The following is a 72,089-nucleotide window of genomic DNA, read 5'->3' as shown; positions in this document are numbered from 1 at the left end:
TCACTGCCAAGTTCGGGGAGAGGGATTTGTTGGTTCCGTAGTACGTTGAAGATGAGGAGATGAAAGAGACGAGGTATCGTGATATGTTGTGGGATGAAATTCATGATTTTGTGAGCCTGTTGAGCTACTAGAATTTGGATGATATGATTGCAAAATCTTGGGAGCAGGAGATTGGGTTGCAGCTTCAGACGAAGCGCAAGCCGGAGCAGATTCAGACCACTGTAGGCCAGGAGAAGAGGCCCAAGACTCAGGATTCGCGATTTGGAGGCCATTAGGGTCGGGGCCATTGTGCTAAGTGTGGGAGGATTCATGAGGGAAGCCGTTGTGAGAAGGGTAGCGACTGCTTCATTTGCGGCCAGGCTAGTCATTTTAGCAGGGATTGTCCTTGGGGTTTTAGTTCGATTTCTTTTCACTGCAATCAGGTGGGCCACAAGAAGGCCGATTGTTCGAGGTTGACGAGTGTAGAAATAAGAGCACCTGCTCTAGCTATGTTGAGGATTAAAGATGGTCGTGAGGGCGAAGTAGAGGCTACAGTGGCGAGCAGTCGAGCATTTCAGTTGTAGGCTAAGGAGGCCCGAGTTCCATTAGATGCAGTTGCAGGTATGTATTGTATTCGCTTCCGTCATGCTTTTATTATTTATGCCTATGATCATGTGATTGTGTGTGAGATGTTATGATCGATATAGTTAAGTCTCCACCTAAGGTTCGTAGTTTCTTTATGATTGTGTAGTTAATATATTTCAAAGAGTAGTCATATGCCATTTTGCATATCGAGAGTCGTGTTTAGATGGTATTTGGATGGACCGGTTTTAGGCTTCAACGTGGATGACATCGACCAATGAGGGAGTAAGCCCTAAGTGGAGGAGGACCGAGTGTTTTGCTTGAAGGATCAGTAGCCAGATCGATTTTGATGGTTTCAGTGCAATGGGTCGGAGGAAGTTGTAGTGTAAGTTCATTGAATTTCTGGAACTCAAGATGGTTGAAACCTTTCATGGTTGAGAGGTATAAAGTGAAGGGTCTTGAGCATTCTAACACTCCTATGGTGTACATTTAACCCTATATACCTTGGATCTATGTTTTCTCTATTATACATGAAAATATTTGATATTCCAAGGTTTCATCCTAACTAGCATAATAAGAGGTAACTATACTACAAGAATCTAGTAGAATGACATACCTTTTGATGTTGTAGCTTGATTCCATGGAGCTTAAGAGCCTAGTGCCTCAAGTGTGACACCTCAAATGGTTCACACAACACCACCAACAACTTGGAATAACTTGAGAGAAAAGTTCTTATGCTCAAATCAGCTAGCCCTCATGTGTACACACCTTAGTCCCGATTTCTTGAGCCATGGGGTCCTTATATATCGTGGTTATTAGGGTTACACCATGTAACTCATGTCTTTCCATATTCTCCATGCTCCATGGGTTAAAACCTCCATGGAGTATCCATGGGTTACTCCATGGGTTTAGCCCAACATGAAGAACTATGGATCATAAGCCTACATATATAAGAATAAATGATTTACACAATCAATCCTTATATATTTAATTAGTCTCCTTTTGATCACAAAATTAATTCCAAATTAATTATTGATCAACACTAATTAAATACTATGATTTCATATTAATATATTAGAACTTATAATATATTAACAAATCATTAATATCCTTTTCTCACAAAAGTCTATCCAAATTGTTCCAATGCCATGCAACCCAAATGGACCATGCCAATCGGGTCAAGTACATACCAATTATAGTTATGCGCTTAGACACTAATCCAACAGTCTCCCACTTGGATAAGTCTAAATCTATTATTGTGTATTACTCCAAAACACGACTAGCAATCATAGCTCTTAAAACCGCTGTCGAACTCCGAACAAATCAATGACTCGTCCATTAGATAAGGGATCATACATTCCTCCATTCTAGATATCATATGGACTGAGACATGGATTATAATTATTCTCTCTGTCCATTTGTTGTTTTCCGATTTGCGATTTATGATGACTGACTAATTGAACAAATCAAATCAGTCCGGGCTTGGCCAAGCACTTAGGGGTGTCATCACTAAATCATCGAGGGGCCCACGGATATCGCTTTTATCCCATTAGGGGTAAAAGGAATGGATAAACTTCGACTCATATGCTTGTTCTGCTACTTGTTGAATCATACACAAAGGCACATTTTATAACATCGAGTTACCAATGTGTTTTCGTACAATCAATGTATAACCAACTCATAAGCAACAAATCATATCTCTAGGTTTGAAGAATATAAGATGTTATCGACTCATAATCACTCGTGATAAAATCCATGAAGTGAGTCAAATGAGCGTGAGCTTAATCCAATACTCAGAACTTATGGGTACTCATGAATGTTGTAGCAACTCTTGCTATGTCCAATAACTTGGACATCTACAAACCAGCTTCATGAGAGTCTTTCCTTAATACCTACTTCCAACGTATTATCGACTGTGGATGGTTTGAATAACTTAGTCATTCAGGAAGAATGACCTAGTTATTCTGGAAGTTAAAACAAGCAAAGTGAAACACAATAATAATCGAATCCAATATGGTCTCAGAACTTATGAATATAAATAGAACAACTTTTATTTATCACCATATTGATTACACATCACTCATTGTATACTGTTTCAAATTATCAAGTTTATACTTGAATTAAAATAATAGTTGTCCCATGCTCCAAGCATGTACACTATGTTTTCTAAACAATAGTCATGCCATACACCAAGTATGCATACTATGTTTATCTATGATCTTTACTTTGTGGAATAGATTGATTGAACATAATTCCAATGATTCTCATTTCACAATACCAAATCCGTACCACAAATGCAAAAATTCCAAATTCCTGCCATTTACCGAAATCTGTTAGATTTTAAACTTATATGCACTGATCCTCTGTAATGATTATGCACAAAGTCACAAAGACTTGTCAACAGACATTACAAAGTATTCCAATGGAGATCAAATCCATGAAAACGAATTGTCATATTCAAAGTACATTGCTTTGAACATCCTTCTCGCATTAAGTTTTCTAATCTTACACAAATTGAATAGTTTCCACCCATGGAGACATTTCCATATTCCCATTTTGACGATCACTTCTCAACAAGAGTTGCCTCTTTTTCAGAATATGTCAATATGGTCCTTAACAATATACTTTCAACTGTCCATGAGCAACCAAACTTTGGTAAACCCTAGATTGTCCCCGACAAGTGCTTAATCATTTTAGTTATATCCAATTCTAGAGTTTTCCCCTCTTAATGCCATGAGCATTTGGAAAATTTAGAAAGGATGAATATTATATCTGAAGCATATGGGATATGATTCATGATGTCTCACATAAAGACATGATACTAGACCAGTCTTTTTGCTACAATATTTCTATTTTCCATGTTCTCATAATTCAGATTATGAAAAGGGATGTCGGAATCATAATCGAATTTTAGAATGCAAATAATGTTCCTGTATATAGAATTTCTTTATGTTGAACCATTCCAACATGACATTCATTGATGTGTGTAAAACCAACTAGTTTTAATCCTACTAACTTAAACACAAAGACAAACACACGAAAGGCAGTGTACCTATCGATTAGCAGTTTAGTTCAGGTAAGTAGGGTATTGAACACAGGGAACGGTAAACAATTAAAATAGATGCTAATATTATCTAAATAAAACAAGTAATAGAAAGGGGGTTTTCTCTAGTTTTGCGAGACTAGAAACTTAAACAATTAACTAAAACTTAAACTAAGAAACTAAGAGCTAAGCAAATAAAAATCAACTACATTCAATAATAAAGAGGACTTCTGTTTAGGTTCGACTAATTTGTTCCCATGGATGATTTCAATGTATCGGATTAATTCTTCATTGGCTACCGACTAAGATGATTAGTTTCACGTTTGCTATTACTAATCCTTAGGAAACAAATTAACTCAAGCAGTGGCCAGTTGTCTAAATTAACGAATTTCCTAGTTATTGATTCGGGTTAAAGAAGACTTGTAATGGTTAATTAAATTGGCCCTTAAATTAACCTCTTACCGATGTTCATCAAACAATCTCACACATTAACTTACCTATCTTCTTGTTAATTCTAGTTTCACATTCGTTATTCCTAGACATACAACTATGTGGTCACAATAAATCATATGAAATTAATAACTAAGAGATGTTCATACAACTTAATTACTGATTTATTAATAGAAGAATAGTTATTGTCAACACATAAGGTTCTTTAACAAGCTTAACAAAACATAATTACCAATCAAAATTAATCCTACTCAAATAATCAATCCATGTTCACAAAATTGTCTACCCAAACAGAAGTTATGAGTTTTTAGCTCATGATTACAGCAGAAACAAGAACAAAAACAAAATCAATTGGTAAAAACATAGTTCAAACAAGATATTAGGTAAGAGTAAACTTGATTTTGACTTGATTCTCCTTAAAATTGAATGTAGGGTTGATTCCCTTGCTTCCCACGCTCCAACAACACCTTTAGTCGACAATTGGCCTCCAAGGGTTCATCTCTATCCTAGGGTATCGATCTGAAAGTCCCTTTATATAGATTTTCACAAAACAGAGGCTACTCGGCGAGTCCAATGACCTACTCGGCGAGTACATCACTTAAAACCCGTGTACGGCAAGTCAGCGCGTCCAGAATCGCGAAACTTCTGACCAACTCGGCGAGTAATCGACCCTACTCGCCGAGTACGTTTTGAATCAGCATTTTCTCAAAACACGAAAGTCGACCGAAATTGTGTCTAGTTTTCATAACATTTTGAATCTCGTCAATCGGAGTTACGGTTCATGAGATATGGTCAAAACACTGAAGAGGGGTCAAGCTGTCCAGCAACATCCTTCTTTCTTCAAAATCCAATATCCAAGCCTCCAATCGCTAGTTCCGCTTCCTTTTCCTTCCGAGCATGTCATTATTGCTGAAACATGAAATTCTAAACTAATTAAGCACCTTTTTCTCATTAAATGAGATAAAATCAACATAAAGTATTAAGATAATGCATGAATTTTATAACTAAATATGCCCATATCACTACTAGAAAAAAGACCTTTAATGACGCACTTTTTACGACACGCGATAATTAACGATACGCAAAAGGACGTGCCCTCAAAATAGTGTTATCTATCCAAAAAATTTAAGTATTTACGTCACGCTTTATTGCGTGCCCTTAATTTAGTGTCTCAAGAAAAAAAAATTAAAAACACGGAGGGCGCTTTATCTTAAACGCACGTCGTCTGTACCTGTCGCTTTATAATTTTAATGAAACGCGCTTTTAGTAGACAAGGGGGGAAATGAAATCCCCAAAATTTTGAAAACCCGCCTTTTTTTTTCTATCTTCTATCTATCTTTCATCTTCAACCTAACAAGGACGAGCATTGCACTCTTGATTTCCCTAACTGTTTGCGTGCCCTTCCTTTCCCTCTTGTCTCTCTCGGTCGCTACCTAGGGTTTTTATTGAAAGCTTGAATCGATCGACTGAGGTAACCAATGGTCAAGCAAACCGGGAAAGGGTTTTCAGTGAAATATACTGTTACTCTTTGAAATCGGTTCTAATCCTACCTTCGCCCCATCCTTTTTGTCTCTATCAGTTGCTACCTAGGGTTTTTCGTGAAAGCTTGAATCCATCGACTAGGGTAACTAAAGGGTAGGCGAACCGGGAAATGGAAGCAATAAATCCAACATTCACTCTCAAATCGATTCTACTGTACAAGGTTTCAATTTGGGGCTCTCTACATTCTTATCGATTCTACTTTCATTCAAGCTTACATCGGTTTTTTTGGTATACAGTAACCGAAGGTTACATTCTCATCGATTTCACTTTCTCTCTCTGAAGAAAATATCTCATATTTTCAAAAAGCCCTAAACCAGCACCGCCGGCTATCACTTCCACCATCGTTCACGTCGTCCTACTTCCCAGATGGTGCGTGTGTGCGCGGCAAGACTGAACAGAAAATGGGAAAGAAAAGAAAACATGAGGTGAAAGATAGAGAAGAGATTTTAAGGCCGAGGGGAGGATGCATCGGAGCTGTGGTACTATTCTTAAGGTCTTTTCAAAATACAGTAACCTTATTATGGGCTTGAAGAAAAAGATGATCGTTTTCTTTGTTTTTGCAGTTCTAGATGGTATGGGTTCACCCTGATATGGTTTAGAGAAGTGTACGTCATCTCTGAAGATCACAATCATCCATACCTTATTTTTAATTTCGCTCTCTCTATCTCTCTCTCTCTCTAAACATTTCCTTTCTTCTTTCTTTCTAAAACCCTAGCCTATCATCATTGCAGAGGAATTTTCGTGTTGCTTTCCACCATTTGTGCTGGACAAGACCAGTTTTCACTAGACCAAGCTTTGAATTGGAAAAAAAATAGTTGTGGTTAAACTTTGTTGTTGGTTCCATTGAAAATATTAAGTCGGAGGTTGTCCTAAAAGTTGAAGGTATTGTTGTTGAACTTATGAAAGGGGGGCCTAAAAGTTGAAGGTATTGGAGTTTTCATAGATATTCATGAATCAAATTCTTCATTTGTTTCTTTTTCTCCCTTTTGAAACTTAAATTCACAAAATTGCAGGATTAGTGGTAAGATTTTGCAATTGGAGAGTGTCACACAGTCAGAAGCCATGAGGAGGCGGTATCGCTACTTGAGCCATTTTTCTTTAACAACCACGTTTCAGGTATGCTTCAAAGCTTGCTTAAATAAACAAAGGAAGCTATGGACCATATTCTTCAGCAGCCCCTGCTAGTTATAACCCTGGTTCAGCTGCCAATTCCACCTCTAATGAAGACCTTGGTGGGTCCCACTCCTAGTTTAAGGAAACTAATGTTTACATCACTGGCCAGCAGGTTCGTTTCATTTTTTCTACTTCACATTTTTAATTTTTAATTTTGTTTTGAGTGCTTGAATCACCCATTATACGGATATATTTTCACAGATAGAATGAAGATGTTAGCCATACTTGTATCAAACTATTATGCACATTTTCTATTTTTTTTTAAATATTAAGTATCTCTGGGTTATATGAGAAGGAACGGGACATCCTTATTAAGAAACACATGGTTTTCTATTCTACTTCTAATAGTCATTTTTCTACAGAAGCTTAGTTATACATAAATGAGTAATTTGTAAATGAGTTTACTCAATTATAACACTTGTTGTTATCTAATTGCAGGTTTCTATTATAATAGTAAGCGAATATTTTATCACAAGTTGGAGATGCTTAAAAACTTTCAGGTACCACTACTACTACTACAATTCATTATTAAAACCTCGCTATTTTAATCTGTTTTATTTCATATTTTTTATTTGATTTTGATTGCAAGGAACTCGGAGTTTTGTAATCAATTTTATCGGGCTTATTTTGTGCTGATTGTGCAAGAAATATTTGATGTGATGACCGACAGTTTCCATAAACTGGGATTTAACCTGCATATGTTGGTGCTGCAACATTTATTCTGCCTGTTATGTATATCATCTCTAGTCGACTTTTTATTTGAATCATATGCAAGTATATAGGAGTATAATATATGTTGATGTGGCAAATAATTGTAGGTGGAATCTAGGTCATTAACTGAGCCTTTGTGGGACACGTCAACTGTTTCATATCCGTATCCAAACAACAGGATGTTTGTGAGAGACAGAGAGAGTACACTATTAAGCTTCTTGGTGCCTCTTTTCCAAATATTCCAACATCTGAGGTATAAAAGCTACAACTGCAAGTGATGTTTGTTTATTTATGTTATATTTAGACATCTGATGGATGGATGTAATGTAATTCTTTTAGGTTGCGAAATTTGTGAATGGACTATGTGCAAACGTGAACCTAATCACTTGACCATTCAGTTATTTCTCAATCTTACTCTGCATCATTCTCTTCCTATGAAAACCCTGAAATGCCTTCAAAGAAACTTCTGTCTTCATTAATGCACAAGCCTTCAATATTAACCGATGATGTAGATGCTGCATCAAAGCAAGATGTATCAGGTCAGCAAGTTTATATTAGTGTTTTTCTACATACAATCATACTTGCCTACACATAATGAGTTTGACTCTAACACAAAAACTAGGAAGAAACTTAATTTCCTATTTTACCCCTAGAACTAAAAAGCTGTTATTTTTTTATTCATGAGTTGGCATCATGGATATTATATACAATCAGGGCTGGTCCGTTGATTTAGATAGGTAAAATGTTTTTTTTATTTTTATTTTTATTATTTTCTTAATTGATTTTGGTAGGTTAGATAGCCTAGTTGGGTTGTTTGGAGCAGGATGTCAACCAAGTTCAACTAATGACCCTTTTGGCCTACCAAGAATCTCATATGGTCTTGTTAGTCAACTGACAATATAAATTAGTCAACTCTTATCTGTTGTCTTTTGATTGATTATAATTTATAGTTGTTGATGGGTGTTTTTTTAGGTCCAAGTGTTGGTAGAAAAAGATAGAAACTTGGACTTACAACATGCTTTGGAAGTTGATGCTTCTGTGAAATCTTTGAAAATAGATGTTGTAACAATATGCGAGGTAGACTTATTCTTGTTTCTTGTCATTTGTATTGCATTTGATGATAAGGATTAGGAGGGCCTTTATGTCTTTTTTATAAATCTTTTTATAAAAAAAAGATTTATAAATCTTGTTTCTTGTCATTTGCTGCCAAGGTATATATTATTCTTATATAAAATGAAATTGTAAATTTTTATATTCTTTTTTATAAATCTTTTTATATTTTATAAAAAAAAATTAGATTGTGGGAAAGGTCTTGCCAGAGCTAAATGGAAAGCTTACTGGAATGGATTTTAGGGTTCATGGTTTGATGGGTTTAACCAACCAAAGATTCTTACGTTATGTTCCACAATTGCCCCTGATACAGGCACGATGCTCTCAACTAGTCGGCCATCAAATCTTCTGAATACATCAACTGGTATTATATGACTGTGAATTTAATTTTAAACAACAAGTTCTTGATCATATTTCGTTTCTATTGGTTTGTTTTGTAATTCTCAGATTGAAGCTACTGTGATGCCTGAAGATTACAGACAAAAGAAGGTATTATATTACGAGTTTCTTGAATTTTGAATCTTGAAGCCATTGAAACAGTAGAAGTGAACGGATAAATATTAAAATTGCAGGTTTGGATCTTCTGTAGTGAGTGCAATACACTTCAGAGTTTCTTGAATTTTGAATTTTGAAGAGATTGAAACTGTTAAGTTTTAATGTAATTCTTTCTCCACTTCACTTGTGTTGTGTGTAGATTGATTGATTTGGGGAACAGAGAGGCTTCCAAATATGAAGAAAGCTCCTACTTGAGGATACTTTTGGACAACAGAGATGCATCAAGGTAACATAACATATCTATTTATTATTGGAGTCTTTATATATTAAGTAGACAAATTGCTATAAAATGACAGAAAGTCAACGCCTCCAACGTGTGAAGTATACATATACTTCCAATTATTCTGATGGTTTGCAATGCCAAAAATTTCCGTTTCTGATTATCATGTTCTCTTTCTATTGCCATATGCTCACACAAATTTCTATAGCTGATTACACATTAATTTAATTATGCAGGTTTTGAAGTTTTTGATGGAAAAGAATAGTGTTAATGCTCTTCATAGAAAAGTATGTTGGTATTTTAGGAAATTTGGCTAATAATTTAGTTAATTATATAAAAAATGTTGAAATGTTACATTTGTCTACTATTGGAATGATTAGTTGATGTATTACATTTGTCTAGTATTAGAATGATTATTTGTATGACATTAACTTTTGTGCAATGTATTGTATTTTTTGTATATGGTATTTTATTTTTTATTATGATACATGAAATGCAAATTTAGTTTGAAAATCAGTAAATATATAACCAATTTTTTTTACGAAAAAATTAAAATTACGATACGCAAAAATGTGTGTCGTCTTCATTTATGACATGGCCTTTCTTGACAGGGGCTTCCTTGATACGCATTGCGTGTCATAAACACGCGCGTCGTAAGGTTACGACACGTAAATGCGTGTCTTCTTCCTTTATGACAGGGCCTTCCTTGATACGCATTGCGTGTCATAACCGCGCGTCGTAAATACGCGTCATAAATGCGTGTCGTAAATGTGTGTCGTCTATAGACGACGCGCAAAAGCGCGTCGTCTCTCTTTATGACAGGGCCTTCCTTGACGCGCATTTGCGCGTCGTCTGAGCGTTTTACGACGCGCAATGAGCGTCGTAAAAGGCTGCTTTTCTAGTAGTGTATCATTCATTCATATATATATATATATATATATATATATATATATATATATATATATATATATACACTTGACTAAATTTGATTGAAATCTCACGATCTAAGCTTTTAGATTTGAAATAAAATATAATTTCCTCTCCCTTAATTATAGTAAAACAACTTTTCCCAATTGAACTTTTGTTTTTCTATAATTAACATTGCTAACTTGCAACACTTATCATAATTATAATACTCCCACTAACATGATAATTATTAGCATAACACTTATGCTCCCACTAGCTTTGACATGTCCTCAGAAATCAGCTGGACTTTTAGAAATCAATACTTTATTGACTTTCTTACCAAAGTTTAGATTTCGGATACGAGATGCTTTGATAAAACTTTATCAAAATCATACACCTTTCCTTATATAGCACACATGTGTGTCTAAACAATTTCAGAATTATTGAAAGGGATGTCGTAATCATAGTCTCAACTGTTTAGACCTTTTCCATTTCTCACAAGTCGATGTTAGTGTGCTGGTTAACCACACACGCTCCACTAACGACTTTGAGAATGCAACTATCACAATTGTTATCTACTTAAAACCACTTTGTGAAAGAGTTTCCTCACCATCATTTTCATGAATCGGAGAGAAACCTTATGACACTTAGATTTTATGGTGTATGTGTTCCTATCCATGTGAATTTGTCAAAACCATAATCACAAGACAAGGTTAGTGACAAATCCAAACTCATATGGACTGAACTTGTGCAGCCTTAACTTCTTGCCACCTGGAAGCAAAAGGGCCTGCCATTGCTTCCAAGTTGTTATGCAACCAATTGAGAACTCTCAGAACTCATATGCAAAGCCAACTTTAACTAGAATGGACACAAAAGTAGGAATATGTCAACACGATAGGTTATAAACCTCAAGTCGTGTGCTAGTGATAAACTACAGGTTTTATTTTTGATTAGACTCTTTCAAGATCTTTTAGACTCCCACTGTCCTTTTGATATATAAGACTCTCTTACCAAGACCGATTGCTTGACAAACAAAACTTCAAGAGATAGTGCAGATTCTTCTCAAGACAAACACTTCACACAATTGGCCTAAGTTGGTCTCTGTTTTATCCAAAACATCAAAACTTACCAATTTCAAATGTACAAGAGTAGGACACATTTTACTCTTACATTTGATAAGTGTTAATAAACCTTCTTTAAGATGTGTCACTCAAATTACAATCTTGGAGTATGACTCTAAGACTTGTTTTGGAACGAAGTATGTATCACCTTCTTGATTTAACCATTTCAATAATTCATGACTCCTCTTCTTAGCCATAAGAATGCACTAAGATGTCCCTAGAGGATGAATTGTAATATGGTCTCACAATCATTAAGATGATCATAAAACATGATACTAAAGTACTCTCCCATCTTTTCATATTTGAGAAACTTTTATCTTTCTGCCAAATTTAATTCTTCTCATTCGTTCTGTCATACATCGAAACTTTTCCAATGTTTCAGAATTATACTTAACCTTGTAAGTATAACCATATTTACTAAACTTTAGTAAATCATGATGAATAGTCTTATCGATCTTTTGTGGTGGACTTGACCAGTGAACAAGAATGTGTACTCGAACCCTTAGTCCTTCACTTGACTCACATATACATGTGAACAAGGAACTTGTCTTAATTTTCCATAGATGAAAATTATCATTCACCATACGATACAACTTGCATAATTACAAGTTTCTATCCAACTAAAACTTGGTTGATGAGAATCTTTCCTTATTTGGTAAATTATGACACTACCACAAACGAAAGAATCAAATCCATTTTCTAATGTTGCTATCAATGGAATCATATAAACAACAACTTTTTCACAAATGCCACTGTAAGGATAATAAAATAAATAAAAATAAAACTTTTCTTTTATTTAAAACTTGCGGAAAAACTTATCCTTACAATGCAAATGCATATGAAAACTATGTTGTTATCTATTTCTAAGCAATCTATCACAACTCTTAAGTAGCAGCTCAAAAATTCTGAGCACCGAACCATGCGATCGAAATCCATCTTCGTGATCAGAATCAGCTTACTCTTCTTTAAGCTTCCTCTATTTTCTTTGATTCTTAAAACTTCAACATGTGACCCAGTCACATCATGTAATAATAATCTCCAAATAGGAACTTAATAAAGTTAGATAGTGGACTTACCAGAAGTCGAATCAAACTTTTGACTTGACCAACCTTATGATCTTTTAGGTAAATAGGACAACTTCACAACCAATGCCTCTTCCTTTGGCAATAGAACCATATGGACTCTTTGGTAATGGTACATGGGACTATCTCAGACTTAGCCTTTCTATTTACCATTTGGTCAACCGAGTTGACTATGGTCGATCCCTTTCCATTGGGAAGAGAAGGCTTTTCTGGATATCCAATGTTACCATTTTCAATGTCCATGGAGGTTTGGGAAGTTGATATTCTAATCAAATTTTCTTTACCAGTCCTCCAAATCAGTGTTGATTCAGCAGTACCAAGCAAATAGATAAGATCATTAAGGGTCATGTCATAGTCTGTTTCATAGTAGTCCCAAAGGAAAGTCAATATGTGACCTAGAAAGTGATTGAACAACCAACTTTCTCAATACTTTGACACCCAACTCTCCCGGCTTGTCAATAAGTGACTTCATATCCAAGATGTGAGAACACATAGACCTTGCTTGCCAATATGGCTTGAGTGACCTTGAACTATTCAAGAACTTTTGGGTTAGGGAGAATAATTGGAGGAGGTGAAGGAATAGAAGTATGATTTCCATGAACGAACCATGGGACATCATCTTCATTAGAAAAGCTTGTTATGTCACACCCCAAAACCAAGAACGGCGGAAACGTTCTGGGGTGGAGGACGTCATGTGAAATATCATAACAGTGTAAAGTAGTATACAAGCAACAACATCATCCATTGCATTAAAAGTAAAGTTTTAATACATGTGTGCTCTTTCATAATGTACAACAATAAAATGAATAATCAAAATAAGATAAGTCTTGTCTGTGCTCCGTCTTCTCAAAACCTGGCCATCGTACCTGTCTAACTGATGACCTGAGAATACAAGTTATTTTGAAAGAGAGTATCAACCTAAAGCTGGTGAATTCATAAGTATTTAAGTGTTATTGTCTTCTTTTGGAATGCTGTTATGAATGTCATGTAAATCTTGAAATGGAACAGTTGATATAAGTATGAAAACGCTAGAAAATCTCATATTTCCTACTAGTATGAAATGTAGTCTTCTACTAAGACCCGAATGTTTTGCTATGAAAATGATAGTTTATCCTTCTTTTTGACTATTACAAACAATACTTAGTCTAACTCATCGTTTATGTGAATGTATCACAAAATAAAGTAAATAGGAAAAGAATATAATAGTCTTCTACCAAGACCTGAATGTTTTGCTATGAAAATGATACTTTTTCCTTCTTTTTGACTATTACAAACAGTACTTAGTCTAACTCATCGTTTATGTGAATATATCACAAAATAAAGTAAATAGGAACAATATAATCATGTAAGTGTTATCCTTTTGTATTAGGATTAACACGGTATCACGATTAGCGATATGTATAACCTTTGGACATCCGTAAATTGTTTAATTGTCCTCTGTAGCTGTAGCAAGGCGGAGGAAGGGTTAGTCCCATAAAGGTACTCCTAATATAAGTATTAACCGTAGGCATCCGTACATGTTCATCGACCTCTGTAGCGAACAGTAGGCCCGAGGAATGGTTAGTCCCGTAGAGGTACTACTAGTATAAGTAATAACCGTAGGCATCCGTAGATGTTCATTAACCACTGGTGCTAACAGCTGGGATTCGGAATGGTTAGTCCTGTCTAGATATCCCGTTGAACTGGGATAGGCAGGACAATTTACACAGAAGGTACTAATAAATCATCCTAATGAATCGAGGTACAAGTATCCATGTAAATGTATACAGGAAAATGTATCTATGTAAAGGTACTCATGTAATGTATTCATGTAAGGTACTCATGTAATGTATTCATGTAAGGCACTCATGTAATGTATTCATGTAAGGTACTCATGTAATGTATTCATGTAAGGTACTTATGTAATGTATTCATGTAAGGTACTTATGTAATGTATTCATGTAAGGTACTTATGTAATATATTCATGTAAGGTACTCATGTAATGTATAATGTAGACTCATGAATGAACTGACTCGGATGTAATTCCTTGTAATAGGAATACTGTTATGTATCTCCTAACTATCCCTATAATAGTTAACTAGGAGGTAATTGATTGTCCAAACAGGTTTATACACCCTTGCTACACAAGAGTGGGGGAAACTGAATGAAGGATGAAAACTATAACATCAATACATATAAAAGAACATAAGTGTATAGATATAGTTTTGTTCAAGAAGGTAAAAATGGTTTTGTAAAACATCTATGAGTTTTGAACAATAATTAACAATGACTTGATGTCATTTTAATAAACATTTCAAACGTAATACTTTTGCTATCAAGGTATTTTTAAGATATAAAACCATTTCATGCATCACGTTTTGTAGTATGTGAGGTCTGCTGAATGAGAACACAATTATAAATACATATGATTGGTTTAATAACATGTTGTTTTCTACTTGTATCCCTCCCCCATTAAAGAATTTAAAATCATTTAAAACATTGATTAAGGGGTATGAACTCACCTGTTGTGAGTGGTTCTAACGGGTTTGCATGTAGGGATGAGAAGTTCCACGAATGAAGTCCTGAGACACAATAAGTCCTAAATGACATATAAGGACACATATTGACATGAATATAGTGTTTATAACATCTATATGAAAGGAAACACCTTCCGGGACTAGGAAATACCTTGACCAAGTGTTGGAATCACATGTGATTCAACATAGGAAGGTATAAAGGCACTCACATGAGTTTACTACCATGAGTTCACGGACCAAGGGAGTTTACGGCTGTAAACTCATGGCTACTCATGTGGTAGTGCAAGTTTGAAGGCTAGGGTATAATTTAGGGACATTAACTCTAACCTATGATGAAGAGAAACTCACTTTATTTGGAGTTTTAAGTAGTTCATGGCCCTAATGAGTTTACTGCCGTAAAATCATGGCCATTTATGTTTATGAGGGCCCTTAAAGGTCATAAGGAAGCATCCTAATTTCAAGCCTAAGCCTTAGGAAGTGTTTGTGGCATCAAAACACCCTTAACTTGAGTTTACAGCCCAGGGACCATTTGGTCATGTGTTTGCGGCCGTAAACACTCATGGGTGTTGGTATTTTCATTGTTTTGGGTCCTAGACACATCAAGGTAAAGTGCTTTGTTTGTATCTTAGCTTAATGAAGGCATTTTGGGCATTTTGGCAACCTTAAATGGAGTTCACGGCCCAAGATCATCCTTGACCGTGAACTCACTTTCAACCATGGATTCTTAATGTTTTGGATGTCTAAACCAACTATGGGTAGTCTCAAGGTTCATTTCCAAGGTTTGGAGGGACATTGGGCACACTTTGGCCCTAAATTTGGTGCTCACAGTCCAAGAAGATCTTGGGCCGTGAACACCATCTCCTTGGTGTTTTGAGGTTGTTTTCTATCCCTAAACTCATTAGTGTACAAGTCCAAACTAGTTTCATGGCTTAAGGAAGGACTAGGCACCATTTGGCCCTTATAAAAGAGTTTACTCTCCAAGTGATCTTGGGCGGTAAACTCTCAAATCTTGGGGTTTTGATCCAATTTTGATGTTATTAAGCACAATCTAAGCTATATAATACAACTAGATGGAAGTACTCACGATTTGGGATGAAACCCCGAAGATCCGTGAGAGAGAATTCGGCTTTTCTCTAGTTGGAAATGTAACTAATGAATAAATATGGTTTAGATTTCTATATATAGTCCTGGGATTTTTGGCAGAAAATATTTTATTCCCGAATTGAACTCTAATATCATAGAGTTTTGGAATAACAGTGTTGCACCAAACCTTAGTGCATCCACTCTCCTGATATCTCCTTAAGTGTAAATCCTGAAATACTCAAACTTATACCTAAAAGTCTGGAATTTCATTGTAACTGTTCTAACTTCTATTGACTTGATATGGTTTGTTCAGAATTGAAATTTCGGGTTGTCACATATTCCTAGGGATTTGGGAAGATCATAGTTGTCTGAACTAGACGTCTACACTAGGAGATATTCAAGTTAGTTGATTTAAGTCCTTAATATAACACCCAATATGAAATATTAAGGCTAGGACCCAACACAATACTTTTATAACTTGGAAGAGGGATGTCATAATCCAAGCTATAAAATATTTAAAGGTAGGAGAATGATGATTCACCAATTTCCACCATGAAAAACAAAATAATTTATTAGGTTTTAATTGGATTTGAAATTCCTAGATCTTTTGAAATTCATTGAACTATTCAATGGCATGTTTCAGTCTCGATTGTGCCCTCTCAACTTTTGTGACTGGGATGTCGAGGATCACAAAACAAGGTGTGAATAACCATGCAAATATACTTGGTACCCTTAATATTTATCACTTAATCGATGTGCCGGTTAACCACACGCACTCCACCGATCCTATGATAAACATTAAGTTACCATTTTCCTACCTTGTTAAATCCAGGTTAGTGTGCCGGTTAACAACACACGTTCCACTAATGCCTTAAGCAAAGTGCAAAGTGTAATTTCATGGGTTAGCACCAAATTCACATTTTCCTAAAGTAACTAAGATTGGGAATTTATAAAAGGTTTAGTTACTTTATATTTATCATTATACTTATAATGAGAATTATAGTCCTTGTCCTACCCGTTCGGCTAACGACCCTCCACCAGTAAAGGAAGTGGTTGGTTAGAGCGGACACCCATTAAGCTGCCATTTTATAGGCAACAATCTTATACCACCCTTACAGACCGGCTTCGTGAATGAGGCCTACTAACGGTAAGATTGACTTGATCTTACATATATATATATATACATATTATTAACTTATCATACTATAAAGTATAAGGGTTGAATTTTAACTTTTAAAACTCTAGGGTTTGGAATTAAAGTGTGTGTGAGACTTTAAAAATTCCAAAACTTGAGGGCAAGTTTTGAACTATTCAAAAAATTTTGGATTTTCATAACTTATGAGTTTAATTAAGGTTTTAAAAACTTCAATGAAGAGACTCTTGAATATCCATAACTTAAGGACAAGTTATGGAGTTCATAAAACAAAAAGACTCTTCAATTTTGTAACCTATGTATTTTAATGGATCTTTAAAAGAAATGACTTTTGGTAATCCATAACTTGAAGACAAATTATGGACTCCATTAAAATCACATTTAGATCAAAAATTAACTAACAACCAATTTGCAAATAATTCCTATGATCTACCAAAACTCATAAATGTATGAACAATCATATCAACAACTTCCATAATTTCATAAACACACATAAAACTTGAAATTTTGATAATAACCTTGAAATTGGTTTACCATAATATTACCATATCAAAAACAGGTTTTATAAGACCAAAACATTTAAGGTAATGATTCTAGTCCAATTTCAGCCATAAACATCGAAAATCTGCAAACTGGAAGACCAACTCATCGAGTTCTCTAAGGAACTCACCGAGTTCATGCTTTAACTCATGAACTCTTCAAGTTTTTGGCCAGAACTCGTTGAGTTTTCATTTTGGGCAGATTCTTGGTTTTGAAAAATAAGTTGCATCAAGTATAAATGAAAACAAGCCTAGGTTCTGATACCACTAAAGGGTTTTGAGCTTTCTTACACTCCTACGATGTACATGCAACCCTATAAACCTTGGATATATGCTTCTCTATTATACATGCAAATATTTGATATTCCAAGGTTCCATCCTAAACTAGCATAATAAGAAGTAACTACACTACAAGAATCTAGTAGAATGACATACCTTTTGATGTTGTAGCTTGATTCCATGGAGATTAAGAGCCTAGTGCCTCAAGTGTGACACCTCAAATGGTTCACACAACACCACCAACAACTTGGAATAACTTGAGAGAAAAGTTCTTATGCTCAAATCAGCTAGCCCTCATGTGTACACACCTTAGTCCCGATTTCTTGAGCCATGGGGTCCTTATATATCATGGTTATTAGGGTTACACCATGTAACTCATGTCTTTCCATATTCTCCATGCTCCATGGGTTAAAACCTCCATGGAGTATCCATGGGTTACTCCATGGGTTTAGCCCAACATGAAGAACTATGGATCATAAGCCTACATATATAAGAATAAATGATTTACACAATCAACCCCCATATATTTAATTGGTCTCCTTTTGATCACAAAATTAATTCTTGATCAACACTAGTTAAATAATATGATTTCATATTAATATATTAGAACTTATAATATATTAACAAATCATTAATATCCTTTTCCCACAAAAGTCTATCCAAATTGTTCCGATGCCATGCAACCCAAATGGAGCATGCCAATCGGGTCAAGTACATACCAATTATAGTTATGGGCTTAGGCACTAATCCAACATAAGGGATTGGTCAGAACGTGAGTGCAGGGTGACTTGCTGTCAAATTTACGCTTTTAGGGATGTACGTGTGGTCCTCGCGTCGGAAGCTTCTAGAAAAAAGCTCGTTTGTAGCCAGTTGTCCCTTCTGGGATAACGAAATAGAGTTAAGAAGTGCGTGTATCGATCAAGTTAAATTTCAGTTAAAGGTTTGGTTAACTCATTGATCGCTATCATTAGAAGGATAAGAGTTGTTGTGATATATCAACTTATGGGCATGGTTGATGCATTTTCGCTTGGATTTTGCCCAGTAGCAAGTGAGTTTTTGGATTGGTTATCTATTTGTTCCGATATTGGGTTTATTCGTTCTTTGTCATCAGTTGAGTTTGTTCACGAATTTGGAATTGTATCAGGAGAAAGTGCTTTGGATGCAAAAATCTTTCATCAAAATTAGCGAAGTGTTTAACCTGGTTCTGGGGTGGGTTTACCTTGGATTGTTGGTCTTGGAATCTTAGTTCTTGTAGCTAAGGATGGTAGTAGTGGATTATCAAGGTTGGGAGAGGGTTCTAAAGTCCAATGGTTGTGAGGTTAGCTGAATGCAGTTGAATCCAAGTGGGGGAGAATCGTTTGGACCAATGTGGAATTTTATATACTAGGGCAAGTGGAGAGCCAGTTCAGGATGTGGAATGAGACGGGGTTTATGCTTGTAATAATGTTTATTGTTCAGTTGTAATCAGGGAGGTAAATGTTGAAGGTTCAGGTTATCTTGTTCGAGGACGTGAAGCATCGGTAGTGGCACCTTATGGGTTCATGACTAAGTTCAGGATGAGGGTTGTGTTAGAACTTCTTTATGTGTTCATGTATGATGAAGGCTATGGGGTACAAAGCACAACCCGAACATCTGATTGGAGATTAGTAGGATGGGGTTTCAACTCATGCTGATTTTGGCATGGCTATTGTGGAAGTATTGCAAGAATACGGGTTGTCCGTAGTATCCGCTAGGATAAGTTTGGCCATTATAGGAAGGGTTGTAAGGTTGTGAGGAGGATCATAGACTCCATTCAGGTTAATTCGAGCTCATTATTGTTATTTAGTTGCTTCGTATTCGGGCAGGAGGACTGTTAGAACTGTATTAGAGGTTAGACTTGTATAGATCACGATTAAGGAAGAAACTTGTTTGGCTATGCTAGTTTGGGTGACACTCGTGGGTGATGCCCGTTTGGTTATGCTAGCTTAGAGGAGACTTGTGGGCAAGGCCCGATTGGTTATGTTATATTTGGTAAGCGGATCATTTAGATGTTTGAGGTTATGCTTAGGGCATCTGGTTTTAGTTGCGAGTTTCTAGGCTAGTGATTAAATGTTGGCACGATCAAGGTGATTTGTAATCTTAACGTTTAAGTGGATTAAATGGTGTAACAGTGTCTCGTGAATCATTAAGTGTATGAATCATGAGGGTGGGACCTGGTAGTGTCTGGTAGGGGTGGGGCATTAGATTAAGTTTGGATTGGGGAAACTCAGTGATCAACGGGTTGGATATGTATGGTAGAAAGGCTAGGGTAGCCTTTATCAGTTAAACTCTTGGGCGTAGTCTTGTTGTGCGACTGTCGCGAGTTTGTCAGTCTCAGCAATCGGTTAGGGATTTTGCATCCCCGTTTAATTAAAAGGCCAGCGTGGAATCAAGAGATCTCGGATAGATCGAATCTGCAAGTTTTTTTTATTTAGCAGCATGCGAGGTACGTATTGTTTTGGTACCAATGGTTGAGACTCGTGTTCGGAGTCAGCTTCATTTTCGAGTGAGAGGTATCTGAAATCGGATCATGGTTGGGGTTCTGTTTATCAATTATCAATGAGATGTTCAGGGTTGGAGGGGTGTTGTTCGATTCGGGTTGCGGACTAGAGTCGGCATGGATGTGGTTGGAATGGTTCGATGTGTCTGGAAGTCAGGCATGGAATAGGATTTTAGTTTTCTGGTAGCGTAGATGGATTTCCTCTTTGTTGGTTAAGGCAACGTATTAAGGTTGTTCATCTGTTAAGGTATGTGTTCCTGCGAAGCTTGGTTCAGTAGTAGTAGCGGAAGGTGGACATCTGTGTGAGGGGATTTCTCAAGTCTGTTTTGGTTGCAAGGAAGTTCAGTCGGGGTTTGCCGGTGTAATATAATAAGTTGTAAGGAATGATGTTGAGGAAGAAATCTAGTTTAAGTAGGGGAGAGTTGTAACACCCATTTTCTAGATTGATGTAGTTTGAACTTATCAGAATCAAAGATGGAAATTTTGGGAAAAACTCCTTGCCACGACATGACGCATGGAAGCCCATGTTGTGGCAAGGTTATACCGGAACATGTGTTTTAGTGGGCTCCACGGCGTAATAAAAGAATAGCCACGGCGTGGCAGCCGCTGCAGCCCAAAACCTAGGATTTTTAGGGTTTCTCTTGTATATAAGCACCTTAACTCCCATTCTATGTCATCTTCCTTAGCCTCCATTACGCTCAAACCTCATAAACCCTAACCCTAGCCTCTCTTGGTGATTTTAGCTCATTTTGGTGCTTTTGGTGGCTTGAAGCAAACGATGAAGTGCTCTAGTGTGTTGTTCCAACAAGCAAGCTTCATCATTCTTCTCTTGTGCATTCTCCGAACTCTTGTAAGTATTAAAGCTCCAACCTTTTTTTTCCATGCTTCTAGATCTAGGTTTCTTGTCCCATTTTTCAAGATTGTGGAAGTTTGGATGGAAGGCTTCAATCAAGTTGGCAACTTTATGTATCATTGAGGTCCATTTGGGGTTATATATGGTAGATCTATGGTTCCTAGGAGTTTTTGGTCTCATAAACAAAGTTTGAGCTCATTTCTCATGATTATAACCTAATGGGGAAGGACATGCATGTCCATAAAGCTACGATTCTTATGGTCCATTAGGTGTAAGAAACCCTTTTGGAAACTTTGGGTAAGTGGCTTTTATGATTAAGTGATAAATGGTTGAGTCATACCTTAAGTTGCCACTAGGACCTAGGTTTTGAGATCTTCGTGTATAGGGATGTCCTAAGGGATAAAATTGGAAACTTTATCCATCAAGAACTTAGGAAGAAGTAGATTTGAGCTTTGAACCCCTTGGTGTGGTTGGAAGCATCTTAATGCATTAAGCCGCTGAAAATCAGTTCCCACGACGATGTGGTGACTGGAGTGAGACCCGATTGCTTTGTCATCTTGTTGCCACGACGTGGCCAATGGAAGGCCATGATGTGGCGACTTGCTGAAGTGTTTTTGGTTGTTTGACTTGGGACTGTTGACTTTGACTTGTTGATCTGGGATGAATTTTGGTTAAGATTGCTGGTTTTGGTGTGTAGACTAATGTTGGACCTTGTATGTTTTGATATGAGTGATGTAGCATCTTTTGCTGGGCTTTGAGTTGTGGTTTAGTTGTTTTTGTGACTCAGGTGAGTCTTTTTACTATACTGTGTAGGATGCTAGATGTCTTTGTGACTCTTGCATTGTGTGATGGGATGGTCCCATTGACAGGTTGGGTTGAGCCTATTTATATGTTGTGTTGGGCCCATTGATATGTGGGTTGGGCCAATATACTGGCTAAGCTCGTTGATATGTATGGTATGTAGTATTTTGGGAAACTCATTAAACTTTATGCTTACGGTTTGTGATTTAACATTTTTCAGGTACTTCCAGTTTCAAAAGGAAGGGTCTGACTTGACTGCATAGTAACCCCTAATGGTTTTTCCGCACTGACTATATTTGTTTTACTCTGATGTTTATAAAATACAATTCACTCTAATTGGTTTTGGAACAAATGATTGTATGAAATTAATGGTTTAAAAATAATTTTTTTTTTTACTTTTGGGATGTTATACTGTAACATTAAAATAAGGGGAAAAAATATAACTAGATATAGAAAATATGCATATGTGCACATATATTAAAATAAGAAAAACAAAACCTTGATGTATGCAAAAATCAAATTATACATCAAATACTATAACATAATCTTATATCTATGTCCATTGAAGATATAATAAAGAATAAAAATATGTCCATTCAAGATATAATAAAGAATAAAAAGATGAACATCACAACTAACACCTTCATCATTACAACTAGAAAAGATTCCCTGGCGTTGCCGGGGCCGAAAGGTACTGCTTTGTAAAGTAAAGTAGCATGTTGAATTGCATTGAGATAATCTAGTAAATGAAGATAAACAATATCATCTAATTATATAAGTAAAGAACTCTAAATCGTTATTTCTTGCAATAAATGAGGAAAATAAAGAAATGATCTCACAAATTGAACTTTATTGCCAAGTATGGCAGTAGTCAGAAAACCAATCCGGAAAATATATATCGTTGCTTTTTATCCGTTAATGTGAGGGTAATTTGGTCTTTTCAGGTAGTAAGGACTGAATTTGTCACCATGGGTAAACCATATGAACCATTTATGTAATTTTGGCGGTGGTGGTGGTGGTGGTGATGGCAGATGGTGAGTGGGTTTATGATATTGGGTGGGTATTTTCTAATAAATAAAACATTAATTTAAAACCAAAAAGAAAATGTTAAATCTGGTAAACCACAGAGACTAATCGTGTAATTTTATCTAACAATAATAATAATAATAATGAGGGACCATTTCTGCCAAAAAACTAAATACTAATAATATGTAATAAAATGTGAGGGTTATGAAAAATTCAAACCAAAGTGAAAGGATTGTTTGTGAACAAAAGCATAAAGGTGAAGGGTCAATGTTGTAAGTTGGAGGACCAAAATTAACAAAAATAAGATGTCGCTTTCCTGTTAAAATCTAGGGTTAGGTTCATTTGAGACCACCTATATTTTGTGAGACCGTGAGACGCATTTTTTTATTATTTTTTATTATTTTTATTATTTTTTTTAGTTAATTCATGTTCCGAAAATAATATTTAAAAAAAGAATTTTTTGATTTTTCCATTTATTTTTCATTTTAAAATTATTTTTAGAATATGTACAGTGTAATATTCTATTTAGAATATTTCACGTATTTTTCAAAAAAAAATAGAATTTTTTTTATTTTTTATTTATTTATTTGAGTTAATTCAAGTTCCGAAAATAATATTTAAAAAAAGAATTTTTAGATTTTTCCATTTATTTTGCATTTTAAAATTATTTTTTAGAATATGTCAGTGTAATATTCTATTTACAATATTTCACGTATTTTTCAAAAAAAAAAAAAAACGGAATTTTTTTTATGTTTTTTTATATTTTTTTTAGTTAATTCAAGTTCCGAAAATAATATTTAAAAAAAGAATTTTTGGATTTTTCCATTTATTTTGCATTTTAAAATTATTTTTAGATTTGATCTTACGGTCTCACAAAATTAGAATTGTCTCAAATGAACCTGAACCTATATATATATATATATATATATATATATATATATATATATATATATATATATATATATATATATATATATATATATATATATATATATATATATATACACACCGGAAACATAAAAACTTGATTCCATTGATATTAATGACCTGTTGAAGAAACAACTTAATGTACAACTAATACACAACAACAAGTAAAAATTCAAATGGAACTAAAAAAATGAATGCATATTAAGAGATAGAACACTAATAACAACCTTGCTTAAACCATAAAGAATGAATCACATAAATGAAAAAAAAAATCAAGCACGACGAAGAACCATACAATATTGAATAAAGGATTTAAGCTAAATACAAAATGATAAGAAAATAATAAAGAGTAAATATGATCGATCAAAACTGAAAGAAAAAAAAAACACTAACCTAAAAATCAAGCATGAGGAAGAACAATACAATAATGCACAGATGATTTAAGCTAAAAAAATGATTCGAAAAGAATAACGAGTAAATATGATCAATCGAAATTGAAAAAAAATTGTTAACCTACAAGCACAATGGCAATGCAAATGCAGATGATTCGAAACGAAAAGAAGAAGATCTGGAGAGGAAAATCTCAAAATATGAATGATCCATGAAGTTTGTACAGCACGATGAAGATAAACATTATCCTTAATACATTTGAATACATTTCAAAATGAAAAACAATTTTTTTATTAATGATTAAAATAAATCACAAATTAATGTTTAGATAAATTAAAAAGAGAAAAAGAGGATCCTACCATTAATTAAGAAAATTTTAAAATAATCTAATCTAATAGTTTAAAATTAGTTCTTGAGTTTTCGCAAATATGTGGGTTCTCAACAGAAAGTTTTATATATATATATATATATATATATATATATATATATATATATATATATATATATATATATATATATATATATATATATATATATAGAGAGAGAGAGAGAGAGAGAAATTTGTAAGAACTCAACAACTTCAAATATGTTCATCATTTTTCAAAACCGAAAATACCATTGGACTATTAGATCAGTGACTAAGTCAGATCCATCGTCTAAAAAAAGATTTGACGATTTTTTTTTTGGAAATGTGCATGTATGCACAATTAGCAATTATATTGACTAAAGACACATGATTATCCGTAGTAATATTAATTGTTGGAACAAAGTTCTAGTAGGATCGATAGATTCTAAGCAGAAAAAAACAGTAAATGACGTAATGAAGAACACAAGAATGGTTTAACTGATGTCGAATGATTAAGCTTTAACACCTCAGAAGAGCTCTATTAAGAACTTCGACTGTAGAGGTGCTTAGGGTTACAAAGCAATAATAATTATATTCACGACCGTATCTAAGGCATACATGCATGAACTATTTATAGATTAACCCTACTTAATAATCACGAATGGACAAACCCAATCCAGATACACAAAACTAAGACCATGACGCAACATAAAATACCCAACAATCTCCCCATTTGCGTCAATGGAGTCGAAAGCTCAGTTCAGTTGAGCTATAGAAGACTTCTTGACAGTCTTGAACACCTTCGGTATAATGGTCAATAGAGTATGACGAAAAGTGATATACCACCGAAGCATGTTCGTGAAGTTCTTCTTGTCTGCCTCAGTGTTCTGCTTGCATCAATGGATGATATTAATTATGTGCTCCAAGTAGTCCGTTGAGAGTACATGCTTATCAACAAGAGCGAAAAGAAATATGTTGGCTTCGCCTCTTGTGAACATCACTATGAGATGTGTAGAATAAATTTGGCCCATCTTCATCTTGTTCACATCTCCAGGTTTTATAGTTGGCTTTATAGTGGGTTTCTTCTTCAAGACTTTAGCAATCTCCTGATCCATTGCAGCTACTTCATGGATATAGGAAGCCAACATCCTCTTCAGATGATCTAGGATCGGCTCATACTCTTTTGCATTAGTGAGCAATATGTTAAACAACAAGATCATCCAATCATGAGGATTCAAGTTAGGAAGATCTGCCAGGGATATAACAGAAACCGAGTTGTCTGAACTTCGGGTTATTTTGAAGTTAACATTGACAAACTTCCATGCATGCGAAGGTTTCATCACCTTGACAGTTATAATCTTCTGTGCACTCCATCTCAGGTACTGAGGCTGACCGAACTTGAGATAAAAATCAATAAGTTCACGATCAACATGAGAGTGAGGTGAGGGAACTTGAACAATCGAATCAAAGCAGTGAAAAGTAAATGCCTTTCGTGTTATAGGCATATCAAACTGTGAGTCCCTCGAATTCTCACAATCAAACGAAGCTACAGGTTCTAGCAACACACTTCCACTGTAGTGTCCGAGTAGATACTGTTATTTTCTCTCGAACCATAATAATATTATTTGATCTTATCATTGAATCATTTATTTCTCTTGTTTCTCTTCCTTTGTTTCTCTTGCTATTGAAATATCTTCAATTTTTATTTCTACACACATCTTTTTTTTGGGGGTCTACAGCCATTATGTGGCATAGGGGTTACATCCCGTACGAAAGTTAATAGTATACCACTTCTGCGAATAGCTCGTAATGCTGCGTCTCTTCCGAGACCGAGACCTTTAATAGCTCGTACACACTTGGAAACTCTATTGCTTCTTTGATGAGCGTTTCTCTAGTCCAAGGAGGAAACAAGTCCTTTCTGCAAATTAAGGCATCTTGCTCTTCCTTGTTCTTTCGCTCCCTCTCTTATGCTTCCTTTTCAACCCGAAGGGTTTCATCCAATTCCTTATCCCTTTTCTTTCGTCTCAGGGCCTCGAAAATTGTTTCTTCTTCATCACTATCATCAGCAAGTCCCTTCTTCTTATCTTGATTACTAGAACCCGAAGCTTCATTACCCTTCGGTTCTGTTTTGACAGTGACTTTTGGCTGAGTTGACTGAACACCTTCTCCCCCTTGTTTCGGAGGTACGAATCGCTCCAAAACACCCTTCATTTCGTGTAAAAGTGCAAGGGTAGGAAGAAGCTTGGAAGTCAAACGATTCCGGATGGTCAGTGTAAGTATCAAATCATGAGCACTAAGAATATAGTTTAGCATATTTTGAACATCACCAGTACAACTCCGGAATACAGCACACTCAATCTTCAATAATGAAATCTCCCTTTCAGCTTGAGCCAATTGAACTGTCTGAACTTCAATGGTAGAGGTTTGACGTGCAAGATCCTCCCTTAATGCACTCTCCTTTTCCAAATCAACATGGAGTGTTTCAAGCCGAGAATTCACAGAGCTAAGAAGAGAAGTGTTCTCAACTTGAATTGAAGAACGAACATTCTCGAATTTGGCCTGCTCTTCTTGAAGTGACTTGGATAAAGAATCAACTGAAGCGTTTATTTTAGCTGCATTTGAATCAGCATGACCTTTGAGGGATTCAAGAAAAATCTGGGAACTGTGAATAAATTTTGCAACGTCAATTGTAGCCTTCTGGAAAGAAGAAGTGGATGCTTCAACCACTTTGTTGATTTGTCAATGGCCTCTGTATACTGCTCAAAAGCAGTGTCCAAAAAAGCCTTGAGCACCACATCATTATACGTCCTTGTAAAGGCGTGCAATTGATCAAGCTTTTCATCAAGACCCTGCACTTGTTGTCTAGTGACGGGAGCATCTTCCTCTTTATCAGTGGGAATCCGATAAGGACTGTAATAGTTTGAGTCAAACTCAATATTGGCACCACCAAGAGTATCACCAGAATCTGTTGAGGGTGAGGGTGAAAGAGGTTTGGATGTAACAGGAGGTTCGGTTTCAGTATTAGCCCATGTATCAGATACGTTGACGTTAACCGGAGGTTCGGTTGTAGTGGTGGTAGTTGCTTGTGAACAGATAGGAGGTGGTAGAAATTGGTACTGTACTAACTGGTGGTGGTGGTGGCATAGAAGTGGTGTTTTGAGATGTAGGAGGTGGTGGAATAGGAGCAACCGAAACTGCAACAGTAGTTTTCGGTGGAGATGGAGGAGGTGTTGGAATCTTGTCATGAAGTTGTTCAGTAGAAGTTAGAGAATGTGGAGTGTATTACCTCTTGGTGAGCCATGATGTTGAACTTCTTCTTCCTCATCTGCTGATCGCTCCTCATCATGTTCTGAGCTTGGAGGAGAAGGACTCTTTGATTTCCTTTCCATCTTCTTAACTTTCTTTGGAGCCAAAGAATCAGCCTTTTTAGCCTTTCGCTTTTTAGACTTGTTAGGCTTAGATGAAGGACCTTCGGTTGTCACCTTCTTGGTATTTTCCCTTTTTCCTCGGTTGGCTGGTTTTTCCACAGCATCCAAAGCAGCTTTCTGTTCACGAGTCAATTCTCTTGGTTCTTTGAGAGGAAGCTTTCTGTAGTCATCCATCACTTTACTTTCAGTTGACACACACCTGTACATCGTTTCAGGTATTGAACCATTGTGGGAGAACTTTTTGGCATTAGAGAAGATGATCTTCTTCATATGAAAAGTAGCCACGGAGGAGACCAATGCATCTTTCATGACTGGAATCTGCAAAGTTTCAATGGCCCTTCGAGTGACAATGGTCTAGAAACGACCACAAGAAATCTCTGAATGTCTCGTCGATGTGTTGAGACTTTGTACCAGTTGCGACCAAATAATCGACCCATAATCAAGGTAGTGTCATTGTAGACACCATAGAGAATGGTCAGGAAACCCTTAATGGTACCATCTGACCCAGCAACCCTCTCCGCTAAACCCTTGTTGAGAAGTGTAAGTAACCCATTCCATTGCGGCGGCAAACACGATTTCTTAACCTTCGTCACTATGGTGAGAACATCAGTGTACCCCATCTCATAAAGCATTGTAAACAGCTGGGTTGTGGTGACGAAATTAGGAGATATAACAGAGGCATCGACAGCAAGCTTTAACAGGGAACAAAATCTCCCTTTCGAAATTGATACCTTGTGAGAGAGGATTTGAAAATAGATCCTCTCATTGTTCTTGTCATAAGTTGCAGTAGAATAGACTTGGGATAGTAGAGACGTTGGAACAGATTCCACCTGCGTGAGTTCGATAACTAGAGGAGAGTATTTGAGACATTCGACAACTTGGAGTATGTACGAATCATACAGAAGCAGTCTGATCTTGAATAGATGATGAGTCCGCCATTTTTGGGTTTGATCACAAGCAAGGACAATGAAGCAGTCTGATCTTGAACAGATGATGAGTCTGCCATTGTTGATGTAAGGAAGAAGATGAACAGTTTATGATCGCCTTGTGTATTTGAGAGAGTTTGAAGAAGGTAAGAAGGTACAATTTGTGCGAGAAACCCTTTATATACCGTTTCCAGGAGAGAGAGAAAGTATCATCGTGATGATGATACGATCACTGAAACGTCGTCTGAAAAAGCGTGATGTGACATGTTGGTTACCCCAAATAGACTTCATCAAGCGTGGGTTTAGGAACCGTTCAAATTCACACGCCCAAAATTTTATCCACATATCGACTTTTCAAATTTACTTTCGCTCCAGATGTTATAAGAACCATATTCGCGCCTAAAAGAAACTTTAAACGAGCCATAAGGAACATTAACCAGAATTTTGGAAAATCACAAATTATATTCGTGTAAGAGTGTTCCTAAAATAAAGAAATAAAGCAAAATGTGTATAGGATGTGAGTGATGTCTTTAATAAGACATAAAGCAGATGATTCCGGGCAAAAATCTCTTCCTTGAAAGTCAAGAGTGACTTGAAGTGCTTGTGTGGTTTCCCGAGAAAGTACGATCGAGTGCTTGTAAAGAAACACCAAAAGGGTTCTTTTAAATAATAGTATAAGGGGCGGCTTATCTTCAACCGAACATCGATTCTTAACATAAGACTGAATGTTGGATGAAGTACTTGTGAGACCGATGTGGTATGTTGAACAAGTAGGTTGGATATAATATATTGTGACTAAAGATGTTATAAAGAATCTCAAAAACAAAAACAAACTAGATCTTTTTGGGAAGAAATGCCTTGGTGTTAGAAAATTTCATAAAAGACCATTAAATTTTTTTTGAGATATCGTTAAGTAACAAGTAAGATCTTGAATATAAATATTCACCGTTAAATCATTGTTGGTGTTGAATTTTGGGTCTCACTTAGCACGTGGTGTACGCATCTAAGATCATAAACACATATTTTATGCAACCATAAACCTCAGTGGTAATATCTAAGAGTCTCAAGGGTTACCGTGTTGAAACGACGGTTGATGGATAATGTAAAGGATGTGGTTAAGGAACCGAAATTACCTCTGCTGTATAAACGTGACAAAGCAGAAAACTCTCAACTCATTTGAGAAGAGTAAGGTAGCTCTTGACTTGAGTGGATTTATCAGCCTGATTGGGAAGAAATGATAGGTATATATCGAATCATTAAGGCCTTGCTCCTCGTCTTAGAGGCTTCGGTCTACATGCACCGGCATGCTTCTAGGGACACTTAACTAGTTCATATCAAAATAATCATACCTGCCCTACCTCCAATTTATGTAGCAATGACGTACTTGATACCTAGCAAAGAGAAGAAGCAAACAAGCAAACCACACAAACAAGACAAACAGAACGAAATAAAAATAAAATAAAATAAAAGATAGAATCTTTTGGATATATATATATATATATATATATATATATATATATATATATATATATATATATATATATATATATGGATTTTTGAAGTTTTCTGAAAAATAATAAAAACAGAAGAAAGAAGAAAAAAATATTTTTGGGTTTTTTTTTTTTTTTTTTTTTTTGAATTTTTTGAAAAATAATAAAAACAAAAAAATTAAAAAAAAATTAACACTAAACACTCTTGAAATAAAAAGAAAGAGAAAATAGAGTAAGAAATAGATTTAAAAATGAGTTTACAAGATATACAGCCGAAACCAAACCTTAAAAGAATGAAGCAAAATAAGCCGAACGTTCGGTTCATTTCGGTTCCCTAAAATTTCGGAGCCGAAATAGACCGAGCGTTTGGTTCATTTCGGTTCCCAAAAATTATGGAGCCGAAATAGACCGAGCGTTCAGTTCGTTTCGGTTCCCGTAAAATCCGGAACCAAAATAAACCGAGCGTTCGCTCTATTTCGCTTGTCTAATTTTTAGAGAGAGGTTTGAGGGTTCGGTACCGACTCTTCTTCCATCATTCCCAAACCTTGTAAAATTTTGTTGAAGCGTGCTTCTGGTAAGGCTTTAGTGAAGATGTCATCCGGTTAATCAGAGGACCGAACGAAATGTACTTCTATGTTCCCATCTTCTACATGGTTCTTGATAAAATGGTATCTCAGTGCAATATGCTTTGTCTTTGAGTGTTGCACTGGATTGTGACATATTCTTATCGCGCTTTCTGAGTCACAATAGAGAGGTATTTTCTTCATACTTAGTTCGTAGTCTCTTAGTTGGCTTTGTATCCATATCACTTTTGAGGTACAGGATGCTGCAGCTATGTACTCAGCTTCGGTTGTTAAAAGAGACACACATGTTTGCTTCTTGGACTGCTAGCTAACAAGTTTACTGTCAAGTAATTGGCATCCTCAAGTTGTAGTCTTTTGGTCCAGAACACATCCTCCAAGATCAGCGTCAGAAAAGGATTGAAAAAAGAATCCGGATCTAGCAGGGTACTACAGACCGAGAGAAGAGGTTCGCTTCAGATAACGGAAGATATTTTTCACTACCACCATGTGAGGTTCTCTTGGATTTGCTTGAAACCTGGCACAATAACACACAGAAAACATAATGTCTGGTCTACTAGCTGTTAGATACATAAGAGACCCTATCATTTGACGATAGAGTGTTACGTCAACGACAGGTTTTTCCAGAGATTGTGTTAACTTTGTGCCAAACGCCATAGGAACCTTCATTTTTGAATCTCCCGTCATACCGAACTTTGCCAGCAAGTTCTTCGTGTAGGCCTCTTGGTTGATAAAAATGCCTTCTATACCCTGTCTTATATTCAAACCAAGGAAAAAAAATAATCGGACCCATTGCGCTCATTTCAAATTTAGTCTCCATCAACTTCCTGAATTCAGCCGTTAAGCTAGGATTCGTGGAGCCGAAGATTATGTGATCGACATAAATCTGAACTATCATTAGATGTTCTCCTTCTTTCTTTCGGAAGAAGTTTGGGTCAACCGAACCTTGCTTGAATTTTGACATTTTAAGAAAGCGAGTTAAAGTTTCATACCAGGCCCTCGATGCTTGCTTCAGACCGTATACAACTTTATCTAACACATAGCAGTGATCAAGGTATCTCTCGTTCACGAACCCAGGTGGTTGCTCAACATACACTGTTTCTTCTAGTTCTCCATTCAAGAAAGCACATTTCACATCCATTTGGAAAACTTCAAAGTTTTTATGAACAGCATATGCCAGAAAAATTCTAACTGATTCCAACCTTGCTACAGGAGCGAAGGTCTCATCATAGTCTATCCCTTCTTCTTGGCAATATCCTTTCACAACCAACCGAGCCTTGTTGCGTATGAAATTGCCCTCTTTGTCCAACTTATTCCTGAAGACCCATTTTAAGCCGACCACTGAATCATCCTTGGAGTGGGAATCAGCCTCCAAACTCGATTCCGTTCAAACTCATGGAGTTCATCTTGAATAGCTTGTACCCAATTAACGTGATCAAGTGCAGCATTAACCGTCTTCGGTTCGACTTTGGAGACAAACAAACTCAACATACATAATTCAACATTAGAGAATAATGCAGTTTGTTTTGCTTTCAATTGAGAACGTGTGAGAACTCGCTCAGATGATTCCCCAATAATTTGTGCTTTGGGATGATCCTTAGTCCATTTTGTTAGAGGAGGGTAATTAGGGTCATAGACTGGATCCAACTCTGCATTTACTTCTTCTTCAAGTTCTGATTGATCACCTTCGTCATTTTTATTCTCATTCTCCCCCTCAAATGGCGAAGCATATCCCTTGTTAGGTTCAGAGTTTTCCTCCTCTGTTGGAGTTGGATTCTCCCCCTCGATTGGACTATCATTGGTTGGGGATGGAGTAGGATTCTCCCCCTCGACTGGACTTTTATGGGTTGGGGCTGGAGTTGGATTCTCCCCTTCGAAAGACAGATCGGTTGTCTTTGGTGCAGATGAACCCTCCCCCTTGAACGTTGAGCCATTGTTTGGAGGGTTAGATGAGGGTTCACCACCAGTCAGTTTAGGAATTTCATTTTCCATTTCTTTTGCAACTTCATCAATGATCTTTTTCAGATTGTCGATTTTGTTGTCTGTTGCTTTCGCCTCTGAGTGTATAGCCTTCTCTGGTTCATCAAATAGCCTTATATATTCTTCAAACAAGTTGGAAATGGGAACCGAGACTTGTCCTAATTCAGGAAATATTTCCCCCAAGGCACTTTCGCTTCTTTGAACTTTATTCATGTAGTTGTCATCAAAGGTTACATAGTATGTTTCTTCAATTTGTTTGGAGCATTTGTTCAAAACTCTGTATGCCTTTGAAGTGAGTGAATAACCAAGAAAAATCCCCTCATCGGCTTTGATGTGAAACTTGTTTCGGTTCTCTTTGGAATTGAAAATGAAGCACCTTGAACCGAACACGTGGAAAAACTTAACGTTGGGCTTTCGATTGTTCAGAATCTCATACGGAGTGATGGATAATCGTTTGTTAAGTAAGTATCAGTTCTGAGTATAGCATGCGGTTGCAACTGCATCAGCCCAGAAGTATAGCGGAAGAAAAGCGAAGCTTAGCATGGTTCGAGCTGCCTCACATAAAGAATGGTTTCGTCTTTCAACAATTCCATTCTGTTGTGGTGTATAGGGGGCCAAGAAGTTGTGACTTATCCCCTTTTCAGCCAGAAAATCCTCAAAATCTTTATTCTTGAATTTAAGCCCATTGGCACTTCTAATATTCCTCACCAACTTTCGCAGCTGCACTTCCACTTGCTTGATAAATGTCTTCAAATTGGGAGTCGCGTCTGATTTCTGTTTAAGAAAGAAAACCTAGGTGAAGCGTGAAAAATCATCCACTCTGACAAGAATGAACTTACTACCACCGAAGCTTTCGATAGCCGAAGTTCCACATAAGTCAATATGTAGAAGTTCAAGAGCTTCAACAATCTTTGTATTGATACGTGTAGGATGGCTCTTTCTACTTTGTTTGCCCATCTCGCACACTGCACATAGGTGTTCCTTATCAAACTTGAGAAGAGGAAGGCGTCAAACATGATCAAAAATTACCAACTTATTAATGTCTTTGAATTTCAGGTGTGATAGGCGTCGATGCCATAACCAGCTTTCATCAGTGTTCGCCTTTGACAACATGCATATTGCTGGTTTTCCTCGAATCGGGTTGAGATTTAAAGGATACATCTCTACCTTGTGTTCAGACTTTAACAGAACTCTTTTGGATTGCTTCTCAATTATTTCTGATCCCTCATCATCGAATGAAATCTTCAAACCAGTTCCCATAACCAATTGAGATACACTGATGAGGTTGTGCTGCAACCCTTCCACATAAGCTACTTTTCGAATCGGGAAGTCTTTGTTGGTTATCATTACATATCCTCTGATTGTCCCATAAGAGTTATTTCCATACTTCACACATCCACCATCCTTAAGGGACTGAAACTCCCTTAGCTCTTCCCTCCTTCCTGTCATGTGACGCGAGCAGCCACTGTGTATGTACCATTTGTCATCGAACTGCTCATCACTTATAGCCTGCAAATTTAAGCAGATTTAGGAACCCAAATTCCCTTGGGGCCTGGTGAGTCTTTTACAGAAAAAGGAATAGCAGTAGAAATATCAACCAAATAAGTTCTTTTTATTAGAGTGGTTTGGTCTTTTCTTTTGATGGTATACACCTTTATTTTGTTTTTATCTTGTTTAAATTATGGTGTATCAGATGGTGTGTTGTTAGATGGTTTTGGAATATTCTTTTGAATCCTAGGGTTAACTGACTTTTTCTTATTGTTGATATCAGTATTTGAATCAAGCTTTCCCTTTCCTTTGATGTCCTTTATTGAACTTCGGGTTGTCACATTATCCCCCCGTTAGAGGGAATTTTGTCCCAAAATTCAAACTTTGGATACAATGTATGGATTCGAAAAGAAATATGGATACTTCTACTTTGTTGAATTTTGCACTTTCAAGTGAATTCGAGTTCTAGTGTAGTTTTCCGGCGAATCTTCACTGTTGGGATATGACTTTGTTTCATACGTTAGTCTCTCGATCTATGATTTTGATTGGTTCTACCATGACATTCAAACTTTCGTTGACCTCGGTCTCATCAAAGGAATTACTAACGTATCATTGGGTAGGCGTTTCTAATGATTCGAGACGTGGACAACAGAATGCATACTGCTATACCCTTGAGATAGTCGAAGTCTGTAGTTCACGGTTCCGATTCTGGCGGGGATTTCGAAAAGTCCGGTGTATCATGGGAGAAGTATTTCGCACTTCCCCAAAGCATATCATGCTCTTCTAGGATAAGGCCTTCAATGGGACATAAGCTCCATCACGAAGGTAGATCTTCATGTAGCGAAGTAGCTAAGGGTTTGATGGTTCTAGAAGAAATTTATGGGTAGGTTTGCGATAATAGTCGACGGGACCCAAGAATTGACGGGTTTCTATGTGTGTCTCCGGTGTCGACTAATTCCTTATCGCCTTAATTTTTGGAAAGGCCCACGGGTATGACTGCTTTGCTTATCTACTTAACCAGGGAAAATGGTTAGACCGAAAGGCACCACTACTAACTCGTAGTGATCATATCAAGCCTTGGTCGCTGTCTTGGAAACATCATCCTCACGGAGGTCTGGCTACGAGGTAGTTCCAGGGATTAGGTCGATGCGAGACTTGACTAGACATTCAGAAGGAATTCTCGGGAAATTCTCGAGAAAGACATTAAGGAAGAAGTTGCAGACTTCCCGTTTCCTGATGACCACATGTACGAGGAATGCATGGGAAACTTTTTAAGCCTTGATGCACGAAATGATGCAGAGTTTGGATTCAGGTTTGAGGTCGAAGATCATGAGAGTTGGGTCAGAGGGAAGATTCATACGGACGACCCAAGAATAACAACATGAATGAGACTCAGTCGTTCCATGCCAATGATCGCATCAAAGCCTTTCATGAAAAGTTTGCCATTTAATTGAATGGAACAAAATAATCGTCCGATTGAGGATACGATCTATGGGTATGACGTTAGCGTTCTCTTCTCACTTGCTAACCAACTAGATGGTACACGTTTTCGATTATTAGCGAAGGACTAAGTTTAGAAAGGTGTTTGAATGGATAGTTAGCAAATTTCTTTCGGCATTAGAATTGAAAAGGATCACACGCATAAAATTCACCGAGGGGAAATATACCTGTGGAAACGATGGGGTCGACGGCTGTCCTTTCTTGTCCCATATTTAAGACTCTCCTAATGTTGCCAGATATTACTGCCTTAGGGCAGTTTCGTTTGTAATGTCCAACTTCTCCACAACTATAACAGGTCCGACCGATACCAGCTCCAGAAGCTTGACTAGTTGGTTGGGTTGGTGCTCTGCAGCTTCGCACGAAGTGACCTTCCTGGCCACAGCTTTTACAAAAATTCACACGACAAGGACCGGGGATACGATGTTGGTAACTACATCGGTTACACCACGGAAGGATACCGGCATATCCGGTGATAGGCGCTTGGGCTGAGGAATTGACAATAAAAACAGCAACAGGGGTAGTGGCAGCGTGGACTGCCACTATCTGCTGTTTCTTCGAGGGCTCCGGGGAAGACTGACTCTTCTTCTTCTTTTTCCAAAACTTTCTTTTCTCACCACTCTTCTCTGTTGGCTCAGGAGTGGTGGCTGCTTCTTCTTGTTCATCATTGTGGTCGATCAGGGTTTGTGCTAGGCATTTGGCACTATCATAGGTATCCGGCTTCGCAGCTAAAACGTCCCCTTTGGTTGGCTGGGTTAACCCCCAGATAAGCCTCTTAATCTTTTTACTCTCCGAGGTAACCAATCCCAGACAGAGAAGCGCTAAGTCGTCAAACCTTGAAGTGTAAGCGGCGATATCGGAACCTTTCATCTTCAGGTTCTAGAGTTCATGCTCCAGCTTCTGAATTTCACCCCGAGGGTAATACTCTACGTGCATAAGTTCCTTCATAACTTCCCAACCCATAGCATTGGCTACAGGTAGAGTTAGGGATTTGACTCGGTCGTTCCACCAAGTCAGAGCTCTATTGGTGAGAGTGCAGGCGGCAAATTTCACCTTGTCGGATTCTGAAGAAGCGCAGATCTCGAAGATAGATTCGATCTTCTTTAAGCACCGAGTTAGAGCAACGACACCTCCTGTGCCATCGAAGAATGTGGGTTTTGCGTTCATAAAGTATTTATAGGAACACTCCTTTCGGTGTCCCTGGCTACCTTCCTGGTTTTGGGTTTGGGGACCACTTCCTGAACTACCGGGGTTCGTTTGCGACATGGCTACTGTCAATGCGGCTGTAAAAATTATCTGAAGTGTTACCAGATCGATTTGAGGAGAAGGTGGTGGTGGAGGGTTGTTGGTCTTTGAGCTAGGTCTTTTTCTTGGAAGCATCTTGATCTAATAAGATCAGGAAAGAGAGGATGATAAGTCCTCCGAATTGAATCGAGAGATATGACATATATATATATATATATATATATATATATATATATATATATATATATATATATATATATATATATTTCTAATAAGCGATAAAGCATGAAAGAGTTATCAAAACAGATAAATTATCGCTAAAGGAATGATCAAGGAACAACGCTTGAATGAGAATTTCTACAAAGGATTTGCTCGAGAAATACTCCCATAGTATTTCATAATTCACTACGACCATGGTTCGATGTTTAAGGTATTAAGGTAAGTTTTAGGCATGTCGCACACCACAGTCACTCCCAAGCACATGTTGGTCATGTCTCGAATGAATATAGTTGGCCACGCTATATTGATCCTAGACACGACTACATAACTGCCAAGGTTTAACCGCAGCATACAACACCCATTTACTTATGTTTTTTTCTACTTGTAGTTACGGTTCTCGACGGTTAGGTATACTTGTATACTTTTGAAAATACTTATACTTTGAAGTATACTTTTAGTTCAGAGCACTTAGGTCCCTTAGTTTTTATAGTCTTATACCATGTAAGCTTTGGTATACTAGTTCACTATAAACAAGGGCTCTGATACCAATCTGTCACACCCCGAAAACCGAAGGCGGAAACATTTCCGGGGCGGACTCCACGTTGAGTATCAAATCCAATGTACATAGTAACACAGTAAACACAAAACATTACATTACATAGAATTGTTTACATCAGTTTGAAAGAAAAGTTATACAAGTGTTATATACATATATCATATGGACAAAAACAAAGACGAGTCTTCTAACGCTCCGTCTTCTCCAAAAGGTGGCGGTGTACCTGTCTAATGCTGACATGAGAATACAAGCATTTTGAAAATTAGCATAAAGCTGGTGAGTTCATAAGCAGTTTAGTTTTGAAAAGAATGAGTTCCCTTTTTGTTTTCTAAAAAAAGTTGTTATCCAAGAAAATCCCATATTTTCTTATGTAAAAACAGTTTAGTTATCATTTGTTACTAATTCGATTACGAGTTATATGTTACCCCAGGAAAATCCCATATTTTCCTAATAGTTTAATTAGCCTTTCGTTACTTAATTTGTAGTTTAGATTTCGATGTACTAGAAATTACCACACTTATAGTATTAGTTTTGTATTCTGATATCTTAGTTATCCTACATTAGAATGTTGATTATCTTCTATTCTTAGAAGTATTTTCGAATATTTGGATTCACTCAGAAAAGTTCATTAACAGTATTTTCGAAGTTCTGGTGATTTCCAAAAGAGTACATTAGATGTATCTTCGAATCTATGTCGACATCCTAAGGCGTATATATTCGAAACTCAGTCGATGTCCAGAGGCGTACTTTCGAATTTATTTCGAAACTCTGGTGACACTCAAGGCGTACACCAGTTGTATATTCGAAGTCTTGGCGTCATCCAAAGGCGTGCTTTCGTATTCGTATTTGTATACCTATTCCTATTCGTATTTGTATATCTATTCTATTCCTATTCGTATTCGTATTCGTATATCTATTCGTATTCGTATTCGTATTCTATTCGTATTTGTATATCTATTCTATTCATATTCGTATTCGTATTCGTGTTCGTATTCGTATTCGTATTCATATATCTATTCTATTCCTATTCGTATTCGTTCCTAGGTGTACTTTCGTATTATTATCTGATTCTAACTGTCCTTTCATATCTACGGGAAGTTATATCAAGAACACTTTAATACTTTAAGATTCATGCTTTTAACAATAATGATATGGAAATTCATTTGTGAGTTATAACATTTTAAAACGAGTTTCACAAATAACATGAAGGTTTACTCTACATATTGAACGATTGGTTAATACAGTTTTCCGTGTTAAAAGCATACGAAATATGAAATGGATCAAGTAAAACCATAAGTTTGAGTACAAGATTTCCTTGTACTTTTTCTTGTATTCCCCCTGAAAACATTTGAAAAAAAACGGTAGGGGTATGAACTCACCGGTCGGAAGCGTGTCGGATTGGATGCTAAGTATCGGTTCGGGGCTTGATAACGCGTGAGGTTCCTATGTAATATGAAATGATATACAAATGTATCTAATTGGACTTTAAATCACTAATTATATATTATTATACACTCCAAGACGCGAAAACACTTCGAATCAAGTGTTTGGAGTGACCCGGGTGACATCTAGGGACGTATAAGGCTTGGATATGAAGTTTACTCCTCAAGAGTAAACACATAAGAGGGTTTACGGCCCTAATGAACCATTCCCCATGAGTTTATAGCCCTAAACTCATGGTGGGGTGATCTATGGTGCTAAATGGTCTTATTTCACTTGGAAACATTGGCTAGGATCAAATCTAGGGCATAGAAATGGATTAAACTCACATATGGACCATCAAATGGAGTTTACGGCCTAAGAAGATGTTCTTGGGAGGTTTACTACCTTAAAAACATGCGTTTACAACTGTAAACTCATGTTTGTCCAAGATTCATGGGTTTTGGTGGTTGAAAGTCAAGCATACTAAGTTCTAGACCCATTTCTAAGCCATACAAGGTGTTAAGGGCACTTTAACACCCCTTGGATGAGTTTAAGGTCTAAGGAGATGATTTTATGGTCTAAGAATGTTCTTGGACCATAAACTCAAGCTTGTCCCATTTGTGTAGGTTTTGGTGCATTTCTTGAAAGATTATAAGGTTCTATACTCTCATGGAAGCTTGTTGGAGGTGTTTAGGGGCAAACTAACACCTTAAATTGAGTTTACTCCCCAAGAATAGGTGTTTACGGTCCAAGCATGTGCTTGGGCCGTAAAATCATGCTTATACCCCAAATGATGAGATTAAGGTGTTCTAAGTCCATGCAAACAAGTCCTTAGGTCATATCTAGGCTCCAAATGAGTTTTGGAAGGGTTTTAAGGCTCAAAACCCCTCATTACATGTGTTCACAGCCTAATGAAGTTCTAGGACCATAAACACATGTTTATGGTCCAATTCTTCATATTTTTCACGAATTTGAAGGCCAAAGGTGATATGCTAAGAGCTAGGATAGTTACCTTGACGATTTGGAGCTTGTTTTGGATGATTTTGGCTTGATTTCGATTTCTAGAGAGAGAGAGTATAGAGAGAAAGTAGAGAGAGAGAGAGAGAGTGGAAAGGATTCAAATGAGGCTCTCTCAACTTTATATATGCTGAAAGTTTGGGACACGGTGGAATTCTACCTGATGTTGTCGTCTAGTGAGGCTTTTGGTCGTACCCGATTTAATTATTTTTATAACTTGACGGAATAAAAAAATTATTTTTCCAAATAATAAATTGGGGCGTTTCCAATGATTTCTAACGTATTTGAATAATTGTTAAGTCGTAATAACAAACTTAATATAAATGACTTAATTTAGAAACGAACGGAAACAATTTAAGACGACGAATTTTTAAATGACGTATCGGGTTACGGCGACGGAATGAACTTCGGGTTGTCACATCAGCTTATTGCTTTTCAGATTTATGAATATTGAAGCTTGATTTTGGCTCCTCCTTTTGAGTTTCGGTTTCCTTGGAAGGAACATTCGGTGTTTTCTTTGGTTCTTCAGGTATCTCTTTTGTTCCACTTGTGCTTGGTTTGTCAAAACTCGAAGGTTTGTTGATGCGTTCAGCAACATATCTATCTCTTACCCTCCATGAGGTTCGTTCCGATAAGTCGATGGTTCCGTCTGTATTATCAATAGGGGCTGACCAGAAATAATCGTCGCTCCCTTTAGCATTGTCTGTGTCGACCAAGATTTTCAATTATGTTGTTTGTTTTTCAGTGACCCATGTAACAGCATATACCTAATTTGGCACAGTTTGAACTTTTTGATAAACCATTTCTTTCTCTTTGAGTTTCTGTGGCTTGTCCTTTGACAGGCGAGCGTATTCAACCGAGTTTTCAGATATGAGGGGTTTCTCATTCTCGGTTTCGCTCTTCATAAATTCAGAGCAATCAACCACATCTTCTACCGAAATTTCGCTCATCTCGCTTTCCTCATCAAATTCAGACGTGTTTTCTATATTTATTTTATGTTCTGAAATTAATTTGGCGTTAGACGAGTCAAATGATTGAATGGTATTGGACTTAATTTTCAACCTATCATTTTCATCTAAAAGATTTTTGAGCATACACTTATGTTCCTTTGAGTCAATGAAGGTCTCTATCTTGTCTATTCCGATTTTATAAGCGATGGATGTCTCTTCTGAGGACATTATGGATTCACATTCAGCGATGACCTCATCCTCCTTAAACTCAAGGAAGGGTAAGATCATCTTATGAATCTTTATCCCTATTTCACAATTTAAGTGCAACTGAGCAATATTTGTATATAAGTGTTTAGCAATCAAGCAAAAAACATTCCATTGTTTTAAAAACTTTAAATTGTCTCATAGCAAATAAATAATCTCATCCCTAGCCCTATTTAACTCCGTCTCCTTCAGCTCAATCCACATCCTTCTCTCCTCACTCTTCGAAGACACCCTGCTGAGTTGGTCAGTTAGGTTAGAGTTTGCCAAGCGAGTTTGCATGAGACTACCACTTAAGTTAGAAAATTTTAATTTTAATTCATTTAATTCTTCTTCATAATTTGATAATGGAACTTTAAGTGATTCAAGGATGGATTGTACCTTTTTGATCAGGCGATCACAGTCGTTGATCTTCTCACTCATGGGCTTGGCTGCAAAGCACTTGTCCTCTGTCAGGTTTGGCTCCTTAAACTCACCTTCGGTTGGTCTTCCAGCTGTAACAATCAAACATTTTCCAGCCGAACCAGTATCTCTCGCCACATAAGCTCTTCCATGTGTGGGTTTTTTCACTTCTTCATCATCAGAATCGGTTGACCAGACTTCAACGCCACCGAACTCATCTTCATCCATATTTTCCAGCACAATCAAGGCATTCATTGAACTTTTAGTTGCCTTCTTTTTCTTGACTTCTTCCAACTTTCGCATGTAATACGCCTCATCATCTTCACCATCCCTTTTCTCAGCCATCTTTCTCAACATGCAATCTTTGGCAAAGTGGTTCTTGCCATGACAGTAATTGCAGTCGAACCCAGAGTCTCCTATAAGCTTGCTTTCCTTCTTGTCATCATCCTTTTGAGAGGTATTATTCGTTTCTTCTTTCACCTTCTTAGAACTGTAACTTCCTTGCCAGTTTCTGTTCTTATTGACAGGGAACTTCTTTCGTGCAAATTTCTTTGGGTTGGTGATCATCATTGCATATTCATCCCCTGTAAGGTCACACTCAGACATATCTAACTCCTTCTCTTCTTCTGTAACACTTTTTCCTTTTGAGACAAGGGCCAGCGATCCCACACCCGAAACTATCTTCGCCTCCTTGGTTACCACACTCTCATGGGATTTAAGTATACCCACCAGTTTTGCTAGCGAGTATGATTTAAATTGTTCGTGATCTTTCACTATTGAAACCACTGCCATCCATTCTGGTCTTAAACCATTCATGAAGGTTACCTTTTGTTCAATCAATTTTCTTTCAATACCATGCTTGATCATCTTGCTAAGAAGATGATTGAATCGATCGAAGGGTTGTATCAGTTTCTCATCAGGTTTTTCGTTCGAAAACTCCAAATTCTGAGAGCAACAAGGTTTAAATTGAGTGTTCTAGATCCTCATCGGTTGAGTAGATTTCTTTGAACCTATCCCAGATTTCTTTAGCCGTCGTGCATGAACCAACTAACCGAAAAGTGTCAGATTGCAGTGCGAATCTGATCATTCTCATGGCTTTCACATTACATAGCACCTTGTCCTTTTCATCCCATGGCATCTTATCTATGTCCGCCACGAGCTAATTATATTCTTTTTGAGTCTTCATTGTCCTGTTCGTTCCATAGTGAACAAACGGCCCAAGCGTGATAGCTTCCCAGATGAGATAACCATTATCTTCAGATGCAACTATGTAATCTTCAAAGTGATGCGCCCACAATTCATAGTCTTGAGTGTAAAGAATGGGAACCCTTGTAGTGGATCCAATGCTGTTGGAGATGTTGATGGGATTAGATTGAGAATCTTCATGAGACATGGTGAGCTTTTCCTTAGAACTGCTAGAATCAGGCCTGTAAAGTTGAGATTAGGGTTTTATTAAACACAAGAGTTACCGTCGACAAGAATAGGATGGCTACTTTATATTCGATAAAAGCGAAAACCCTAAAGAATGCTTAACACATAAGGAATGTGTATTGATCACACAGTCTCCTGCTCTGATACCAATTGTTGGAACAAAGTTCTAGTAGGATCGATAGATTCTAAGCAGAAAAAACAATAAATGACGTAATGAAGAACACAAGAATGGTTTAACTGATGTCGAATGATTAAGCTTTAACAACTCAGAAGAGCTCGATTAAGAACTTCGACTGTAGAGGTGTTTACATTTACAAAGCAATAATAATTATATTCACGATCGTATCTAAGGCATACATGCATGCACTATTTATAGCTTAACCCTACTTAATAATCACGGATGGATAGGGCCAATCCGGATACACAAAACTAAGCCCATGACGCAACATAAAATACCCAACATTAATAATCGGCAGTTATATGGACTGCAGACGTATAGTAATAATGATAATCAACAATTATATGGACTACAGATGCAGTCCATATAACGATCACAACTACCAAAAATGTGATCGGAACTGCTAAAAATTCGATCGCAGATTTGGGTTTTAGACCTTGCAAATCCATGGATCTGTCTTAGTTGTTGGACTAGGATTCCAATGGTGTTTTCGGATTTAAAAAATGATGAATCTCAAGTTATCGTAAATTTTGAAGTTCTCAAGAGATTTACCTCTCTCTTTCTCTCTTTCTCTCTCTCTCTCTCTCTCTCTCTCTCTCTCTCTCTCTCTATATATATATATATATATATATATATATATATATATATATATATATATATATATATATATATATGAATTTTTTGTTAATCATTATAACCTTACAAACAAAACTTATATATATTTGTAAACTAGTTGTGAGACTCATGTATTACATGGGTTAATTTAAAAAAAAAGTTTAGATATAAAAATCTAAATATTTGAGAACTTTAAATTTATAAGAAAATAATAAAATTAATGAATTATGAAAATTGAAATGTTTTTTTATATATTAAGTTTAAACAAATAATTTAAATAAATAAATAAAAGAAGTTAATAAGCTTTAATTTGAGAATTTTTAAATTAGAAGATAAGTCTATTAATGTAATTGATATGTATTTGTTACTACATTTATTGTAATTATTACATTAAAATATTATGTGAAATTTAGTAAAATAAAAAAACTCATAAAATGACATGTGGAAAAAAATTAATTCAAAATAACAAAACTGACATTTGACAAATTGAATGAGAACGTGACATGTGACAAAAAAAATTATTTATTAGAGTACATTAATAGATTTTTATAATTCTATGATTAGTCATTACGATTTAAAATTATCAATAATATTTTTTTTCTCAACCCTAGTTTCTGCGGAGTATTAACCTAGTACTATGTATTTATATCATTTCTATAAAGTTTATAGGGTTCTTTATAAAAAGAAATTCTTATTTTTGGTAGATATGAAAGATATTTTGTAAATTTAAATCATTTATAAATATGGGAATATGTTACCTAAGTCATAACTCACGTATTCATTTGATTGAGAAAAAAAGGTTACTAAAAGTTCATAATGAAGGCCGTACACCATAAAAATAAGCTGATAATTTGACTGAAACAACATCGCATTTTCCCTACTCATGTATATCCATGTATATACAGTCAAAATGTATGTTACTTCTTTTTCGTCGGAAGATATGGTCATTTGATGTTAGATGAATTATTTGATGTGCCCACCAATTATTAATTGGCTTGCTCATTTAATTTGTTCAATATATTATACTTCAAAGAATAATAGCTTGTACTATAGATGACGAGTCAAAATGATGTTCTTTAATTATTATATATATTCTAGTTTGTCATTGTCTATGCAAGTATTAAATAAACCAAATTTCGTTTATAAAGTAAACTACTTTTAAGCAAATGAATATATAGTATAACGAAATTAATTTGGTCCACCCAAACCAAAACAATGATTATCTCTTACGATATTGTGATCAAAACTAGTTTACAATAAAAAAAAAAAAAAAAAGTAAATTAATTATGAACATAATCTTTAGTTGATCACTCTTGATTCGTTCCATATGCATATAACACTTAACACATTATATTTCTAATTAATTTTTGCAGCTTTACGTATTTAATTTATTAAGAAAAATATAACACAAATTAAGTAGTTTATACAGAAACACTAACATCATGCAAATCTCACTGATGTTTTTTAGAACGTGAAACACGCACACAAAACAATACACGTGCATCTATTTTCCATTTTCGTTTATCTAATTAAGAAATTTTCTCAAAGGTATTTGACAAAATTGAAAGAAATAGCTATATATTCATTTTGTTAATATAGAAAAAAAAATTATTCACAATAATAACAATTATATAATTTTTCTTTTAGTTTATAATGTATTTGTATCAGGGGCGGACGCATGATTTCATTGTAGGGGTTGCACGAGAAAATTAAGGGTTGCTTGATAGAACAAAAAAAAAAATTTTAAAATTTTAAAAACTTTTCCACTGCGGCCGGAAAATTTAGGGTTTGCCAGTGCCACCCTGGAACCCCCTAAATCCACCCCTGATTTGTATGTTTTGTTGATAATAATAAAATGTATAAATCAGTTATGATAATTTTTTGTTTATAATAATAACTTACTTCTATCTTTCATACATAAAAACATTACACTTGTAAACGAATATATATATATATATATATATATATATATATATATATATATATATATATATATATATATATATATATATATATATATATATATATATATTGATATCCTTATATTTTCTTACAAGTAGTGATATACTGTTTTAAAATTCTGTATTGATTTTTTAATTTCTTAAAAAGTCAATAAATTAAAAAAATATATATTTTGCAAGTCAAAATAGGTTTTTTCTTAAATGACTTCTTCATACTACTAATAAGACGATTTTGATAAGTGTTCTATTTTTTTTAAATAGATTATGATTTCGTTTTACCAAATTACAAAGTTACCCTTGTTTTAACCTAATAACCATACTCCTTCAATCGACATCCATCATCACCGTCTTCCATCGATTTCCCAAATTCTTCATCATCTTCTGTCATCTTTAAGTTGCTTAGATCATGATCGTCTTCCATCTTGAGCATCTTCCATTGATTTCCTCTCATTAAGCATCGATCGAAACCAAAAACTCATTGATCATCAGGCTCTCCATCGTCAATCATCGAGTTTCAACTTCAATTCTTATTTCATGGGGAAATTTTGATTAATCGGTCTCTCTAGTATCGAGCTTTGGTTCCAAAATTGAATGTAAACATCAACTTCCGATTTCTAAATGAATGTTGGTTGATTGATAAGTTCAGTTTTAGGTCTCTTTTATCGTTTGATTTTTAGAACCTTCTTAGTAAATAAAATCATGACCATTTGAGTCATTTTAAACTTAGAAAGTGATTGATTGATTATTATGATTATTGTCATTTTAAATTTGGAAGTGATTGCTTGATTATTGTCATTTTAAATTTGAAAATGACTATTTGATTATTGTCATTATTGTTGCACTTTATTGAAAGTTCTTGCGTATTAGAAATGGAATTACATTAAGGATACTAAATATTATATTTAGCTTTTAATTTACGAATGTAGATTATTGTAATTATTTTTTCTTTATTTTGTATATCCTTTGTATTATAAATACATAATGAAATATTCTTCACATATGTTGTGATTTTATAACCTTACATGGTACCTTGAAAGTGATTGCTTACTTATTGTGATTATAGCCATTTCTAATTTGAAAGTCATTGTTTGATTGTTTTCATTATAGACTTGATAGTGATTATTTGATTATTGTCATTATCCAATCTTACATAGTATCAACTTAATCCTAATTCTCTCTTAACATTAATGTGCACTGTTGGCACCTCTTCTATTATAGTCAATGTCCATGAATCTTCCATTCCTATGTCTACCCTTCTTCAGATAATGTCCATGAATCTTCCATCCTTATGTTTACCATTCTTCATATGATTACTATCAAGATTTCCTCCTCAAATGATCTTTTCTTGTGAAATCAAATTTTACCACTTCTTTCCTACTAAAAGCTTCTTGGTTATTTTTATGGTTTTGTTATACCATTACCCCCACTGTAACGAACCAACTTTTCTACATCTAATTTTTATGGTTCTGTTATACAACTCCTAATCTAAGTCATTGTGCTCCTAACTTCTTCACGTACACCGGCTGCTACCTGAACCTACAAAACATGAAAAATCTCTACAACATCAAACAACAATGTCTGGTGAGTTATATTCTTTCTATTTTCATGTTCTTCTAACTCTTTCTATCTTTCCATATTTACATTTCTCTGCATTCTATCCTCTATTCCCATACTCTACTCTACACTCTATCTATCTCATCTTATCTACTCTTCTTCTCATAGTCTTTTTTATCCTCTTCTCAGGCTCCTATCATACTCTGTAGATTCTTTATCTTCTTTCTCGTTATCTCTCTCATGTTCTACTCACTTTTTTTTTCTCTTTCTACATACTCTATCTCATCTCACATTTCTCTACTCTTTCCTTTCTTATGCATGCCCTTCTCATGCTTTTAATCTACTCTTTCCTCATCCTTTACTCTTAGAATGCCAGTCTCATACTCTACTTACTCTTTATTTCTCTATTCTCTTATACTCACACATCCACATTCTATCCTCAACTAGACCCAACTCTCCCATTTCGTACTATAATCCCCTCTCTCTTAGAATCCCTCATGGATCCGTAACCAATCTTCTTTTCTTGAACCTCTCATGGATTCCTTACTCTTAATCCTTCAAGGGTTATATCTATGTTCTCTCAAGAACTCTCTTATCTTGTTCCACTCATGGAACCCTTCTCAATTTTATCTAGCCACAAATAACTCAATTCCCACAGGAATCATCTATCAATATTTTGAAAGGACTCATCATCTCATTCCCTACAAGGAACATAATCTTGTTTACAAAGGAACCATATTCTTATTCCTAAAGGAATCATCTTTCTACACTTCTAATCTTTCATGTGATTCGTCACATGACACTTGTCCCACAGATAATTTAATCCTTTATCTCATCAAGAGATTATCTACTTCTCATCTAGTACTAAACTAATTAAGTACTTAATCTCTATTTATGTCTATTAACATATAGGTATTCTACACAATACAAATAATGTCTAGACATACATACATAGGATTATAATGCATATAATCTTATGTATTCTCATCTACATATAGCAGGTTTTACTCATAATACCATTAGCATCTACACTTGCTTACATACTATTTTTTTATGATTATAATACATATAATCATAATCCGTTTCTTTCTACACCTCTTAGGTATTTAAAAAATACATTTCTTATCTAACCATGCATACTCTAGATATATGTACATGCTCTGATACATGTTTCTAAACGTATACATCATACATACTCTACATATATATGTACATGCTCCGATACATGACTTTAAACGTATATCTCATAAGCATACAAACATATATACATATAATTATATATATATATATATATATATATATATATATATATATATATATATATATATATAACAACATAGAGAAAGAGAGTGAGAGTTATAACTCACCTTATTAGTTAGTGAAAACTAACTACCCTTAGGTCTACTCTTAAATTGATGTATCTTGGCTTATTGTCTTGCTCAAGGCCTATTTATACAACATTTCAAGTTCCTTAAAAATTGTTTTAGCCTATTAAGAGCTTATCTTCTTCCTAATCTCAAAATTATCACTTAATTGATAATAACTCTAACATTCATTTTCTACTTCTAAATTTATTCCAAACAATGAACTAGACATCTCATACTACCTAAGTTATTACACTCTAATTTTTAATGAATCAATTCATCATTACCACTAGTTAGGGTTTCAAACCCTAACTTCACATCTATCGATTTCACCTTGGAAATCACATATTAAGCTTGTTTAATGCTTCTAAACACTTGATTACACATTACTAACTAACGTTTTTGAAACAATCTTACGTAAAAAAACTCAAATCATCAATAACACCATTAAGCCCTAATTAGCTTGAAAATGGAGAAGATGATTACCTCATGAGTTATGATGTTCAATCCAAGCGATAAACACCCTTGATCGCCTCTTGATCGACTTACATTATAAAAATCATCGGAGCTTAGCTCCAAAGGAGTTTAGGGTGTTTTTTTTGCAGAGAATGAAGGCTTAACAACCTTTAATTTCTTCGAAACACAACGTTGTGGTGCGTGTAAGTTGGTCGTGTTCAACCACTTGCTGAGTTGCAGTGCATTTTTCTCACAGCATCCTACTTTGACCACCATGTCGTGCCACCCATATACATTGCCATAGGGCAAAGTACATTTCCCTCTATTTATGACGAGAATGTAACCCATTCTTAACCACTTGGGTTGTGGTGACTTGGTAAGACATGTGGAATATATGGTGGATAACCTATTGACCCATGTTCAAATCCTAGCACTACTAAGCCCTTGTGGCCATGGAGGTTCGCCTGTAGTGACTCCAGAGCATGAGGCAAAGCCTCATGTTTGCAGCGAGGGATTAGTCGGTGCGCGAAAGCTAGCCCGGAAACCCTCGTTAGGGAAGTTCCCTTTCCAAAAAAAATGTAACCCATTCTTTGTCACCCTCACCATGTTGTGACGATCTACTTACCGCTTTGTGATAACTAGAGATAAAAAAAAAAGTGCATTGTGGATTCCATTCCAGCTTTTGGGATATTTTTCTTCAATCTTCCAACCTTCATATCTTCTTCATCTTAAACCCGTTTTCTATTATCTTTATATCAACACAAAGGTGAGAACATACTCTACAACTCTGTTAAGTCACTTCTCACTGAATTAATATTGGTCTTAATCTATTAATTCACAAAGATGTCCCAAAAACATAAAATTTCCCATTTTCCCCTTTTGGCCAAATTGCATCTTCTCATGAATTTCTTCTCTTGAACTTACTCGTGTAACCTCTTCTTAGTGAATTAGACTTATCTTGGCCATTTTAATGAAGTCACAACTTCATAAACTTACTAAATTCTCATAAATGTCTAGTTTGCCTTTTTGGTAAATATTTGACTAAAAGTCGAATCTCACTAAATTTTAGGTTCCAAGTGTGAGTTCTGGTTGTGCGAGGTGCAGTTCCTCGGTCACCTTGTCAACCAGAAGGGTATTCTAGTAGATCTGTCCAAGGTAGAGGCTGTGATGCAGTGGGAGGTCTCGAAGTATCAATCTGAGATTCGGAGCTTCCTAGGTTTGGCAGGGTACTACAGGAGATTCATCTAGGATTTCTCCAAGATAGTTGTACCACTCACCCGACTAACTAAGAAGTCGGTGGTGTTTCGTTTGGGGCTTATGCAGCAGGCAGCATTCGAGACCCTCAGGCAGAGATTATGCGAGGAACTGATTCTTACCCTGTCAAAGGGAGTAGAGGATTTCGTAGTCTACTGTGATGCTTCGATCACAGGCATGGGAGCAGTGTTGATGCAGCGGGGACGTGTGATAGCTTACGCCTCGAGATAGTTGAAGCCTCACCAGGCTAACTATCCTACGCATGATTTAGAGCGGGGGGCAACGGTGTTTGCCCTCAAGATTTGGAGACATTACCTCTATGGGGTCTGCTGTATCATTTACACTAATCACAAGAGTTTGAGGTACCTCATGGATCAGCCGAATCTGAACATGAGACAGCGCAGATGTCTAGATGTGTTGAAGAATTATGATTGTGAGATCCTTTATCACACGGGGAAGGTCAATGTAGTGGCCGACGCCCTATGCCGCAGGGCGGCAGTAGCCCCGATCAGGGATATATGTCTGAGGATGACAGTGATTACTTCGTTGTTGGAGCATATTAGAGAGGTACAGGTCGAGGGTCTCAAGGAGGAGAGGCAGAAGCGTGAGAGGATCGTGGGCTGAGTAGCTTCTTTTGACTATGATAGTCGAGGACTGTTGACCCTTCATGGGAGAGTATGGGTGCCGTATTGGGGAGGAGTATGGCAGGTACTGATGGATGAGGCACATAAGTCTCGGTTTTCCATCCACCCAGGGGCGACGAAGATGTAAAGAGATCTTCGACCAGACTATTGGTGGCCCTGCATGAAGCGGGACGTAGCTTGGTATGTGGAGAGATGCCTGACCTGCAGGAAGGTCAAGGCAGAGCATCAGAGACCCCACGGAAAAATGCAGCCATTAGACATTCCCGTGTGGAAATGGGAGGATATCCCAAAAACATAAAATTTCCCATTTTCCCCTTTTGGCCAAAATGCATCTTCTCATGAATTTCTTCTCTTGAACTTACTCATGTAACCTCATCTTAGTGAATTAGACTTATCTTGGCCATTTTAATGAAGTCACAACTTCATTAACTTACTAAATTCTCATAAATGTCTAGTTTGCCTTTTTGGTAAATATTTGACTAAAAGTCATATCTCACTAAATTTTAGGTTCCAAGTGTGAGTTCTGGTTGTGCGAGGTGTAGTTCCTCGGTCACCTCGTCAACCAGAAGGGTATTCTAGTAGATCTGTCCAAGGTAGAGGCCGTGATACAGTGGGAGGTCCCGAAGTCTCCATCTGAGATTCGGAGCTTACTAGGTTTGGCAGGGTACTACAGGAGATTCATCCAGGATTTCTCCAAGATAGCTGTACCGCTCACCCGACTAACTAAGAAGTCGGTGGTGTTTCATTGGGGGCTTGAGCAGCAGGTAGCATTCGAGACCCTCAGACAGAGATTGTGCGAGGAACTGATTCTTACCCTGCCAGAGGGAGTAGAGGATTTCGTAGTCTACTGTGATGCTTCGATTACAGGCATGGGAGCAGTGTTGATGCAGCGGGGACGTGTGATAGCTTACGCCTCGAGACAGTTGAAGCCTCACGAGGCTAACTATCCTACGCATGATTTAGAGCTGGGGGCAATGGTGTTTTCCCTCAAGATTTGGAGACATTACCTCTATGGGGTCTGCTGTATCATTTACACGAATCACAAGAGTTTGAGGTACCTCATGGATCAGCCGAATCTGAACATGAGACAGCGCAGATGTCTAGATGTGTTGAAGAATTATGATTGTGAGATCCTTTATCACACGGGGAAGGTAAATGTAGTGGCCGATACCCTGAGCTGCACGGCGACAGTAGCCCCGATCAGCGATATATGTCTGAGGATGACACTGATTACTCTGTTGTTGGAGCAGATTAGAGAGGTACAGGTCGAGGGTCTCAAGGAGGAGAGGTAGAAGTGTGAGAGGATCATGGGCCGAGTACCTTCCTTTAACTATGATAGTCGAGGACTGTTGACCCTTCATGGGAGAGTATGGACGCCGTATTGGGGAGGAGTATGGCAGGTACTGATGGATGAGGCCCACAAGTCTCGGTTTTCCATCCACCCAGGGGCGACGAAGATGTAAAGAGATCTTCGACCCGACTATTGGTGGCCCTGCATGAAGCGGGACGTAGCTTGGTATGTGGAGAGATGCCTGACCTGCAGGAAGGTCAAGGCGGAGCATCAGAGACCCCACGGAAAAATGCAGCCGTTAGACATTCCCGTGTGGAACTGGGAGGATATCACCATGGTATTCATCACTAAACTTCCCAGGACCGCACGTGGATTCAATTTGGGTTATTATGGATCGGTTGACGAAGAGTGCTCATTTTATACCGATCCAAGAGAGCATATCAGTGGAGAAGCTAGCCGATATTTATGTGTGAGAAATTGTGGCACGACATGGAGTGCCTATTTCGGTGGTGTCAGACCGAGACGTCCGTTTTACTTCCAGATTCTGGAACCGGTTTCACGACGAGATGGGGACCCGTCTCCATTTCAGCACCGCTTTCCACCCTCAGACAGATGGACAGAGCGAGAGGATGATCCAGACTCTCGAGGACATGCTCCGGGCATGTGTTCTAGATTTCGGTGGCAGTTGGGATACCTATCTTCCGTTAGCGGAATTTTCGTATAACAACAGCTACCACTCCAGTATAAACCGACCTCCTTTCGAGATGCTCTACAGGTTGAAGTGCAGGACCCCAATCTGTTGGGGCGAAGTCGGTCAGCAAGTCATGGGGAGCACCGAAGTGGTGCTCAAGACGACAGAGTTGATCTAGCGGGTTCGTAATAAACTGCAGACTGCGCAGAGTCGGCAGAAGAGTTACGCCGATAGGAGGCGTTCAGACTTGGAGTTTCAGGTGGGTGACATGGTCCTCCTGAAGGTATCACCATGGAAGGGTGTCATCAGATTCTGAAAAAGGGGCAAGCTAGGTCCCAGGTTAATTGGTCCTTTTAGGGTTTTGTCCCGGAAGGGTCGCGTCGCCTATCGTTTGGATCTTCCAGTAGAGCTTAGCCAGATCCACAACACTTTCCATGTTTCTTAGTTAAGGAAGTGTTTGGTGGATGAGTGAGCAGTGGTACCATTGGAGGATATTCAAGTTGATAGCAGCCTGAACTATATTACGAGACCAATCACGATCTTAGATCGGAAGATGAAGACCTTGAGGAACAAGGTGGTTCAGTTAGTGAAGGTGCAATGGCAGCACCAGAAGGGTTCAGAAGGGACATGGGAGGTGGAAGAGGAGATGCAGGAGCACTATCCAGAGTTGTTTCCGGAGATAGCAGACTTCGAGGATGAAGTCTAAGATAAGTAGGGGAGAATTGAAACGCCCCATTCCAGGTACGTATTTAAATTGATTTAAATGTTGTAAGAGCTACTCGGCGAGTTGTAGCCCTAACTCGCCAAGTAGATGTCGAGTTGGATGCGAGTTTTAAGTGATCTACTCGGCGATTCCACGCCTGAACTCGGCGAGTAGGCCAGTCAGAAGGAAACCCTAATACTTAGGGTTTGCACCCTATTTAAACATCCTTATAGCCCCATCTCAGCCTCCATCACCCTCAGAGCATTCCTTATCGAAACCCTAGCCTCCATTGGTGAGTTTGAGTGATTGTTGCCTTGTGAAGGGACTTTTGGTGCACTTTGGAGCAAGTAGAAGAAGGGAGAGGTTGAAGAAGTTCAAGGAAGGGGGCTTAGATCTAGAACACATTCATTTATGGTCATCCATTCTGGTAATAAAGTTTCAATCTTGATTATTGATCTATTAGATCTTGTTTTTCCCTAAATTGTTGCTTTTAAGCCCTAAAACCCCAAAACCTTTGTAAAGAAACCTTATGGTTGGGTTATACTTTAGATCTGGACTCTCATTACCTTTTGGAAGTGTTAAGTTTCAGTGATATTAGTGATTAAGGTCCCTCTTGAGGTTAGGACCCAATTAAGAGCTTAGTTTTGTCATTTGAGGCCTTTAAAGCTATGCATGCACGTAAAGTTTGCAACTTTACGTGATAAGCATGCCCTAGAAGTCTAGATCTATGATTTGGAGCCGCTGCATGGCTCAAATCAGGTATGTATGGAAAAAGGACTAGATGAACTCGGCGAGTAGAAAGCTAGAATCGGCGAGTCCTATGAAGATAGCCGTGAACTCGGCGAGTCGGATGAACTTAGACTCAGTATGTGTGCATCGAAGAAGAACGCATCGAGTCTTCGCCAATCTCGACGAGTAGAAACAGGTATAGAACTAGAACAGATGAAAGGGACTCGGCGAGTTGGAGAGCCAACTCGGCGAGTCCGGTCGGAGTGATGACTTAAAGGTGCGAAGGTACAGTGATGCCAGTTTTCAGACCGACAGGGACAACTACCGCTCGCAGTCGGGCTAGGTCTTTACCCTTAATGGAGGAGTAGTGACCTGGAAATGTTCCAAGCAAGAGATCGTAGCTGATTCAATGTGCGAATCAGAGTACATTGCAGCGAGCGCAGCGTCAAAAGAGGCAATATGGTTGAAGAACTTCATTAGAGACCTTGGAGTTGTGCCATCCATAAAGGAGCCCATGGAAATTTTATGTGATAACGAAGGAGCGGTTGCCATGACCAAGGAACCAAGGGATCATGGTAGATCTCGACATATCGACAGAAAATATCACTTTATTCGACATCAGGTGGAAGAAGGACTCCTCGTAGTGAAGAGGGTATCACCAGAGGATAACTCTGTAGATCTGCTTACAAAGGGACTGGGTAGGGTTAAACACTTGCATCACGCTAGGAGCATTGGGCTAAAGGATGATATTAGTTTGGATTAGATAGTTTAGAAACATGTAATAGATAAAGTGTAATTAACATTTGATGATTAAATAAAAGAGTATTATTTATTAGTAAGGTTGTTGTCTTATGTTAATTGTTTACCTATTGTTACACTTTGCATGTTTTGACTTCCTGAATAATGAGATTATTCGAACGGTTCACAGTTGTTCATATGTTGGAAGTAGATATGAATGAAGACTGACATGAATTGGTATGTATATTGTCAAAAATGTATTAGACATAGAAGAAGTTTGCTACAACGTTCATGAGTGTTTATGAGTTTGATTTGAGCATTGGAATAAACCCACGCTTGCTAGAATCACTTCATGGAATTTATCACGAGTGATCGCAGGACGATAATATCATATGGACTTAAAACCTAGATATATGGTTTATTGTTTGCTAATTGGTTATGCATTGATAATACGTAAACGCATCAGTAACTTGATGTTATAAAATGCATTGTTGTGTATGATTTGATTAGTGAATAGTAAATGCATATAAGTCGAAGTTTATCGGTTCCATTTGTCCTAAGAGGGTAAAAGCGATATCAGGGCCCCTCGGTGATTTGTTTTGACTTATGTGTCGGGCCCAGTCAGGACTGAATTGATGTGTTCAATTAAGTTCTATGTCAGACGAATCGGAGATTGAAAAACAAACTGCTGGACAATAAGTATGACTATGTTCCATGTAATTGTCCACACGATATCTAGAATAGAGGACTATACCATCCCTTATCTAAAGGACAGGTTACTGATAAGATCAGAGTTCGAAAGCGTCTTTGAGAGATATGATTGCTAATCGGATTGTGCTTACATTTGTAGTTACTAGACTTATCCAAGTAGGAGATTGTTGGATTAGTGTCTAAGCCCGTAACTATATTTGCTAAGTACTTGACCCGATTATGCATGGTCCTTTTGGGTTGCCTTCACCATAGCAACTTGATAGGGTAATTTATGGAGAGAGAGAGAGAGAAGATGTTATGGTTTATTAATATATTATAAGAATAATATATTAAAAGAGAAATCATATTATTTAATTAAAATTAGTCATAAATTAATTTAGAATTAATTTGGTGACTAAAAGAGATTAATTGAATAAAGGAGACTTAAACTATCAAATGTGTGATAGTTGGTTTTTGGGCTAGGAAAACCCAATGGATTAAAGGGGTGAACGAAATTATGATGGGAGCCCATCATATTGGTTACTTAATGTTTAAGTTGTCTGTTAGGGTTTTGACTGAAACCCTAACTACTCACAGTATAAATAGAACCCCTAGGCTACAGAAATCGGCCACTGCATCTCTAAGAACCCTAGAGCCGTTTTTTGTGCCTCCTCCTTCTCTCATATACAAACCTCTTGATAATTGGTGTTTGTAATCCATTAGAGGAGTTACACTTATGACTCTAAGCATCAAAGACAAGAAGATTCAATCAAGCAACAAGAGGTAATCTTCTAGATCTGTTTTGGTCATTATAATTTCGAATTACTATCACTAGATCTAGGGTTAGAAAGTCTTGGATGAATGCATGTACAATAGAGAAACCTAGATCCAAGCATTAGGGTTTGCATATGCACATAGGAATGTTCTTGTGGCTCAAACCCATCACAAAGTTCAAGGGCACTCAAGCCCTATTGGCAAATAAACACGAAAATGAAAAGTTTGTGTGTGTGCACACGTCTTGGAGATGAAGTCACACATTGACAAGTTGTGAATGTTGGGTTTATTGTCTCAAGGAAGTTGGTTGTTGACTTGGTTCTTCAATCACTTCCCGAATCATATAGTGAGTTCATTAGAGAGTACTATATGATGGACCATGACGTGACCCTCATTGATCTTACCTATTAGCTTATTGTTACTGAATCAACAATGATTTGGTGCACTAGTCAAGCAAATTTGTTGGGAAGATCAATGTAACAGCTCAAATTTCCAAATAAATTTTTCATTTAAAAATAGAACAATATTATTCAACAAAAGTATTTATTCCAAGTTCATTTCAAAAATACAAATAACGAATCCCCAAGATCTCCAACAATGGCAGTGTGTACGCGTCACGCCGGCGCCTTCCCACGGTCATCACTAGTACCTGAAACACATAAATACAACTTGTAAGCATAAATGCTTAGTGAGTTCCCCAGTATACGACTTACACACATACGCCTTTCCAGGCCCTGACCTTCCGGTCCACATAACATTGCCTTCCGGCCCGTAACATAATCGCCTTCCGGCCCATAACATATCGCCTTCCGGCCCGTATTATATTGTCTTCCGGCCCATAGTATATTGCCTTCCGGCCCATAACATTTACAACACATAACACATATAACATAACACACATAGCACATATATCATACATCATACCTGTTCCTTCTGTCACATAACATATCGCCTTCCGGCCCGTATAAACATACATAACATGTATAGCATCTACCTTTTTAGTTATAGCATAAATCACATATATCACATACGACCTTCCGGTCACACAGTCAAACCCTTCCGGGTGAAGTATAGTGAGGAAACTCACCTCGCAGTATGCAAGCTATAAACCCTTGGAGCTACTCGCACTCGATCCGCTAATCTGCAGACTCCCTATAATACCACATACCTTTATTAATGATCTTATCAAACAAGACACTGACCCTACGAAATTACATACAGGTCAACGGTCAACTTGACCGGGCTCGTCAAGTGCAAAAGCGACTCGGCGAGTCTAGATGTCCTCCCCAACTTCCCTGTTATTCCCCTTTCTACCCGTCGAGTACCCCTCCCCCCCCCCCCCCCTTGACTCGACGAGGTCCTTGTGAAAGAATCGCGGGGCCACCCCGACTCCACTCGCCGAGTCTAAAGAACGACTCGACGAGTCCCAGTAAGTCTTCAAGCTACTCGCCGAGTCTGAAGAACAACTCGGCGAGTCCTAGTGAATCTTCAAGATACTCGCCGAGTCTAACGAACAACTTGGCGAGTCCAAACGGATCTTCAAGCTACTTGCCGAGTCTGATCATTGGACTCGGCGAGTCCACGCCATGCAGTCAATCAACTGCCTCCTGTAATTCGCATGGTTCCGTAATATATAGATATGGGACTTCCTGGGCCTTTACACATACTATTACTGGGATTTAAACACTTGTAACAACACTATAACCTATCTAATCATTAAATGGGTTTCCTAAACCCTAGATTCGTGTACAACACCAAAACTACATAAATGATCCGAGGATTACCTGGAAAACGTTTCCCTGTGTCCCCAACCTTCAGAGCTCAATCCCCTTGATCCTCCTTTGACCATAACCTTGCCTCTCCTTGCCTAACAACCTCTTTAAGCTTCCACTAGCCTTCACCCTTGCTCCAGATGCCCACAGACGTTTAGGTTATCTTCAATCGGCCAAAAGACGAGACATGACGGCCCTAAAGACATTATATACGATCCAGAATCAAAACGGCTAGGGTTTCAGCTGAACAGCGTCGACTCGCCGAGTCTCTAATGGACTCGTCGAGTCCAGTCGCGAATCTGTGTCCAAGACCGTGGTCCTACTCGGCGAGTCAAGCACCAACTCGCCGAGTCCCCTCCTAAATATGCCCCAAAATAGTTCAAAGCAATACCTGAAGTTCCGGGCTGTTACAACTCTCCCCCACTAGAACTAGACTTCGCCCTCGAAGTCTCACTCTGCGAATAACTCCGGATGTTGCTCCCGCATTTCACTCTCCGGCTCCCAAGTCATCTCCGATCCCTTCCGATGTTGCCACTGAACCAACACCAAAGGTATCTCCTTGTTCCACAAAACCTTGATCTTCCGATCCCTGATAGCTACTGGTCTCTCGGCGTAATTCAGGCTCGCATCCACCTGAATATCCTCTAACGGAACCACTGCCGATTCATCGGCTATACACTTCCTCAACTGTGATACGTGAAAGGTATTGTGAATCTGACCCAGCTCCGCTGGCAACTCCAACCGATAAGCTACCCGACCTACCCTTGCAATTACATGAAATGGACCTATGAACCGGGGTCCCAATTTGCCCCTCTTTCTGAACCGAATCACTCCTTTCCAAGGAGAAACCTTTAGGAGAACGAAGTCGCCAACCCGGAATTCGAGCTCGGACCGGCGTCTGTCTGCGTAACTCTTCTGTCGGCTCTGGGCGGTCAATAACCTCTGCCTCACCTGCTGAATCTGTTCGGTCGTCTGAAGTACGATCTCTGTACTGCCCATCACTCTCTGTCCCACCTCTCCCCAGCAAATGGGAGTCTGACATCTCCTACCATACAACAACTCAAAAGGTGGCATACCAATGCTCGAATGATGGTTGTTGTTGTAGGAAAACTCAGCCAAAGGCAAATGCGCATCCCAGCTACCCCCGAAGTCTAACACACACGCTCTAAGCATATCTTCCAATGTCTGAATCGTCCGCTCGCTCTGACCGTCTGTCTGGGGATGGTATGCGGTACTAAAATGCAATTTAGTACCCAGCTCCTCATGGAATTTCTTCCAAAACCTGGAAGTGAATCGTACATCGCGGTCCGAAACAATCGAGATCGGCACTCCATGCCGAGATACTATCTCTCTCACGTATAACTCCGCCAACTTCTCTGCTGATGAACTTTCGCTAATGGCAAGGAAATGTGCACTCTTAGTCAACCTATCCACAATCACCCAAATTGCATCGACTCCTCTGGCAGTTCTCGGCAATTTGGTGATGAAATCCATCGTAATCTGTTCCCACTTCCACTCAGGAATCTCCAATGGCTGCAACTTACCATGCGGTCTCTGGTGCTCGGCCTTAACCCTACGGCAGGTCAAACACCTCTCAACGAACCAAGCGACGTCTCTCTTCATGCAAGGCCACCAATATTCCTTTCTCAAATCCAAATACATCTTCGTAGCACCGGGATGGATCGAGAATTTCGATCTGTGAGCCTCCTCCATCAAAGTAACACGCGTACCGCCCATGAATGGTACCCAAATCCGACCCTGAAACGTCAGAAGTCCCCGTCCATCCTTAACGAACTCTGAAATTAACCCGACGACCCGCTCCTTCTTCTGCATCTCGGATTTCACAACCTCGGCCTGTGCCCCACGAATAGCATCTAATACCGGAGTCATCACCGTCAATCTCAAACATACGCCCCGCAATGAAGTGCTCTCCGCCCTACGACTCAATGCATCGGCTACCACATTAGCCTTGCCTGGGTGGTATAGGATCTCACAGTCATAATCCTTAACCACGTCTAACCATCTCCTCTGACGCATATTTAGGTTGGGTTGATCCATCAAATACTTCAAACTCTTATGGTCTGTGTATATAGTACAACGAACCCCGTACAGGTAGTGACGCCAAATTTTGAGAGTGAACACTACTGCCCCCAACTCTAAGTCATGCGTGGGATACCTCGCCTCGTGAGGCTTCATCTGCCTCGATGCATAAGCTATCACATGGCCCCTCTGCATCAACACTGCACCCAGTCCCGAAATCGATGCGTCGCAATATACGACAAAGTCTTCCATCCCTTCCGGGAGAGCTAATACCGGGGCTTCGCACAGTCTCTAGCGAAGTGTCTCGAAGGAAGTCTGCTGCTCGGGTCCCCATGAGAATGTAACACCCTTCCGGGTCAATCTGGTGAGAGGTACCGCGATCTTGGAGAAGTCCCTAATAAACCTCCGATAGTACCCCGCCAACCCAAGGAAACTCCTGATCTCAGAAGGTGACTTCGGTGCCTCCCAACTCATCACTACTTCCACCTTGGCCGGATCAACCAATATCCCTACCTGATTAACAACATGTCCCAGAAATTAGACCTCCCGCAACCAAAAGTCACATTTGGAGAATTTTGCATATAGCTTCTCCGACCTCAGTACCTCAAGGACCTCCCTCAAATGTCCCTCATGCTGCTCTCTAGACCGCGAATACACCAGGATGTCGTCGATAAATACAATCACAGACCGATCCAGCATCGGCCTGCATACCCTGTTCATGAGGTCCATGAACACTGCTGGGGCATTGGTGAGCCCAAAAGGCATCACCACGAACTCGTAATGCCCATACCGCGTCCTAAATGTTGTCTTATGGACGTCCTCATCCCGCACTCTTACCTGATGGTACCCTGATCTCAAATCGATCTTGGAAAACCAAGATGCCCCTTGCAACTGATCGAATAGATCATCGATCCTCGGTAACGGATAGCGGTTCTTGACCGTCACCTTGTTCAGCTCCCGGTAATCGATACACATCCGGTGTGAACCATCCTTCTTCTTGACGAACAGAATCGGTGCTCCCCACGGCGAGCTACTCGGCCGAATAAATCCCTTTCCCAACAACTCCTGGAGTTGCGAGGACAACTCTTGCATATCTGGAGGTGCAAGACGATAAGGCACCTTCGCAATAGGCGCAGCCCCTGGAACTAGATCGATACCAAACTCTACTTGTCTCGCAGGAGGTACTCCCGGCAAATCCTCGGGAAAAACATCTGGAAACTCGCGCACCACTGGAACCTCCTCCACTGTCTTCGGTCTCTCGGAAGTCTCCCGCGTATCCATCACATACGCCACAAAACCGTTACATCCCTGCTGTAGGCATTGCCTCGCCCTGGCGGCCGAACAAAAAGCTGATCCCGAACGGGTACCCTCGCCGTATACCGTAAGAACTCCCCCACTAGGGTCTCGTATAGTCACCAGCTGACGCTCGCAGTCAATGACGGTGCTGAATCGGCTCAACCAGTCCATGCCTACGATGACACAGACATCCCCCATCGCAATAGGAATTAGATCAATCAGAAACGCGACCCCGAAGATCTCTAGCACACATCCCCGAAGAACCTCCATAGCACAAACCACCCTCTCGGCCGCAATAGAAACACTCAAAGGCCGACTTAACGGCTCACGACTAATGCCGATATGCTGACTAAAAGCTAACGATACAAAAGATCTACTCGCCCCCGAATAAAATAACACTAGAGCAGGCATAGAGTTCACAAGAAAAGTACCTACACGTACATTAACATAAGCATAACATTTCGACCTTTAAGTAAATACGTGAATGATAACATACCTGCCACAACATCGGGCTCAGCGCGGACCTCCTCCGCAGTCAGCTGAAAAGCTCTCCCGCGAGCCCTCGGGGCCTCGACCTTCGCCGGTCGGGTCTCAGTAGTCCTGGTAGTAGGTGTAGCTCCCTGACGAAGCTGCGGACACTCGGCCTTCCGATGGCCTGTCTGGTTGCAGTGAAAGCAAACCATAAACCCCTTAGGGCAATCCCTGGCAATGTGTCCCTCCTTGCCACACTTGTAGCAACCACCAGCTCGGCACACCCCCTCGTGACTCTTGCCGCACTTCGCGCAAGTACGGCCCTTCGGACCTCCCATCCTCAAATCAGCGGACTTAGTCCGCTTGGCTACCGGCTGAGACTGAGCCGGCCGCCGATCCACCTGCCGAGACTCGGCCTCCTCCCTCGCCTGAGTCTCCAACTCGATCTCGCGCTTCCTGGCGTTCGCCTGAAGCTCAGTGAAAGTATGATAGGTGGAGTTTGACACAAACTCCCGGATCTCCCTCTTCAAAACACCCAAATACCGGCTCATCCGCGACTGCTCCGTAGATACCAGCTCAGGGCAGAACATTGCCCTCTCATGAAACTTCCGCGTGATAACTGCCACGAAATCAGTACCCTGCTTAAGGGTCAAGAACTCCTGAATCAATCGCTCCCTCTCCACCGGGGGAACGTACTCATCCCTGAACATCTCAGTGAACCTCTCCCACGTCACCGCTGTAATCTCCACCGAAGTGAAGTTCGCCGTCACGAACTTCCACCAATCCTTCGCTCCCAATCGGAGCTGGTTCAAGGCGAACCGTACCCTCAGGTGCTCCGGACATGAGCAAGTATAGAAGCACCCCTCAATGTCGGCGATCCACCTCATCGCTGCAATCGGATCCTGTGTCCCATCGAACTCAGGGGGTTTCGTGTTGCTGAATTCCCAGAATAGCAACGAATCACCCCCTTGCGGTCTAGCAGCGGCCACCGCTACGGTAGCGGCAGCGACTGCAGCTTCAGTCAGTGCGGCGTACCGCTCCTCAAACTCCTCCATCAGGGTGGTCTTAATGGACCCAAACATCTCCGGGATCTCAGCCCGAACCGCCGCAGCTACCTCTTCCTGAATCATCTGACGAATCTCCTCGTCACTCATACTGCTCGAACTCGTTCCGTGGCGTGTCGTAACCATGACGTCTCTGAAATGCAACATAAAATTATCAGAGACTCCATCAAGTACATTTGTACTCGATAACGCAACCCTACTCAGTCTCTGGTATCCAGGGATTCTTACTTGGGTCTTCCACCGACCCGGTGTCTTCGGTAGTACGGGCCCAATACTACCGACCACACCGTATCGGTATTCGTCCCAAATCTTCCTCCCCAAACCCCGAATAATGAGTACTCTACCTCTAGTATGCACTTTCTACTCGCACGCTACCAGATATCTCATATAAGCAATCTCCCTAGACTAAGGCATCACAAAACAGGCCATTCTAGTCCTATCATGTATACCTAGTCTTCTAGCATGCATAACAATTCATAATTCAGTGCATAACATAACATTGTAAGGTATTCTGGGGATCTTTACCGTTCGGGCGCTGGCTGATCGTACACACTGCTCCGTTCTTGTTTTACCGCTTTACCATTTATAAAATTTTATGTCTTTATTATTTTTAAAAGATTTTTCCTCAAATCCTCGGTCTGAGTTCAGTTGCACCCGAAAGTACACCCGAATCCCTCAAACCAAGGCTCTGATACCAATTGTAACAGCTCAAATTTCCAAATAAATTTTTCATTTAAAAATAGAACAATATTATTCAACAAAAGTATTTATTCCAAGTTCATTTCAAAAATACAAATAACGAATCCCCAAGATCTCCAACAATGGCAGTGTGTACGCGTCACGCCGGCGCCTTCCCACGGTCATCACTAGTACCTGAAACACATAAATACAACTTGTAAGCATAAATGCTTAGTGAGTTCCCCAGTATACGACTTACACACATACGCCTTTCCAGGCCCTGACCTTCCGGTCCACATAACATTGCCTTCCGGCCCATAGTATATTGCCTTCCGGCCCATAACATTTACAACACATAACACATATAACATAACACACATAGCACATATATCATACATCATACCTGTTCCTTCTGTCACATAACATATCGCCTTCCGGCCCGTATAAACATACATAACATGTATAGCATCTACCTTTTTAGTTATAGCATAAATCACATATATCACATACGACCTTCCGGTCACACAGTCAAACCCTTCCGGGTGAAGTATAGTGAGGAAACTCACCTCGCAGTATGCAAGCTATAAACCCTTGGAGCTACTCGCACTCGATCCGCTAATCTGCAGACTCCCTATAATACCACATACCTTTATTAATGATCTTATCAAACAAGACACTGACCCTACGAAATTACATACAGGTCAATAGTCAACTTGACCGGGCTCGTCGAGTGCAAAAGCGACTCGGCGAGTCTAGACGTCCTCCCCAACTTCCCTGTTATTCCCCTTTCTACCCGTCGAGTACCCCCCCCCCTTGACTCGACGAGGTCCTTGTGAAAGAATCGCGGGGCCACCCCGACTCCACTCGCCGAGTCTAAAGAACGACTCGACGAGTCCCAGTAAGTCTTCAAGCTACTCGCCGAGTCTGAAGAACAACTCGGCGAGTCCTAGTGAATCTTCAAGATACTCGCCGAGTCTAACGAACAACTCAGCGAGTCCAAACGGATCTTCAAGCTACTCGCCGAGTCTGATCATTGGACTCGGCAAGTCCACGCCATGCAGTCAATCAACTGCCTCTTGTAATTCGCATGGTTCCGTAATATATAGATATGGGACTTCCTGGGCCTTTACACATACTATTACTGGGATTTAAACACTTGTAACAACACTATAACCTATCTAATCATTAAATGGGTTTCCTAAACCCTAGATTCGTGTACAACACCAAAACTACAGAAATGATCCGAGGATTACCTGGAAAACGTTTCCCTGTGTCCCCAACCTTCAGAGCTCAATCCCCTTGATTCTCCTTTGACCACAACCTTGCCTCTCCTTGCCTAACAACCTCTTCAAGCTTCCACTAGCCTTCACCCTTGCTCCAGATGCCCACAGACGTTTAGGTTATCTTCAATCGGCCAAAAGACGAGACATGACGGCCCTAAAGACATTATATACGATCCAGAATCAAAACGGCTAGGGTTTCAGCTGAACAGCGTCGACTCGCCGAGTCTCTAATGGACTTGTCGAGTCCAGTCGCGAATCTGTGTCCAAGACCGTGGTCCTACTCGGCGAGTCAAGCACCAACTCGCCGAGTCCCCTCCTAAATATGCCCCAAAATAGTTCAAAGCAATACCTGAAGTTCCGGGCTGTTACAATCAACCTCCAAAACTTCCATGGACATTGAGAATGGCAACATTGGAAGTCCAGAAAAGTCTTCTCTTCCCAATGGAAAGGGATTGGCCGAGGTCAAACCGTTTGACCAAATGGTAAAGAGAAAGGTTAAATCTGAAATTGTCCCATGTGTTGTTCCAAAAGAGTCTGTTTGTTTCTACTGCTAAGAAAAGGGCATTGGATGTGAAGCTGCCATATGTACCTGAAAGATCGCAAGGATGGGAGAGTCAAGATGTATCACTCTGTTTCAGGTAAATCCACTATCTAACTCTATTAAGTTCCTATTTGTAGATTCTTAATACAAGATGTGATAAGATTACATTTTGATGTTTTTTAGGATTGAAGAAAAGAAAGGAAGCTAAAAAGGAAGAGTGAGTTGAGTCTGATCACGAAGAAATGGATTTCGATCGCATGGTTCAAAGATCGGATTTTTGAGTTGCTACTTAGAAGAGTTAGGATACATTGCTTAGGAATATTTACATTGTTTTCATTTGTAATTGCGATTGTAAGGACAAGTTTTTCGGTATTTTTATAAATAAAATAAATTTTGGTTTTGTCTTATTTATATCCTTGCAATGGCATTTGTGAAAATTGATGTTTGTATGTTTCTATTGTTAGCAATACTGAAATGGATGTGATTCTTAATTATGATATTTGTGGTAGTGTTAGAAATTTTCCAAATAAGGAAATATTCTCATCACCCAATTTTCAATTGGACAGAAACTTGGAATCGTGCGACTTGCATCGTATGATGATTGAGAACCTTCCTCTTTTGGAAAATTAAGACTAATTCCTTGTTCACACAAGTATGTGAGTCAAGTGAAGGACTAAAGGGTCTAGTACTCAATGTTGTGCATTGATCAGGTCCACCACAAAGAACAATAAGACTATTCGTTGTGATTTACTAAAATTTTAGTAAACATGGTTATACTTACAAGATTAAGTGTGATTCTGAATCATTGAAAAAGTTTCAATGTAAAGCACGATGAATAGGAAGAATCAATTAGGCAGAAAGATAAAAGTTTCTCCAATCTGAAAAGAAGGGAGAGTACTTAATTATTGTGTTTAATGATTAACCTAGTGATTATGAAACTGTGTCACTATTGATCCTCTAAGAACACCTTAGTGCACTAGTATGGCTAAGAAGAGTAATAAGAAAATTTTGAATGGTTAAATCAAAAGGTGAATCATACTTCATTTCAAAATCAAGTCTTAGAGTCGTACTCCAAGATTGTGTATTAAGTGACATGTCGTAAGTAGGTTTATAACACATCATCAAATGTGGAGCAAAAATGTTTCTTAGTCCTGCACGTTTGAAATTGGTAAGTTGTGATGTCTTGGATAAGACAAAGACCAAGTAAGACCAATCGTGTGTTGTGGTTTTGTCTTGATAGGAACCCACATTAACTCTTGAATATGTGTTTGTCAAGGAATGTTTTTTAACAAGAGAATCTTATATGTAAAGAGGTCAGTAGGAGTCCAAATGATCTTCAAAAGTTTCAAGAACTAATCAAGAGTAAACCAATTGTTAATCACTGGCACATGAGTTGAGGCTTATAACTTGTCGTGTTCACGTATTCTTGTTTCTGTGCCATTCCAGTTGAGTTGACTATGCATTTGAGTTCTATGAGTTCTCATTTGAATGCATAAATGCAAAGCACCTTAATCGATGAAAGTTCATTGATCTGTATGGGTGAGCTGCTAAACAACTTTGAAGCAATGGTAGGCCCTTGTACTGCCAGATGGCAAGAAATAAAAATTAAACAAGTTCAGTCCATATAAGATTGGATTTAAACATCATCTTGTGATGATGGTTATGACAAATTCGCATGGATAGAAACGTATACACCATAAAATCTAAGTGATAAGTTTTTTCTCCGCTTCATGAAAATGATTGCGAGGAAACGCTTTCACTAGGAAGATTTTAAGGAGATAGTGATTGTGTAAATTGCATTCTCAAATTCGATTATGATTACGGTATCCCTCTTCATAGTTCGAATTGTGAGATTTGGCAATTAGTCTGAATATTTGGGACTTATTGTTTTAAGTTCTGAATTAGTTCAGACACACATATGAGTTATCTAAGGCAATGTGTATGAGTTTAAGAAGCTTAGATAAAGTCTTATCAAAGCATCTCGTATCAAAAATATGAACTTTGGTAATGAAAGTCAATAAGTATTGATATCTAGAAGTCCAACTGATTTCTGAATACATGTCAAAGCTAGTGGGAGCATAAGTGTTATGATGGTAAGGAAATAATTGTCATGTTAGTGGGAGCATGATTATTATGTTGCGAGTTAGCAATGTTAATTATAGAAAACAGAAGTTTCAATTTACAAAGTTGCAGAGTTTGAAAAGTTGTTTTGCTATAATTAAGGGAGAGGAACTTATACTTCATTTCAAATCTAAAAGCTTACATCGAGAAATTTTAATCAAATTTAGTCAACGGATATGTATATAAATGTTATGTTGAAAAGGTTCAACATAAGGAAATTCTATATATAACAACATTATAGCAAGAGACTGGTAAAGTATCATGTCTTTATGTAAGACATTATGTATCTTATCCCATACGCTTCAGGTATACGATTAATTACATATGTTTTAATATTCGACAGTTCTGATTTTCCAAATGCCTCGGGCATTAAGAGGGAAAAAAGGACCAGAACCGGATATGAATAAAATAATTAAACAACTGTCAAGGAAGATCTAAGGTTCGCTAAGGATTGGTCGCTAGAGGGAAGTTGGAAGTAAAGTATTGAATGGAACATATTGGCTTTATTATAAATAGATAGGATTCTATTAAGAATGAGTTGTCGTATGGCAAATATGGAAATGTTTTCATAATGGGAGTTGGATATTAAGAATCTATGTGTAGATTAGAAAATTTTATGCAAGAAGGATGTTCAAAGGAATGTACTTTCAATGTGAAACTTCATGTCTATAGAGTTGTTTTATAACAATCTCTAGTAGAGCACTTTGTAATATCATTAGCAGAGTCTGGGTGACTTTGGTGCCATGGCGTTACAAAGGGATCATTGTATAAAATGCTAAAATCAAACATATTCTAATAGTGGCAAGAATTGGTATTCTTACACTTATGATAAGGATTAGGAATTGTGATATGAGCATCATTGGGAATGTGTTCAATTGATCTATTTCACAAAGTAAGGACCACAGGCAAACATAGTATGCATGCTTGGAGCATGGGATAGCTATTGTTTTTAGATTCAAGTATTAATTTGATCACTCGAAACATTATACAATGAATAATGTGTAATCAATATGGTGACTAAATAAAAGGTGTTTTATTTATACTCACAAGTTTGAGACCATATTGGATTCGATTATTCTTGTGTTTCACTTCGCATGTTTTGACTTCCCGAATAACTAGGTTATTCAAACATCTACAATCAATCAGACTTTGGAAGTAGGTATTGAGGTAAGACTTTCATGATTTTGACTGTAGATTGTCTAAAGTGTTTAGACATAGCAAACATTTGATGCAGTGTTCATGAGTGCTCCTGAAATAAGATTTGAGTATTGGAATAAACCAACGCTCACATGAATCACTTCATGGATTTTATCACGAGTGATTGTGAGACGATAATATCTTATATTCTTGAAACTAAGACATGTGAGTTGTAGTTTGCAAGTCGGTTGCACATTGATAATATGTAAATGCACCAGTAATTTGGTGTTATAAAACATATTTTTGTGTGTGATTTGATGAGTAAGTACAAGCAAGCATTTGAGTCGAATTTTATCCGTTCCATTTACCCAATATGGGATAAAAGCGATATTTGTGGGCCCTCGATGATTTAGTGATGACACCCTAAGCGCTTTGCCAAGCCTGGACTGATTTGATTTGTTCAATTAGTCAGTTGTCATGAATCCGAAATCGGGAAACAACTATTGGACAGAGTTTGATTATAATTCATGTCTCATGTCCATATGATATCTTTTAGAACGGAGTAATATTTGATCCCTTATCTAAGGACACGTCACTGACTACGTCAGAGTTCGACGGCGGCTTTTTGTAACTAATATTTGCTAGTAAAATTTTCAAGTTATACTTGAAACTATAGTTATTAGACTTATCCAAGTGGGAGACTGTTGGATCAGGTGTCTAAGCCCATAACTATAATTGGTATGTACTTGAATTGAGAATAGAGATGTCCTTTTGGGTTTCCTTCAAACCTGGCAATTGAATAGGATAACTGTTGCAGAGAGAAGAATGATTTATTAATTTATTACTTGGTTAATAAATTCATTTGAAATCAAGATAAATGATTTATTAATGTATTATGAATATTGTTGGATTAGATGTCTAAGCCCATAACTATTATTGGTATGTATTCGACCCGAGCGTAGCATGGTCCATTTGGGTTGCATAACTCCAAGACAATTTGTTAGGATGGACTCTTGAGAGAAGGTCATGTATGATTTGTTAATATATTATAAGTTATAATATATTAAAATGAAATCATATGTTTTAATCAGTATTGATCAAGAATTAATTTGGAATTAAATATAGTGATCAAAAGAGTCTAATTAAATCTATGGGGACTAATTATGGTAATTATTTATATTTATATGTGTTGAACTTATGATCCATGTTGGACCAAGTTTATGTATGGATACATAACAAGTTGGGCCACATGAACCATGGATCATAACACCCATGGGTATGGATTTAGGTTATACCCATGACCTCTAAAATTCCATATATAAATATGGTACTTCATAGCCAAAATGACCACCAATGTATTCTTGGAGGATATGGATGGTTTGGTGAGGCTAGGATTCTCTCTCAAGAGTCACCTTTGTCCTAGGTGAGTTGTGATTCCATTTAAAGTGCAACACTTGGGGCATTGAGTTCTTAAAGGCCAAAGTCTTTCTAGCAACACCAAATACATCAAGACTTCAAGCCACATAAAAAGGTATGTTACTCTAACTAGTATCTTGTATTGTTTATGAAAAATTACATGCTAGTTATAGGTTTAATGCCTTGGAAACCATTTGCATGTATAATTAGTGAAAACATAGATCCAAGGTATTTAGGGTTGTATGTGCACCATAGGATGTTGTAGTATACAAAACCCATCAGATATAATATATTAATTAGAAACCATATTGTTTAATTAATATTTAATCAGAAATTAATTTGGAATTAATTTTGGGATTAAAGGAATTAATTGAAAATACATGGACTAAAGGTGACAATGTTCAAAAGTTGAGCATTGAAGCATTCTACAACCTCCCTTAGAGGTAAGGAACGAAATATAGAGTGTTCTAGGGTTTCATTGGGCTCTAAGGGTGCCTTGGAAGTCTTAGGAGGAAGTTAAGGGATCAGGGTTATCTAAGATACGCCTGCCTTATCCTAAACCTTCCTTATCACCTATATAAACCCCTATAGGGTTGGATTTCGTCCCATGCACTCCAACAAAGGCTTAGCCAAATTTTCACTTCCCTTCTCTCTCTCCATAGTAATCCTTGGTTGTTAGGTTTGTTTATGAGCCATTAGAGGCTCGACACTTGTGGCGCTTGCTACCACAGCTCAAGATCTTCAAGGATTTGATTGTTATTACAATATAATAATAGAGGTATGTATCCTAACCCTAGTTATATGTTAATTTAGAAAATTACATGTGCCT

General features: G+C 38.0%; 1 protein-coding gene and 1 long non-coding RNA gene across 2 annotated transcripts; one reads left to right on the top strand and one right to left on the bottom strand.

Annotated features, from left to right (window-relative positions):
- The first annotated feature begins 6,442 nt into the window (after positions 1–6,442).
- Positions 6,443–6,883, top strand: LOC145004402 (uncharacterized). Its single transcript, XR_013662377.1, has 3 exons — positions 6,443–6,521; positions 6,610–6,712; positions 6,799–6,883. It is a non-coding gene; the product is annotated as an uncharacterized LOC145004402 (long non-coding RNA).
- A 25,777-nt stretch (positions 6,884–32,660) lies between these two features.
- LOC145007415 (uncharacterized) lies at positions 32,661–33,524 on the bottom strand. The gene has a single exon (XM_078966353.1). It carries the CDS (start codon positions 33,522–33,524, stop codon positions 32,661–32,663), a length of 864 nt encoding a protein of 287 aa, XP_078822479.1.
- Positions 33,525–72,089: the final 38,565 nt, after the last annotated feature.

The sequence above is a fragment of the Lactuca saligna genome, chromosome 7, assembly GCF_052625555.1.
Source record: "Lactuca saligna cultivar CGN05327 chromosome 7, ASM5262555v1, whole genome shotgun sequence".
NCBI lineage: Eukaryota > Viridiplantae > Streptophyta > Magnoliopsida > Asterales > Asteraceae > Lactuca > Lactuca saligna.
Note: the sequence above shows the minus strand (reverse complement) of the source record. Positions and strands in the feature narration are given on the sequence as shown.

Coding starts and splice junctions, on each gene's coding strand:
- LOC145007415 (XM_078966353.1), bottom strand. CDS start 33,524: ATGAATAAAGTTCAAAGAAGCGAAAGTGCCTTGGGGGAAATATTTCCT.